General features: G+C 44.5%; 3 protein-coding genes and 1 long non-coding RNA gene across 6 annotated transcripts; all 4 read left to right on the forward strand.

Moving 5' to 3' along the window:
• Positions 1 to 18,363: 18,363 nt before the first annotated feature.
• On the forward strand, positions 18,364 to 20,164 carry LOC123482203. Its single transcript, XR_006657596.1, has 3 exons — positions 18,364 to 18,431; positions 18,596 to 18,701; positions 20,128 to 20,164. It is a non-coding gene; the product is annotated as an uncharacterized LOC123482203 (long non-coding RNA).
• Positions 20,165 to 20,209: 45 nt separating this feature from the next.
• On the forward strand, positions 20,210 to 22,553 carry LOC121544408. The gene is made up of 5 exons (XM_045209013.1): positions 20,210 to 20,855; positions 21,562 to 21,779; positions 21,885 to 21,941; positions 22,046 to 22,146; positions 22,249 to 22,553. Exons 1-5 carry the CDS (start codon positions 20,606 to 20,608, stop codon positions 22,289 to 22,291), a joined length of 669 nt encoding a protein of 222 aa, XP_045064948.1. The 5' UTR covers positions 20,210 to 20,605; the 3' UTR covers positions 22,292 to 22,553.
• Positions 22,554 to 47,059: 24,506 nt separating this feature from the next.
• LOC121545067 lies at positions 47,060 to 54,946 on the forward strand. 3 transcript variants are annotated; one of them, XM_045209178.1, is made up of 6 exons: positions 52,679 to 52,949; positions 53,735 to 53,907; positions 54,040 to 54,096; positions 54,201 to 54,300; positions 54,402 to 54,575; positions 54,695 to 54,946. In XM_045209178.1, the coding sequence occupies exons 1-5, from the start codon at positions 52,679 to 52,681 to the stop codon at positions 54,572 to 54,574; spliced, it is 774 nt and encodes a 257-aa protein (XP_045065113.1). In that variant the 3' UTR covers position 54,575; positions 54,695 to 54,946. The 3 variants fall into 3 exon arrangements, 1 of the variants encoding a protein (XP_045065113.1); XR_006657611.1 differs by lacking the exon at positions 53,735 to 53,907 and adding an exon at positions 47,060 to 47,369 and having other exon boundaries at positions 52,623 to 52,949; positions 54,402 to 54,946; XR_006657612.1 differs by lacking the exons at positions 52,679 to 52,949; positions 53,735 to 53,907 and adding an exon at positions 47,060 to 47,369 and having other exon boundaries at positions 54,402 to 54,946.
• LOC123482227 lies at positions 47,507 to 52,422 on the forward strand. The gene is made up of 2 exons (XM_045209177.1): positions 47,507 to 50,932; positions 51,806 to 52,422. Exons 1-2 carry the CDS (start codon positions 47,594 to 47,596, stop codon positions 51,833 to 51,835), a joined length of 3,369 nt encoding a protein of 1,122 aa, XP_045065112.1. The 5' UTR covers positions 47,507 to 47,593; the 3' UTR covers positions 51,836 to 52,422.
• Positions 54,947 to 62,931: the final 7,985 nt, after the last annotated feature.

A 62,931-nucleotide genomic window follows, 5' to 3' on the forward strand; every position in this document is an offset into this window, starting at 1 on the left:
TGGGTGTCAGGGGAAAATGTGTGGAGTAAAAAGTACATTATTTTCTTTAGGAATGTAGTGAAGTAAAAGTAAAAGTAGTCAAAAATATAAATAGTAAAGGACAGTACAGATACACAAAAAAACGACTTAATTAGTACTTTTAAGTATTTTTACTTAAGTACTTTACACCACTGTTTATTTCAATTAACTGATTTCCTTATATGAACTGTAACTCAGTAAAATCTTTGAAATTGTTGCATGTTGCATTTATATTTTTGTTCAGTATAATTTAAAGCTGCTCAAGCGGCAGGTAGCTTAGTGGTTAAGAGCATTGTGCCAGTAACCGCGAGGTTGCTGGTTCTAATCCCTGAGCCTACTAGGTGGAAAATCTGTCGCTGTGCCCTTGAGCAAGGCACTTAACCCTAATTGCTCTGGATAAGAGCGTCTGCTAAATAATGTAAAATGTAATTTACCTCTTTGTTGGACATATGGAGGATGACAATGATGATGCCTAATTACACAATAGCAAGTGCTCAATCAAACAGACACACACCCATGATTTAATTATATTTCAAGTTTATAGTCTTGTTCAGATATGTCATTAACCAGGTTTCCGTCCAACCATTTTATGCGGATGAATTACCTGACCCATGTCAAATTCACGATGGGGTTGATGGAAATAGGAAATGCCGGTACAATTTTCAAAATGTCGACAGACAATTTGTTCGTTCGACATGTTGGGATCTTTTTGCGTAATATAATTGTTATATAATAACCATCATATCGAAGTAAACTTGGAGTCATAAGACGATATATGGTCTTCCCAATACGACTTGTGAAAGCATGCAGGTTATTAGGCCAAACATTAGGGATGGGTTGAAATTTGCACAATGGTTACCTGGAGGAAAATGGGGGAGGGTCATGTTTTTTCAATTTCAGTCAAGGGGAGGGTTTAGTGTTTTTTTTTCATCTTGTCCATGGGAGGGTCATGTAATTTTAATTGATGAAATGTCTATATTTTTCAGTGTTTTAGAATTAGTTGCTTATTAGGCTATACAGTGGGGAGAACAAGTATTTGATACACTGCCGATTTTGCAGGTTTTCCTAATTACAAAGCATATAGAGGTCTGTAATTTTTATCATAGGTACACTTCAACTGTGAGAGACGGCATCTAAAACAAAAAAACAGAAAATCACATTGTATGATTTTTAAGTAATTAATTTGCATTTTATTGCATGACATAAGTATTTGATACATCAGAAAAGCAGAACTTAATATTTGGTACAGAAACCTTTGTTTGCAATTACAGATATCATACGTTTCCTGTAGGTCTTGACCAGGTTTGCACACACTGCAGCAGGGATCTTGGCCCACTCCTCCATACAGACCTTCTCCAGATCCTTCAGGTTTCGGGGCTGTCGCTGGGCAATACGGACTTTCAGCTCCCTCCAAAGATTTTCTATTGGGTTCAGGTCTGGAGACTGGCTAGGCCACTCCAGGACCTTGAGATGCTTCTTACGGAGCCACTCCTTAGTTGCCCTGGCTGTGTGTTTCGGGTCGTTGTCATGCTGGAAGACCCAGCCACGACCCATCTTCAATGCTCTTACTGAGGGAAGGAGATTGTTGGCCAAGATCTCGCGATACATGGCCCCATCCATCCTCCCCTCAATACGGTGCAGTCGTCCTGTCCCCTTTGCAGAAAAGCATCCCCAAAGAATTATGTTTCAACCTCCATGCTTCACGGTTGGGATGGTGTTCTTGGGGTCCTTCTTCTTCCTCCAAACACGGCGAGTGGAGTTTAGACCAAAAAGCTCTATTTTTGTCTCATCAGACCACATGACCTTCTCCCATTCCTCCTCTGGATCATCCAGATGGTCATTGGCAAACTTCAGACGGGCCTGGACAAGCGCTGGCTTGAGCAGGGGGACCTTGTGTGCGCTGCAGGATTTTATTCCATGACGGCGTAGTGTGTTACTAATGGTTTTCTTTGAGACTGTGGTCCCAGCTTTCTTCAGGTCATTGACCAGGTCCTGCCGTGTAGTTCTGGGCTGATCCCTCACCTTCCTCATGATCATTGATGCCCCACGAGGTGAGATCTTGCATGGAGCCCCAGACTGAGGGTGATTGACCGTCATCTTGAACTTCTTCCATTTTCTAATAATTGCGCCAACAGTTGTTGCCTTCTCACCAAGCTGCTTGCCTATTGTCCTGTAGCCCATCCCAGCCTTGTGCAGCTCTACAATTTTATCCCTGATGTCCTTACACAGCTCTCTGGTCTTGGCCATTGTGGAGAGGTTGGAGTCTGTTTGATTGAGTGTGTGGACAGGTGTCTTTTATACAGGTAACGAGTTCAAACTGGTGCAGTTAATATAGGTAATGAGTGGAGAACAGGAGGGATTCTTAAAGAAAAACTAACAGGTCTGTGAGAGCCGGAATTCTTACTGGTTGGTAGGTGATCAAATACTTATGTCATGCAATAAAATGCTAATTAATTACTTAAAAATCATACAATGTGATTTTCGAGATTTTTGTTTTTCGATTCCGTCTCTCACAGTTGAAGTGTACCTATGATAAAAATTACAGACCTCTATAAGCTTTGTAAGTAGGAAAACCTGCAAAATCGGCAGTGTATCAAATACTTGTTCTCCCCACTGTATATTGATATGTGCCCGATGCCGCCCCTCATCTGCATTAAACTGCATTACACACTGCAATGGATATTTCAACCCTGACCCCTGGCCTGCTCTGCTCTTGCTGATCAAAAACGTATTTGTGTGCTGCCTAACGAATGGCAGTTCAGGAGTCGAGTCAAAGGCTTCTTACACATGTTTGAATTTTTTAGGCCTAGTCCAAAACATGCACTATCTTACACGCGGACTAGCCTATGTTCTGTTCAGTTTGAGAAGGAGTGCTTGAAGATGAGAAGGAGGACCGGAGGTCAACTTTGATAGGTTGCTACTACTATAATTGATTTGATTTAAAAACAATATGTTTCTTGCCCATGATGTATTTATCAGAGTTATTTAACTCACAATAAGCCAGATTTGAGTAACTTACTGTCACGATCGTCTAGTAGCAAAGTAGACCAAGGCGCAGCGTGTGAAAGAAACATGACTTTATTATATTAAAGTACTGAACAAAACAAAACACGATCGTGAAGTCCACAGTAACACTGACTGAACACGGAACAAAAACCCACAAACACAAGGTGAAAACAGACAGTTTAAATATGGCTCCCAATCAGAGACAACGAGCCAACAGCTGACACTCGTTACCTCTGATTGGGAGTCACTCATCCAAACAAAGAAATACAACCACATAGAACAACCCAACCAAACAGAACACCACGAAACGAACACACCCTGGCTCAACATACAAAGTCCCGGAGCCAGAGCGTGACAGTACCCCCTAAAGGCGCGGACTGCGACCGCGCCTCAAAACCCCCAAACAGGGAGGGCTGGGTGGGCATTTCTCCTCGGAGGCGGCTCCGGCCCGGGCTTGACCACCACCCTTCCACAATCCCCCCCGTAGCGCTTCCCGGTCCGGTCCGACCCCGCTGGCTGGATCTGGACCGGACATAGACGGAGCGGATTGCTCAAACTCCGTGAGTGGAGTAGCTGACCTGATCAGGCACCGGACTGACGACGCGCACCCCTGGCTTGGCGCGTGAGGCAGGAACGGACCGGACCTGGCTGACGATACGCACCCCTTGGCTTGGTGCGTGGGCCGAACGGACCTCACCAGGCTGACGACTCGCATCCTTGGCTTGGTGCGAGTAGCAGGAATGGGCTGGATCAGGCTGACGACGCACCCCGTAGGCTTGGTGCGTGGAGCAGGAACAGGCCTGGCTGGCCTGGCGACGCACACCGTAGGCTTAGTGCGTGGAGCAGGAACAGGCCGGGCCGGGCTGCCGACGCACACCGTAGGTTTGGTGCGTGGAGCAGGGACAGGCCGGGCCGGGCTGACGACGCACCCCGTAGACTTGGTGCGTGGAGCAGGAACAGGCCGGGCAGGGCTGTCGACGCACACCGTAGACTTGGTGCGTGGAGCAGGGACAGGCCGGGCTGGGCTGGCGACGCACACCGTAGGTTTGGTGCGTGGAGCAGGGACAGGCCGGGCTGGGCTGGCGACGCACACCGTAGGCTTAGTGCGAGGAGCAGGAACAGGCCGGGCAGGGCTGGCGACGCACACCGTAGGTTTGGTGCGTGGAGCAGGAACAGGCCGGGCTGGGCTGACGACGCACCCCGTAGGCTTGGTGCGTGGAGCAGGGACAGGCCGGGCTGGGCTGGCGACGCACACAGTAGGCTTTGTGCGTGGAGCAGGAACAGGCCGGGCTGGGCTGACGACGCACCCCGTAGGCTTGGTGCGTGGAGCAGGGACAGGCCGGGCTGGGCTGGCGACGCACACCGTAGGCTTTGTGCGAGGAGCAGGAACAGGCCGGGCTGGGCTGGCGACGCACACAGTAGGCTTGGTGTGTGGAGCAGGGACAGGCCGGGCAGGGCTGGCGACGCACACCGAAGGTTTGATGCGTGGAGCAGGGACAGGCCGGGCTGGGCTGGCGACGCACACCGTAGGTTTGGTGCGTGGAGCAGGGACAGGCCGGACCGTACTGGGAACACACACCACTGGCTTTAAACGGGGATCAGGAACGGGCCGGACCGGACTGGCAATCCACCTCAGTCCCTCTCGCCGTGCCTCTACGACTTCCTTCCCTCCTCTCGCCAATGGCTCCCGTAACCCGGTGGCCTTCTCTCCTCTTCTCCTATTTCGCCCTGTGGCAGCCTCCTGCTGCCCAGTCGCCCATGCCGTGTGCCCCCCTAAAAATTATTGGGGGTGCCTCTCGTCCGTCCGACGATGGCACTGCTGACGCCGCTGCTCCTCTCTCGCCAGGGCCTTGATCCTACCCCAAGGTCCCTTGCCCCCGAGCATGTCCTCCCAGGACCACACTTTGCCCACCTGGGCCATCGCCAGCCTCTCTATCTCCTTTCCTGGCGCTTCCTCCCATGTCCAGTCTGCCTGCTCCTGGACACGCTGCTTGGTCCTTTTACGGTGGGTTTTTCTGTCACGATCGTCTAGTAGCGAAGTAGACCAAGGCGCAGCGTGTGAAAGAAACATGACTTTATTATATTAAAGTACTGAACAAAACAAAACACGATCGTGAAGTCCACAGTAACACTGACTGAACACGGAACAAAAACCCACAAACACAAGGTGAAAACAGACAGTTTAAATATGGCTCCCAATCAGAGACAACGAGCCAACAGCTGACACTCGTTACCTCTGATTGGGAGTCACTCATCCAAACAAAGAAATACAACCACATAGAACAACCCAACCAAACAGAACACCACGAAACGAACACACCCTGGCTCAACATACAAAGTCCCGGAGCCAGAGCGTGACACTTACATTGTGTTGCTGAAACTTGAAGCAGCAGCCATGGCACCATCAATCGGAAATGGACAGTTTATGGTGCTGAAAGTATGCAAATTTGCTGTAGGCTGCTATATCAATAGATTTGTCGATCAATTCCTCCACCCGCCATGCACTCTTTAAATAGCCCACCTCCGTGCCAATGAAGGGCTGTTAAGATAAAACAAAGACTTGAATTTAGTGGGTACAAGAGGGTATGCCATAGGCCTACATTTTCTTAAAGAAATTGGCAAGAACTACAGGCCTACCCATTGTTAGCTTAAGATTTTGAAGAAAATAAAACGGATCCGATTATATAAAATGATCTATAACAGCGCTTTGGTCCGCGATACTTTATGCTAGAAACAAGCTGTAAAATAGGCCTACCCGGGAAAGACTCTGATGCATATGGGAATATCATTATTCCATTTCTTTGACATTCAGAGGCTGAGCTACAACCTTCTATAGCCGAGGAGACAAAACATGGACTTTGCTTTGGAAGTAATCTAATTCTGTCACTATCAATTGATTAAGCTATTCACGTTCTGTACAATAGAAGATGGAAAATGTATGCACTCACTAACTGTAAGTCGCTCTGGATAAGAGCGTCTGCTAAATGACTAAAATGTCATGTAAAATGTAAGATGTTTAAACCCAGACAGCTTTTAGGGAAACACTTGTGACCTCCTCTCGTTGGGTTAAGCCACAGAAGAAGAGTAGCCAGCAGTTAAAGTTGACATTTTTCTGCGTCAGTACACTCTAAAAAGAAAAGGTTCCTGGAGTATCCTTTAGGGATTCTTCAAATTGAAACTGTGTGGGAACCCCTATAAGTTCTTCAAAGAACCCCTTTTAATGGATTCTTGAAGAACCTTTTGAAGAACCCTTTGGGGTTCATTTTTTATTATTATTAATTATTATTATTATTATTATTATACTCATAACAATAACAACAATAACACAATATTTTAGTTGTCATTGTTTATTATGATTTTAGTGGCAAAGCAGAATTAAAAAATCTAAATATGAAGTAAACTCCCAGCAGAGCCCCAAGTCCAATGGGTATATCCTCTGGCGTGTTGATGTTAGTGTTCATGTTCTCCATATCCATAGCCAGAATGATTTTGCAGTGCATGGTGATCAAACAGGTTTCCTGTTATATTCATCAGCGGTGTAGGGAGGGTGAAGTCTGTGAATCCCAAAAATAGTAATTATACAGATGATTAATAAAACATGCACACGACAGTATTCATACCTTGGTTTTTGTGGTAAATGTGAATGAAAAAAACTGTTTTGATAATGGTTTTCATACACATACCTTGTCCATAATGTAGAGACCTATGGGATATTTATTGAAGAGGTAAGGGAGGAGGATGGTAAATGTGATCTGCATAACATACCAATACCAATTGACATAACTTTGCATGCTTCCTCGTCTGTATACCTGCAGACACCGACATAAAAGTGAGCAGTTCAGTCATCTGCACCCAATACAGCTAGCCTTCAACATATTCTTATAGCATACATATTCTTACCTCTTTGTTGATTGATATCCATTGAATCATGTCCATTTTCTGTTTTAGAAAGATTTGCACAAATATGAAAAGATAGATGTTATCATCATACAACAATATCAATTTAGATCATACAAGGGACAAAACGTACTTTAAATTGAGCTCTTTACATTTTTCAGTTACCGTATTTTCCGCACTATAAGGCGCACCGGATTATAAGGCGCACCTTCAATGACTGTCTTATTTTAGAACTGTTTTCATATATAGGGCGCACCGGATTATAAGGCGCATAGAATAGAAGATAGTCAAACGATTGACTGGGGTTGCGTTATGCATCCACTAGATGGAGCTGTGCTAAAGGGAATGTCAACAAAACAGTCAGATAAAGTCAAACTTTATTAACATTTACATTTTAGTCATTTAGCAGACGCTCTTATCCAGAGCGACTTACAGTTAGTGCATACATTATTTTTTATACCCCCCGTGGGAATTGAACCCACAGCCCTGGTGTTGCAAACACCATGCTCTACCAACTGAGCTACATCCCTGCCGGCCATTCCCTCCCCTACCCTGGACGACGCTGGGCCAATTGTGCGCCGCCCCATGGGTCTCCCGGTCGCGGCCAGCTACGACAGAGCCTGGATTAAGCGTTCTGACAACTCCGTTCACTCCCATGGTAACGTTGTGCATATTAACAATATCTCCCAGCCTTGCTCACTCTTCTCCCAAACGTGGAGGGGAACTTTTCCCTGATTCAGTAAACACATAGTAAAAGAAACAGTCTGATACCACTAAATCAAACGTTAGTGCATAACTCAACATTGTTCAGTTACGTATAACACGTAAAGCTCACTTTTTCAGTTCATTCCCCGTCCACGAATCCCTCGAATTCTTCTTCTTCAGTGTCCGAATTGAACAGTTGGGCGACTACGGCATCCAACCTGCCCGGCTCCCTCTCGTCATTATCCGAGTCAGTGTCGCTGCTGTTGCCTGGCAGTTTAGAGATTATTCCTGCCTTCGTGAAAGCTTGGACCACAGTTGAGACTGATATATCAGCCCATTGATTCATTAATGTTGAATTCTCTCGCTGCTGCTCTATTCCCATATTCTACTGCGTGACCGACAGCCTTGAGCTTGAACTCTGCGTCGTAAGCGTGTCTCTTGAAAGCTGCCATTGAGTAAGCACAGTACCAGTGTTTACTGACAACGGTAGCCGTAATGCTGCAAGCGGTGCGGCTTTGTAGTGTACCAGTCGTACTGAAACATTTCATTATTATTAAATTGTTTTTATTGGTTTTTCATACTGGAACATTTTGACAGAGCGCCTTGAGCGGCGTGTACAACCAGCATGGATCAACCAATTAACCAATTGATCCATATATAAAGCGCTCCGGATTATAAGGCGCACTGTAGTTTTTGGAGAAAATTAAAGGCTTTTAAGTGCGCCTTATAGTGCGGAAAATACGGTAAGTTCCTGCACCTTTTGTCCTTTCAAATTCAAATCCAAATGTTTCAGTTGGGCAGTTAGGTTCCTGCAAGAACCCCTACCACTTAAGGAGGTTCCTCGATGAACCCCACCTCCTATTGGGTTCTTGGAAGAACCTTTTGGGGGCAATTTTCAGTGCCAAGAACCTAAGGTTCTTCAAAGAACTGTGAGGATCTTAGAAGAACCCTTGTTGAACCCCTAATTTTTAGAGTGTAGGCCTACTCTGTCTGGGGTGGAAAGGTAGGCCTACATTTTGAAAGTACCATGCTCAGATTCCTTATGATGTCTCAGATGTAATTATTTGCAAACGGGGACACTGTGATTTGGCATTGGATAAATATAATAAGATGAACACATAGGCCTATCTCTCTGTCTATTCTTAGCCTGTAATTTCGGTAATTTGTGAGGCTATGTGTCCCTCTGCCCTCCAATTGGAAAGTCCTGAAGACTGAAAGACTGTTTTCTTTCTTTTGCCATCCTACACTTTTATAGTCAGTACAGAGCTCATCATTGAGTGGGGGAGGTGTTGACATTTCATTATTTCTCCTGTCTTTTTCTGTCTTTTTCAGTAGATGAGACCTTTTCTATTTCTGGATTTGAACTTTGAAATAATAGTTACACGACAGACACTGTTGTTCCAATACGGTTTCCATGGGATCAGAGAAACATACATAATCTTGAAACAGGAAAATATACAAGTTTCAAGTAAACGGAGGACTTTTAATTTGAAGCTTATTGCTCGATTTGGACCCGTCAATGTCGCTGATTTCCAGGAGCTCAACTGTGCATCATTTGCTTCACAAAATCCCACAAACGTGAACGCGCCAGAAATAAACATCGCGAGAATGTAATTATGTGTGAGAGTCAGAGGTTTGAAACTGGAATATAATATAATATAATATGCCATTTAAAAGTCGCTTTCATCCAAAGCGATTTACAGTAATGAGTGCATACATTTTACGTATGGGTGGCCCAGGGAAATGAGTATTTTCAAAGCATTTTTTAAAATCTCTTTCTTTGTAATACTGTATGTATTCCATAATTTTGAATTGATCTCTTCCCACTGGGCACATAAGTAAATTCAATTTCTATTCCACGTTGGAAACAACTTTGATGCCCAGTGGGTTTATTGTGTCACAGTGAATTTTATAATCTGCAGTTGTAACCGGCACTGTACTGCACGGCAGAGGCGTTGTGTGTGATTGATTGGGACTATAGACGTGGACTTCGGAGATCAGGCTGTTTTAATGAATCAGAATTCTCTCTGCATCCAAAAGAAAAGACAAAACATTTGTAGAGCACAAATATGTTCCGCCCATTGTCGCCTCTTTCTACAACATAGACGCACAATACAAAGGACTGGGATCAGTCGAGGAGCTAGCCATCGTTCACACATACAATACATTAGCTAGCTAGTAACCACATGTTGAATTCAGAATGTTAATATCATCCTAAAAAGTACAATTACATTCTTAAAATGTTTTAGTCATTTAGCAGACGCTCTTATCCAGAGCGACTTACAGGAGCAATTAGGGTTAAGTGCCTTGATTAAGGGCACATCGACAGATTTTTCACCTAGTCGGCTCGGGGATTAGAACCAGCGACCTTTCGGTTACACTCATGAGTAAACTCTAAATATACAACATTATTCATGAACAAAACACTGTGTGTATGACTTTGTGCTTGAAGGAATCTAACTTTTCTAATAACGACAGAAAAAGCGTGCCTACCTCATAGTGCAACAAAATTATTTGAGCACGAGCACGCAGGGCAAAACGTAAGTACACACTCTCCTATTCCCAGGATGCAGGCATGCATAATAACAAATCAAAATGCTATATTAATATATGAACATTGTGAAATTCACAAAGTACTTTAACAACTGTTACATTCACCCCTCCTGAATTTCACCAACCTTGTAAAACGAAACAAAATAATGGACAAACTGATGCCTTTAACCCGCTTGTCGTCCTCCCGACCTTGTCGTACTCCCGACCTTGTCGTCTCTGTTGCTTGTCAGTGTGCCTTTGGGCAACACTCATAGCTTCCTTCAGCCCAGTGATCAGCGTCTCGACATACTTGTTGCAATCCACAACACTGGAGTCGTCCAAGACATTGTGGAACATCACATTCACTGGTAGCCGAGGGACCCTACCAAACATGAGAAAGAATGGAGCATAGCCCGTGGTCTCGTGAACAGTGGCATTATAGGTGAATGTCAATGACTGGATTTGTTCAGGCCAATGTTCCTTGGTTTTCAGGGGTAGACTCCTGAGCATGCTGCCTAAAGTCCTGTTGAAGCGTTCAGTCTCTCCATTCCCCATAGGGTGATATGCCGTGGTTCTTGACTTTTGGACACCAGAGAGCTTAAGCAATTCTGCTATTAACTCGCTCTCGAAATTCGCGCCCTGATCCGAATGGATCCTTGCAGCAAATCCATAGACACAGAAGACATGATCCCACAGTTTACGAGCTACTTGCTTGGCTGTCTGGTTTCTGCATGGCCATGCACGGGCAAGTTTAGTGAAGTGGTCAGTCACCACCAGAACGTCAACTGAGTTCTTCTTACTGTCTTCCGCTGTTCAAAAATCCAAACAAACAAACTCCACGGGAGAGCAGGTTTTGATGCTCTCTAACGGGGCTCTAGCCGCTGGCTCTGGAGTCTTTGCTAGAACGCATCTCTGGCAGCAGCGTACATACTTCTTGATGTCTCTCTCCATTGCAAGCCAGAGAAACCTCTGTCTTGCCAGGGCTAGAGTTCTAGCCTGGCCTTGATGTCCTGCAAGGTCGTGAATGCCGGTCATTGCTTTGAGTCGCAACACCTCTGGTAAGACATACTGGAATTTTCTCCGGTTTGTGTGACTCTCCTTAATGACACGATACAGAACTCCCTCTCTTAGGATCAAGCTCTCGCATGAGGAACTTCGAGGTCTCCAGCTGCAAGACTCTGTGGTTTCCAAGGTCATCCCTTTCGTCTTCAATAAGAAACGGCCCACCAGACGAGACCGATATGATGTTTCTTCTTAAGTGTTGTTGTGGGACTGCTTCATCAGCAACAACACTTTAGAAGAAACATCATATCGGTCTCGTCTGGTGGGCCGTTTCTTATTGAAGACGAAAGGGATGACCTTGGAAACCACAGAGTCTGGCAGCTGGAGACCTCGAAGTTCCTCATGCGAGAGTTCAGGCAAAGTGTCAATACCAGGAGAAAGCAGCTGTTGGATGTTGGAACCAAGCTGGATTGCTTGCATCTCCGTTGAACATTCCCAGTCGATATGGAGCTGACATATAGCTTTCACTTCAGCAGTGGTCAAGGAGGTTATCTCTCAGCCTCAGACAGAAGTGCTAGGTAGGACTCCCTCATCAGTCTCCACGCGGCAGTCACTGCGAAGGGGTCGCGGCTCAGTGCATCTGCAACTGTATTCTTGCTGCCTGGGATACACTTCAATCGAAGTTGTACGGCACAAGCTTGGCAACCCATCTTTGCTCGCAAGCGTCCAGCTTGGGTTTTGTCATGATGTACGTTAACGGGTTACTATCTGTCCAGACAGTGAACTCGTGCCCCTTAAGCCAGTGACTGAATTTCTCACACACGCTCCATTTCAGTGCTAGAAATTCAAGTCTGTGTGCCGGATCCCTTCTCTGCGACTTACTCAGGGTCTTGCTCGCGAATGCTATGGGCCTTGCTTTATCTTCACCTTCAGGCACTTGACAAAGCACAGCCCCGAGACCATCCAAAGAAGTGTCAGTGAAGAGAATGTACGGCCTCTCAAAATCAGGGTGAGCCAGCATGACACAATTCAGAAGAGCATCCTTCAGCTTCTGGAATGCAATGACACACTCCTCAGTCCAATCCGATAGCGTCAGCTTCCGGAAAATCCCACTGTTGCCCTTCTTCCTCGCATCTCTTCCTCTTCTCTTTTGACCCCCAGTGAGTGCAAACAAAGGCTTGGCTATGGAAGAACAATCAGGAATGAAGTGATGGTAATATAATACCATCCCCAAGAAGGAGAGGGAGTACACATTTACATTTTAGTCATTTAGCAGACACTCTTATCCAGAGCGACTTACAGTTAGTGAGTGCATACATTATTATTATATATATTTTTTTCATACTGGCCCCCCATGGGAATCAAACCCACAACCCTGGCGTTGCAAACGCCATGCTCTACCAACTGAGCTACAACCCTGGATGACGCTGGACCAATTGTGCACCGCCCCATGGGTCTCCCGGTCGCGGCCGGCTACAACAGAGCTGGATTCGAACCAGGATCTCTAATGGCACAGCTAGCACTGCGATGCAGTGCCTTAGACCACTGCGCTAATCGGGAGATAGCTGAGCTTGGCTCATCTTGGCAATGGCCTCCACCTTCTCAGCGTCCACTGACACACCGTCCTCTTTAATGATATGTCCGAGGAATTTCACTGTTCTTCGTAGGAAGTGGCATTTCTTTGGTGCTAGTTTGAGATTGTTGGCACTTAGACGGCTAAACACAACTTCAAGTCGCTGCAGAGCCAGTTCCTCGGTGGGTGCAAAGACCAACAAGTCATCTAGGTAACAAAGGAGATTTGAGAAATGTAGGTCCCCAAATATACTTAACATCATTCTCATGAAAGAGGCCGGGCTGTTACACAGACCTTGTGGCATGCGATTGTACTCAAAGTCCCATCGGTGTGGTAAAGGCTGTGTACTTCTTGTCCTCTTCATGAACTGGAATGTTATAAAATCCTGAGGTCAAGTCCATGGTGCTGAAAAATGCACTGCCACCAAGGGCTGCGAGGCAATCTGCTTGATGAGGAAGGGGATGAGTGTCCTTCACCGTTCGTGCATTCATCCACCTGAAGTCAGTGCATAACCTCAGACTCCAGTCTTTCTTCCATACCATGACTAAAGGGGAGGCATACTCTCTAACCGACTTGCGTATAAGGCCTATTTCCTCCATATCTGTTAATACCTTCCTCAGCTTCAGGTAATGAGCAGGCGGAACCCTTCTGTATGGTAGGCGGAAGGGTCTGTCATCAACCAGATGGATACGGTGAACATAACCCCTGGCTTCTCCGCAGTCCAGATTATGTCTTGAGAAGATGTCTTCATATTTTGTGATGGTATTCACAACCTTCTCCTTCAACTGGTCAGTCACTTGGCATCCATCAATGTCGATGTCTCCTAATCCTAGATCAGACAGTCTTTGTTTCAGGTTGTGGCAGCCATTGTCATCCTGCTTCTGTTCCACTGGGGTTTTCCTCACCTCATGAAGGCCCTGAAAAATTGTTGCATCCTCAACAGCCAAGCATGTAGACACATCGGCCAGCTTCATGTTACGTCTTAGAGTGAGATGTTTATCTGAACAGTTTACTACCTTTAAAGGGACCAAGCCATCTCCCCACATGGGCGTAATAACTCTACCCACAAGTATGTTTCTGGGCATGACCTTTGACCTGGTAGGCTCGACTATTACAGTGCTGCCTGGAGACAATGCCACATTTTTAGGAAGTTTACCCCAAACTAAGTGTTCAGTCTTGGGAAAAAGAGTCACAGCTTGAGTGAGCTTCACGGTCCTAATCTTGCCATCAACATGCTGTCCCTTCCATCTTGTGACACTTGTCATCATCTGCAGAAACTGCTCACCCTCTGGTGAGTGAGTCTGGCCATCCATGTTGTTGACTAGCTTCCAGTATTCGTCAGTGCCCTTCATCTCATGCAATAGATGCTTAATGATGTTCGATCCCAGGATAAGATCATCACGCTGTCCAGGAACAACTAGGGTGGGCACTTTAACATCAAACCCATAGAAACACTTTGGTGAGGCCTTCTTCCCCCCACAACCCACTAACACTAACTCTTTAGGAGGCTGATAATGCTGAGGAAGGGCACCTGCTTCCAAAAGTCTCTGCTCAGTAGGTTCACTCAATGTACAGGCCATAGACCCAGTGTCAAGCATGCCCTTAAGCTGCACTTTCCCATGTACAGACACAGAGGTGTAAAACAAATCTGAAAAAGCCTCAACCTCTTGTGAACCTAACATAACAATTTTCTCTCCTTCTTTCGCATCAGAGCACAACATCTCATATGTTTTCTCAAGATCATCAGATTCTTTCCTGGGGGTAGACAGTTGAACACCCACATTTCCCCCCTTCACCTGTGGGTGTGTCAGTTTAACGGTTGCTGCTGTAGTGGGTTTCTCTGCTGCTGTGTTGGGCGTCTCTCACCGCCGGGATTGGCATAGCGTTCCCCCTGTTTTGGACAATTTGATTTCCAATGATCTGGGGAAAAGCACCAGAAGCACAGGTTCTCATGTCTACAGTGCATCACAGTGGAGTGATCTGTTGAGCCACAAACCCTGCATTCCCTACGCCTGAAGGGCTGGGCGGGGAAAGATGGCGCCCTGGCCTGTGTCTGTGAAACCATAACAGGTGGTATGCTCTTCTCTAAGGTACGTTCAAGGAGGTGAATGAGCCTCTCGATACTTGCACTCTGCGAGAGTGAGAGAAGTGTCACTGCACGCACCAGCATTGGCCCCGCCTTCAAATGGAGTTGTCTGGGGATGTATTGTTACTTGCTTTGAGGATACAGCGGTAGAATGACACATGGTGGCCTTTCAGCAGCGTTCATGTTCATACATTCTCTCCTGTACTTCACTCGCAGTCCATTTCTCAGCAGACTTGTATTGGAATACTGCTGCCAGTTTGGGGTCGGGGCAGTATGTTACAAACATCATGACGACATCTGAGTTGTAACTGTCAATCTTCTTACCTTGTCTCTTAAGACCCTCGTCAGCAACATCTACGGCCTTGTTCAATCGAACCCAATACTCCATAACAGCCTCTCCGGGTACAGGTTTAGTATTGTAAAAATCAGCTAAAGGCATGCATGAGTAGGCCAATTCCCTGAAATTATGTTTCAGAATGTCAAATACAATCTCTGGCTTCTCTTTAGGATCAACAGTTGTCTCATTGCGTAAATTTATCTTTACCATGTCTCTTGCTTTGCCAGATAATCGACTAATCATCTCATCCGAATGTTCCCCAACAGGACATCTCTTCCTCCTCAAGTATATTCTCATCAACTCCTCCCATTCATGAATGGAGCATTTGTCTGTACCATCTCCTCTATATGTAGGAGGTTCCTTTACATCTGATTGCATGATGAACTTCATTTTACTGAGGTCTACATATCCTGCTGACTCTGAGTGATGATCACTTATCTTTTCTGTACTTACTGGTGGCTCATGAGTGCTGGACCTGCCACTCTGTATTTCCTCCCTAATGGAGCTCCCTATTTCCTGGGCTAGCTGAGTGACCAGCTCAGCTAAACCATCTACAGGGGCATTTTGATTAACACTAGATGAAGGGCTTTCATCAGTATTTTTAGTGGAGCAAAACATGGGGGAACCTACTGCACCTACACGCTTTACAGGTGTTTGATCAGGGTATGAGAAAAACCTCCCCCTCGCAGCAGTGAATTTGGGTTCATCATCACCATTAAAAGATGCCATGTCACTAAACCACTAATGTTATGTTAAAATTTCTGTTGATGAACACACTTCTATATTAGTTAACCATAAACAGCACTCTCAATACATCGTTTTCAGAAAAGAAATAAACAAGAGAGAATATAGACTGCAGATCCGCTTTTTGCCACAAGGCGGCAGGAGTACCTTAATGATGTAAACAGAGTCTCTAGAGCAGCAGGGCCGCGGTGATTGAGCTGACGTCGATGAACGATGAATCCGGGTCTAGAAGGACCCATAACCGGCACTGTACTGCACGGCTGTATCTCTGCGTTGTGTGTGATTGATTGGGACTATAGACGTGGACTTCGGAGATCAGGATGTTTTAATGAATCAGAATTCTCTCTGCATCCAAAAGAAAAGACAAAACATTTGTAGAGCACAAATATGTTCTGCCCATTGTCGCCTCTTTCTACAACATAGACGCACAATACAAAGGACTGGTATCAGTCGAGGAGCTAGCCATGTTCACACATACAATACCTTAGCTAGCTAGTAACCATGTTAATATCATCCTAAAAATTACAATTGCATCTTAACAATACCATCCACTCATGAGTAAACTCTAAATATACAACATTATTCATGAACAAAACACTGTGTGTATGACTTTGTGCTTGAAGGAATCTAACTTTTCTAAAGACGACAGAAAAAGCGTGCCTACCTCTCATAGTGCATCAAAATTATTTGAGCACGCAGGGCAAAACGTAAATACACACTCTCCTATTCATTTACATTTACATTTACATTTTAGTCATTTAGCAGACGCTCTTATCCAGAGCGACTTACAGGAGCAATTAGGGTTAGGTGCCTTGCTCAAGGGCACATTTACGTCATTTAGCAGACGCTCTTATCCAGAGCGACTCACCAATTGGTGCGTTCACCCTATAGCCAGTGGGATAACCACTTTACAATTTTTTTTGGGGGGGTAGAAGGATTACTTTATCCTATCCCAGGTATTCCTTAAAGAGGTGGGGTTTCAAATGCCTCCGGATGCAGGCATGCATAATAACAAATCAACATGCTATATTAATATATGAACATTGTGAAATTCACAAAGTACTTTAACAACTGTTACAAAGTCAGTTTCATTATGTTTTCATGTGCCATGATTCTGACATTTGACATATGATCCTCATAGGATTAGGTTACATAGTTTCAGTGGTGCAGTAAATGTAATCTCAATTCAATACGATGTGCATATACATATAGCCAAATAAGATTTCCCTGAAGTTTCCTCTGGGGAAAAACAAAGTCATTCTATTAAACCCATGTTCACTGACTGTAATCTGTGACGCAAGTGGCCTAATATGTTTGTGACGTTCCACGGAACCCACGTTATTGTTTAAAACTCGATTCTGATTGGCTTGCAGGACATTCAACGGTGTGAATTATAAATTAAAATGTGCTTTTACGTCAGTGTGACAGATTCACATTACCGAGCGTGTCTCAAACGGTCCTGCGCTTTTATCTGCATAACGGTATCTTCACGCACGACTGGATAGGCCTTTTGGATACGCTTGTCCAAGGTAAGCATATGCGTCAAGCTATAGCCTACTTTTAATGTTTTAGTTCCGAACTCAAAATACTCAAGTCAAGTGATTTATCGTAAAAGTGAGTTGTTTTGACTGATCATTCCAATGGCCAATGCTGTTATAGGACTATGAGACCCTCGGCTATATACTTTGATGAGACAATAACAAGCATAGATTATGCATTACGCATTGCACGAGTCAGTGTCCAGGAAGGAAAATAAAGTTGCTATTTTTGCGAATAATCAGTTGACACTGACTCGTTCAATGGGTAATGCAAAATCTATGCATGTTATTTGCTCATCATAGTATATAGCCCAGGGTCTCATAGTCCAAAAACAGCATGGCCACTGCAACCCTCATTGATGGAATATTCCATATTACCATGGCAGTTATGCATTACAAATTCACAATATTACTTGTATTTCAATGATTCATAAAGGCCCAAGACATAAAGTAGCCTGCAATCATTCCATTGCTGACCCATCTGATGGTTATCACTTAATCTAGAATCATGGATACCTTTCATGTGAGTACTCACACACCAGATTTTTTTACATACCTCAGAAGGACCAACTGGGATTGCAATATCTGGAAGCACTGTCTCGTGTACAATTGTTAATGTTATCTCTGAAATGTCTAACAAAATGTTGACTTGACCGTTTCATCAAGATCTGCGCATCACAAGTTGGATCTAGTGGTCAAAATTGGGACAATGTTGCCCAAAATAAATGTTTTCATGGAGGTAAGCACTACACTTCTGATGGGTTTAAAGATTGTACCGTATCACTTTATCTAAAAGTTTGAGTAAACCCCAGCTGTTGTTATTCTTTTCCCAGGGAAGAACAATCCCCCATATGCCTTGAATGTTTCATTGCTGAACAACCATAGATATTTTTCCTCTAATTTGGCTCACGTTCCTCCAACAGCGAACAAGACCTGCCAACAGAGCTCACTGGAGCAGGGAGACATCCCGTCATCCCTTCGGCACCTGACAAAGTACACTTTTTTCTTCTAAATAACACTATAGTAACATCTTCTGCACAAAGGTCCATTCCTAATAAGATTGGTGTTAAGTGAGAAAGAATCCTAAAGATGGTCCAATGGGCATTGTCTGAAGCCTCTCATCACCTCAGTATGTTGAACCACCTGATTTCCTGTAGGATTCAGATCCTGCTGAACGATGTTAAGCAGTCGATTAACCACATGCAGGGGAAGCTGAACACCATGCAGGGGCAGTGTATTGAGTTGCAGACTGCCATATCTAAGGTAGTGCCAGATGAGTCTGAGATACAGAAGAATAAGTATATGATGGTATGGTGATAATGATTGAGATGGTGATTATAATAATGATGACTAGCGGTACCCCACCCTACGGGCGGTAAATCATTGGATCTGATTAATTCAGTTCAATGCAATTCAATCTTTGAGGACTGCAACCATAGAAATACAATTTATTTATGCTACTAATAAGCTATTGTCAACTTCCCATCTATGGTTATTTTGCTCATTGCTCACTGTGAATTGCTCACTGTTACCATTTGTGTGCAACTATTATTGATTTCTCTCAGAAAAATTATTTGGTTGCAAATGTAACTGGGGCCATGTAAATAATTGTTAGGCTACTCATTTTGAATCCATTGGTGGCAACGTGTGGGACCATAAAAGTCTGTGTGCGACTGGGCACAGTAAAATAATTTGGTTGCTGACCTGCCCTACATCATAGAAGGCCCCTCACCATATGCCGCGTTCAAGTGCAAGTCGGAACTAGGAAACTCTGACATTTCTGATCCCAATTTTCTTACGTGTGAAGTATCAGAATCAACCAATAGGAAACTCTATGCAAATAACTTATATTCATTTTAACTCTGAGGTTCCAAGTTTCCGATAGTACGTGAATGCGTCAATAATTGCCATGGTAATTTTAAATGTTCAGTCAGTGAGCATTATGGGTAATTGTCCTACATACTTACATCAAATGCTTTATGACAGCATCATCTCCTGTAGTTAAGAGTGCCATTCCAAACACATATTTTTTTAAATAAACAAAAATACAAAACACAGCGGAATATGCCTAAAATGAAGAACATCCACTCAAAATTGTAGAAGGAGATCCCCCGCAGCAAAGAGGCTTACGGTATTATAATATATTGTAGATAACATTAATGTAATTTGTGTATTTACAGTATCAGTACACGTACAAATGAATGTACATGTTTGGGATTGATCTACAATGAGTGTACAAAACATTAAGAACAGCTTTCTAATATTGAGTTGGGTGGTGGACCAATCTTGATACACACGGAAAACTGTTCAGCGTGAAAAAACCCAGCAGCGTTGCAGTTCTTGACACAAACCGGTGCGCCTGGCACCTACTACCATACCCCATTCAAAGGTTCTTAAAAATGTTGTCTTGCCCATTCACCGTCTGAATGGCACACATACACAATCCATGTCTCAATTGTCTCAAGGCTTAAAAATTCTTCTTTAACCTCACTCCTCCCCTTCATCTACACTGAGAAGTGGATTTAACAAGTGACATCAATAAGAGATTATAGCTTTCACCTGGTCAGTCTATGTCATGGAAAGAGCAGGTGTTCTTAATGTTTTTCACACTCAGTGTATGTGACAATGATGTTATAGATTGTGGTTGATATTTTAGGGAATTACTATGTGTTCTATATTATACCTGCAGATCATCCCAGCAGCCGACGTTGCTGTACAGAGTGGGGGGAAACATCCAACATCGCTGGGCAGGGGAGGGGATCCTCCCAAAAGCCAACTTTGCTGCGCAGAGGGAGGAGGTCCTCCGAGCATCAGGCCTCATCCCTGCACAGAGGGATGGGATCCTCCAAACAACCAGTGTCCCTGCACAGAGGGAAGGGATTCTCCCAGCAGCCATCATCACGGCACAGAGGGAGGAGATCCTCCGAGCATCAGGCCTCATCCCTGCACAGAGGGATGGGATCCTCCAAAAAACCAGTGTCCCTGCACAGAGGGAAGGGATTCTCCCAGCAGCCATCATCACGGCACAGAGGGAGGAGATCCTCCGAGCATCAGGCCTCATCCCTGCACAGAGGGATGGGATCCTCCAATCAACCAGTGTCCCTGCACAGAGGGAAGGGATTCTCCCAGCTGTCATCATCACTACACAGAGGGAGTTGATCCTCCTGATGGCCAGTGTCACTGCGCAAAGGAAGGGAATCTTCCCAACAGCCAGCGTCCCTGCTCACAGGGAGTGGATCTTCCCAAAGGCCAGTGTTCCTGCACAGAGGGAGGGGATCCTCCCCACAGCCAGCGTCCCTGTGGAGAATGGAAACAATCATCCACAACCACCTCCCATCATCCCCATGTTGGCACCACTGTTGAAATGGGATGGTGGAGTGTGTACTCCACCTGTGGATTTCTATTCCAAGAGAAGAGGTCATTTAAGCCTTATCTTATAAGTAAAGACATTGCCATTGTGATAGCGTGGGAATAAGTTGTGACAGACCAAATGTGTATGTATGGCTCATGTGAGTGTATGGCTGTAATACTTTCATGCATTTTCTACATAAAACAGGTTTAGCTCTATTTTCTATTTACATTTTCGTCATTTAGCAGACACTCTTATCCAGAGCGATTTACAGTAGTGAGTTTATACATTTTCGTAATCCAGTCAATCTCTCCAGGATATCGCAGGGATTTTTGTGATATTTGCAGGCAAATATGCTAGATTTTGCTGCGGCAATTCTTGCGAAAATGAGCTGACAAGGGAAACATTTGTTGACGTGTGGCTTGATTGAACCTTATTATGCAGTAAATGTGCTTTTTGTAATATGTTAATGGGTCAGTTCTATGCGATAATATTGCGATGATTTGACTGTTTTATGCCGAAATACATTTACATTGAAATAATGCGGCGATTGGCAAATTTGCAAGCCCTCACATAATATGCCGGGATTTGTTGATTTTGAAACAACAACAAAAATGTGATCGCAGCATCCTTGAGGAACCTTCCAGTAATCCCTGTGACTGCTTGGAGGTTAAGATTGGGTTGTAACAGAGCAAGACGTTCCTACCTGTCAGCTAGTGATTGTTCTGTATGGTGACATGAGCAGAGTCGCCTGACTTCTCCCACTTATTACAGATGTCCGGCTTAGATATGTTGAGCATCCTGCTATGATGTCCATCACCAAGCCAGAACACTCCGAGGCCAACCCTCAGTGCCAGACTGGCAGCCGGCCGGTGGCTGAGCCCGAGACCCCTGCTGTTCACAAGAACAGTGGAAGCTGGCTCAGCTGGGTCTTTGGGAGTGGAAAAGTTAATAAGAAGGAGGTTCATCTACCTGAGGACAAAGACAGATCTGTAAGGAACCTGTTATTTACAGTATATTCTATGTAGAGACAATTGGGTGGATTATTCATTTTTCATTTTTGGCTTGCTTCACATTGCTAATATCTTCTTCCTCAGATTGTCTGGGATCCAACTCTGCACAGATGGGTTGACAAAACTGAGCCCAAGGCTGAGGTATACACTTAAATTACATTCAATAAAAAGCAGTGAAAGACCATTGTATTTCAACTGTGCTAATGTTACTAACAATTTAGAAAATGTGTTGATGTGTTTTACAGAACAAGCTTGTACCACCAACTCCACCGATGGGGATGTATGGATTTCAGGGGAACCCTGGCAGTGTCCCCCAAAGGAGTGAATCCTTACTCCATGAAAGCAGGTGAATATTGTTTTAGACTACATGTGGTTTAACTCCAAGAATCTGTCAGCCAATCATAGCTTTCCCTGGTGATCTCCCTGCTAACACCTTTCCCACTACCAGCAGGTCTATGGGGCAGCAGATACCCTACAATGCATTACACTGATGGGACCAACTCAAAGCCTCCAAGCCAGGGGCCTGGACCACTTCCTCGACAGCTCTCTGGCCTGCTCCCTCCCTCACACTTTGACCTCATGGCACCAATGATTGTGCCACCTGACACTCTACCCTACTGATGTATGAATCTGGAAAATCCTTCCAAAATGTATCCATTCATCATTAACTGAGCTTTTACTTTAACATAGCAAAAGGCTGAAGTAGCACGGATGTTAACTATTTTTCTTTTTGTCCAACAGGCCAACAGGCAAATTCACCATACATTTTTCAGCATAAAAAAACGTCAGCATTGAACATTTATTAAAAGATCATCTTTTAATTATATCTCTCCTTCGGGTCGTCATGTTCAATTTAATTTGATGTGTTCTATCATAATTTACCATGCTCATTGCTTGCGCATTGCTTTACGTTACATACTGTACAGACAAGTATATTTGACACACAACAAACCCATCTAATGACACTGGTTTTATTGTCTCATTGGTTGATTCAGGAAATGTAACTCATCTGCTTGACTGGAAACAATATTATTATTTAATTCAGAGGGCACATGGTTGGTGATTGTAGACACAGGTTAACTCAGTTGATTTTAATTGCTGAAAGGCCAAGGCGAGTGAGCACAATTGAGAGATGGTCCGTGCAATCCAGGTTCCTTGGGACGTCCTTACCCCATTGAAGTTGAAATGTAAAATGGTTAGGGTTAGGTAAGGGTTATGTTTAAGGTTAGTGTAAGGGTTAAGGTTTAGAGTAAGGACGTCCCAAGGATTCCGAATAGCACTGAGCATTGAAAGATGACTGTGAGAATTTGAATCTCCAGTCTGTCACAGCACAAGCATTGGTGTATATGGCCATTTGTTTTTATTCATTTTTCAAATTTATAACACACAGCAGGTCAATACAAACACTGCAGTAAATTTATGTGAGATTAATAAATTACAGTGAGTCTGATTCCCAGAAAATGCATCCAAAGACATTTTAGAGATCATTAAAGGCCCAATGCAGCCATTCTTATCTCAATATCAAATCATTTCTGGGTAACAATTAAGTATCTTACTGTAATAGTTTACAATTAAAATGGTCAAAAAGAAACAAATAGTTTTTTAGTAAAATAAACTTTCTCAGGCAAGAATTTTGCTAGGACTATCTGGGAGTGGTCTGAGTTGGGAGGGGGGTAATATTTAATCTGAAAACTAGCTGTTATTGGTAGAGGTTTGGAACGCTCTTTGTTATTGGTCTATATAAACCTATATCACCTGGTGATGTCACCAGGCAAGCCAAAACTCCAACCATGCAAAACCTGCTGATTAGAAGGTCCTGTGTAGATTGTATTTTCAACCAGCAACTATCAGGAAATAACTTTTACAGTGTTAGTTTCATTAGCTGTTGTACAATATGATACAAAACACAGGAAAAACTTTAATTTATTGTTGTGAAATTGCTAGATATTATTTGTTAGATATTACTGCACTGTTGGGAGCTAGAAACACAAGCATTTCGCTACACCCGCAATAATATCTGTTAAACGTGTATGTGACCAATAACATTTGATTTGATTTTGACTGCACTGGGCTTTTAACATTGTGAGCTCACTGTTGCATGTATTCTCATAAGAATATTTTCTGTTGAAAAGCTGAAGGTCATCTTTCAATTATTTTTTATTTTTATTATATGTCATTACAAAAACCTTTACATGTAACAGCTATCAGATCCCTTCTCAACATAGTATCAATATAAGACTCTGACCATAATCATCCATACATCAAAATAATGACTGACACTGACCACGTTTAAATGTGCACAGTTTTCCAAATAGTTGCTCATATCCAGCTTAAGGTCTTATTCGGGATAAACTGTTTGCATGCACCTTTGATATCCCACTGTCACGATCGTCGGGAATAGAGGACCAAGGCGCAGCGTGAAAGGTGAACATATTTATTAAATAATGATAACACGAACAAAAACAACAAACGATAGCGTGACGTCCTCGGTCTAACACAAACCACACTGGAACAAGATCCCACAAACACTGTGGGAAAACTGGCTGCTTAAGTATGGTTCCCAATCAGAGACAACAAGCAACAGCTGATACCCGTTGCCTCTGATTGAGAACCACACTGGCCAACATAGAAATACAAAACTAGATCAAAAACAAATGAAAACTCACACCCTGGCTCAACATACTAGAGTCCCCAGAGCCAGGGCATGACAGTACCCCCCCCCCCAAAGGCGCGGACTCCGACCGTGCCAACCAAACACCACAGGGGAGGGACCGGGTGGGCACTCCGCCTTGGCGGCAGATCCGGCTCCGGACATGATTCCCACTCCAACCCCCCAAAGTACCCCTGGTCCGGTCTGACCCTGCTGGCTGGAGCTGGACTGAACACCGGATTGCTCTAGCTCCGGCGTGGAGCAGCTGACCGGTGCCGGACAAGGCACCGGTGGAACAGGCACGGGCTGTGCCGGACTGACGACGCACACCACTGGCTTGGTGTGGGGAGCAGGAACAGGCCGAACCGGGCTGACGATGCGCACCATAGGCTTGGTGCGTGGAGCAGGAACAGGCCGGGCCGGGCTGACGATGCGCACTATAGGCTTGGTGCGTGGAGCAGGAACAGGCCGGGCCGGGCTGACGACGCGCACCACAGGCTCGATGCGAGGAACAGGAACAGGCCGGACCGTACTGGGGACACACACACCACTGGCCCTACGCAGGGATCAGGAACGGGCCGGACCGGACTGGTAACACACCCCAGTACCTCTCGCCGTGCCTCTACACTTTCCCTCTCCTCTGTGACCAGTGGCCCCCTTAACCTGGCGGCCTCCTCTGCAAACCCGCTGGACCGCTCTATCGCTGCCTCCTGCTGCCCCGTCGTCCACGGCGTGAGCCCCCAACTAAACATTTTCTGGGGGTCTCTCCTCCCCGTGGGCCAGGCCCAGCCGAGGTTGATGTCCTTTAGCGATACCACTGGCGCTGGCTCCTGGACACGCTGCTTGGTCCAGTTGGTGGGATCTTCTGTCACGATCGTCGGGAACAGAGGACCAAGGCGCAGCGTGAAAGGTGAACATATTTATTAAATAATGATAACACGAACAAAAACAACAAACGATAACGTGACGTCCTCGGTTTAACACAAACCACACTGGAACAAGATCCCACAAACACTGTGGGAAAACTGGCTGCTTAAGTATGGTTCCCAATCAGAGACAACAAGCAACAGCTGATACACGTTGCCTCTGATTGAGAACCACACTGGCCAACATAGAAATACAAAACTAGAACAAAAACAAATGAAAACTCACACCCTGGCTCAACATACTAGAGTCCCCAGAGCCAGGGCGTGACACCCACTCATGAGTTTGCCTGCTCCATCAATAAACAGAATATTCCTCATTTAAACTCATATGGGTTAAATGGAATAGTAACTGAAATACGGACACTGACTGTAGGCCTATAACCTCTCCAGTGGTGTAAAGTACTTAAATAGTACTTTTAAGTATTTTTACAGTTTTTGGGGGTATCTGTACTTTTCTTTAATATTGCTATTTTTTTTTTACAACTTTTACTTCACTACATTCCTTAAGAAAATAATGTACTTTTTACTACATACATTTTCCCTGACATGCAAAAGTACTCATTACATTTTGAATGCTTAGCAGGACAGGAAAAGTGTCCAATTCATTTACATTTCAGTCATTTTTATCTAGAGCGACTTACAGTAGTGAGTGCATTTATTTTCATACTTTGCTCGAGCTAGTCCCACGTGGGAATCGAATCCACAATCCTGACGTTGCACGTTCCATGCTCTACCAACTGAGCTACACTGGAACATGCCTCTATCAAGAGAACAGGTGTTCATCCCTACTGCCTCTGATCTGGTGGACTCATTAAACACACATGCTTTGTTTGTAATGATGTCTGAGTGTTGGAGTGTGCCACTGGCTATCTGTAAATTAAAAAAAAAACAAGAAAATTGTTCTGTATTTACTTTTGATACTTAAGTATATTTAAAACCAAATACTTTTAGACTTTTACTCAAGTAGTATTTTACTGGGTGACTTTCACTGTTACTTGAGTCATTATGACAATTGTGTACTTTTTCCACCATTGAACCTTTCACGTAGCATAATATGAACTCCTGCAGAATTATGAATTTCTTGCATTGAAATTATACAACAAATGTTAATTTTGTCTCGGGAACAGGAGTGGAGAAATATGATTTCTTTCTTTCAGCATCTCTTGAATAAATGCAAATGTGCGTGTAATGTGTTATCTTTGAAAGTTTTATGCAAGCAGACAGTATTTCAACAACATAAAATATGCACCCAAGATGAACTGAAGTCTTGTTTCGTCGTTTTCTCAGCTTTTCATTCCTTAAAACCGGTAAAACTGATGACATTTGGACATTTTGCACAGCACCAAGCTTTCCACTGTTTTGGAGTTATTGTGTTTTCTCCCCGGTCCCTAAACAAAACAGACAACTTTACCGGTGTTAACTAGATTACTAATGTATTAATTATATTCGAGCACTACTTTATTTAGTCTTCTGGGGCAACAAGTTATGACAGAAGAGCAGCTGCATGTAGTATCAAACTATAGTTGACAAACAAACGGCCTATCCATTTTCGTAAATTATAATATTATAAGCAGAAACTAAATTAGGGGTGAAAGTAGCTAATAGTAAATTATAGTAAATTAATTATAGTAGGCTACATTATTATGGAATTATTATGGTGGATCGACCTGCGCAGGTAGCCTACTTTTTGAAGTGATTTGTTTGACAATCAGATGAAAATATCATGACACAACACCCATGATTTTTCTAAATTGACCCTGCGCCGACCGCAAAACCAAAAGTAAAGGGGATAAGATGTTTACTTGTCACAGTATCCTGAGGATGGCTCACCCCTCACAGTTCTGGGGGATTTCAACCTCCCTACGTCTACATTTGACTCATTTCTCTCTGCCTCCTTCTTTCCACTCCTCTCCTCTTTTGACCTCACCCGCTCACCGTCCCCCCCTACTCACAAGGCAGGCAATACGCTTGACCTCATCTTTACTAGATGCTGTTGTTCTACTAATCTCACTGCAACTCCCCTCCAAGTCTCCGACCACTACTTTGTATCCTTTTTCTCTCTCCCTCTCCTCCAACACTACTCACTCTGCCCCTACACAGATGGTAATGCGCCGTCGCAACCTTCGCTCTCTCTCTCCCGCTACTCTCTCCTCTTCCATCCTATCATCTCTTCCCTCTGCTCAAGCCTTCTCCCTCCAATCTCCTGATTCTGCCTCCTCAATCCTCCTCTCCTCCCTTTCTGCATCCTTTGACTCTCTATGTCCCCTATCCTCCCGGCCGGCTCGGTCCACCCCTCCAGCTCCGTGGCTTGATGACTCATTGCGAGCTCCCAGAACAGAGCTCCGGGCAGCTGAGAGGAAATGGAAGAAAACTAGACTCCCTGCGGACCTGGCATCTTTTCACTCCCTCCTCTCTACATTTTCTTCATCTGTTTCTGCTGCTAAGGCCACTTTCTACCACTCTAAATTCCAAGCATCTGCCTCTAACCCTAGGAAGCTCTTTGCCACATTCTCCTCCCTGCTGAATCCCCCCTGCCCCCATCCTCCCTCTCTGTGGATGACTTCATCAACCATTTTGAAAAGAAGGTTGACGACATCCGATCCTCGTTTGTTAAGTCAAATGACACTGCTGGTCCTGCTCACACTGCCCTACCCTATGCTTTGACTTCTTTCTCCCCTCTCTCTCCAGATAAAATCTTGCGACTTGTGACGGCAGGCCGCCCAACAACCTGCCCGCTTGACCCTATCCCCTCCTCTCTTCTCCAGACCATCTCCGGTGACCTTCTCCCTTACCTCACCTCGCTGATCAACTCATCCTTGACCGCTGGCTATGTCCCTTCCGTCTTCAAGAGAGCGAGAGTTGCACCCCTTCTCAAAAAAACCAACACTCGATCCCTCTGATGTCAACAACTACAGACCAGTATCCCTTCTCTCTTTTCTCTCCAAAACTATTGAGTGTGCCGTCTTTAGCCAACTCTCTTGCTATCTCTCTCAGAATGACCTTCTTGATCCAAACCAGTCAGGTTTCAAGACTGGTCATTCAACTGAGACTGCTCTTCTCTGTGTCACGGAGGCTCTCCGCACTGCTAAAGCTAACTCTCTCTCCTCTGCTCTTGTCCTTCTAGACCTGTCTGCCCTTTGAAACTGTGAGCCATCAGATCCTCCTCTCCACCCTCTCCGAGCTGGGCATCTCCGGCGCGGCTCACTCTTGGATTGCGTCCTACCTGACCGGTCGCTCCTACCAAGTGGCGTGGCGAGAAGCTGTCTCCGCACCACGTGCTCTCACCACTGGTGTCCCCAAGGGCTCAGTTCTAGGCCCTCTCCTATTCTCGCTATACACCAAGTCACTTGGCTCTGTCATATCCTCACATGGCCTCTCCTATCATTGCTACGCTGACGACACACAACTAATCTTCTCCTTTCCCCCTTCTGATAACCAGGTGGCGAATCGCATCTCTGCATGTCTGGCAGACATATCAGTATGGATGACGGATCACCACCTCAAGCTGAACCTTGGCAAGACGGAGCTGCTCTTCCTCCCGGGGAAGGACTGCCTGTTCCATGATCTCACCATCACGGTTGACAACTCCCGTTGTGTCCTCCTCCCAGAGTGCGAAGAGCCTTGGCGTGACCCTGGACAACACCCTGTCGTTCTCCGCTAACATCAAGGCGGTGACCCGATCCTGTAGGTTCATGCTCTACAACATTCGGAGAGTACGACCCTGCCTTACACAGGAAGCGGCACAGGTCCTAATCCAGGCACTTGTCATCTCCCGTCTGGATTACTGCAACTCGCTGTTGGCTGGGCTCCCTGCCTGTGCCATTAAACCCCTACAACTCATCCAGAATGCCGCAGCCCGTCTGGTGTTCAACCTTCCCAAGTTCTCTCACGTCACCCCGCTCCTCCGCACACTCCACTGGCTTCCAGTTGAAGCTCACATCTGCTACAAGACCATGGTGCTTGCCTACGGAGCTGTGAGGGGAACGGCACCTCTGTACCTTCAGGCTCTGATCAGTCCCTACACCCAAACGAGGGCAATGCGTTCATCCACCTCTGGCCTGCTGGCTCCCCTACCTCTGCGGAAGCATAGTTCCCGCTCAGCCCAGTCAAAACTGTTCGCTGCTCTGGCACCCCAATGGTGGAACAAGCTCCCTCACGACGCCAGGACAGCGGAGTCACTCACCACCTTCCGGAGACATTTGAAACCCCACCTCTTTAAGGAATACCTGGGATAGGATAAAGTAATCCTTCTACCCCCCTTACCCCAAACCACCCCCCCATTTTTAAAAAAAAATGCTGTATGAAAAATGTATGCACTCACTAACTGTAAGTCGCTCTGGATAAGAGTGTCTGCTAAATGACTAAAATGTAATGCTACCAAATACTAATTGAGTGTATGTAAACTTCTGACCCACTGGGAATGTGATGAAAGAAATAAAAGCTGAAATAAATCACTCTACTATTATTCACATTTATTTCACATTCATAAAATAAAGTGGTGATCCTAACTGACCTGAGACAGGGAATATTTACTAGGATTAAATGTCAGGAATTGTGAAAACTGAGTTTAAAAGTAGTTGGCTAAGGTGTATGTAAACTTCCGACTTCAACTGTATGTTCGAAAAATCCAATGTATGCACCACACAGAATGCACTACAACTGCCTCTGACGCCTCGATCACACCAACAGTGCCTTGCATTTTGGTACACCAGAAGTACATTATTTTCTAATGGAACGCTGTGTTTGCCTTGCAGCATTGTGTTGCAGAGGCAGTTGCAGTGCATTCTGTGTTAGATTTATCAAACTGTATGCATCAAACCGTATGTGAACACGGCTAGACAGAAATGGTAGCAGAAGGTGAATGTTGAACTTTTGTTGCACACATATCCAGATGATGCTGCGTCATGTGTGCGCCAAAAACACTATCAGTGTGATCGAGGCATGAAACGCAATGCTGCAAGGCAAAAGCAGCGTTCCATTGGAAATGAATGTACTTCTGGTGTAACCAAAATTGAACGACACGGTCGGTGTGATAGAGGCGTTCCCTAAAACGGAGGCGTGACAACAACGTGATTTTGGAGGTATGGCAACGCGAGACTACCAAAGCACAGACATCACGTTAGTTGCAGCAAACTGAAGCGCATCTAAAGTAAAAGTGTTGTTCAGGTCAATTGTCTGTTTGGTGGAAAATGTGGGGAAAAACTTGTGAAATAACTTGCACACTACACTAGCTAAGTCACTGATGACACTTGCTATATGTCTTACATTGACGTTATGATTATGAGACGGGTGAATCAAAACCTTGCATGAGGTTGCATTATACTAACATTAGCCGCCTAACTAATGTTGGCTACCTAACTAAAATAGTTAGGTACAGTAGCTAACGTTAGGTACAAGACGATTTAGCTAAATGTACTGCTCAGTTGTGCTTGTGAGCTAATCCGCCCATTCTACCAACTGGCAGCGTAGTTAGAATAAAATGCGGTGATGTCTTCTCCGTTGCGACTCTTCTTCGGCCCTGTCATAATAATCAGATTTTCTTCCAATCCCTTTTGTTGTTGAAGACAAATGTCTAAAACCCAGAAATATTTTAGTGTGTAGGCCTGTGTCTTTTAAAAACACTAAAGTCTTCTGAACTAGTCTAGCTAGCTAGATAATTGTCTTTTGCTAGAGTTCAACGCGGGCGCCATTACCATGTATAGCTAGCTACTGTGCAGAATTGTGAAACTAGCTACATTAAGGTCACGTGATCATACAGATGTTTTTCAAAATAAATTTTACTTGGCTGTTAACAGGACGTTTTTCTGTTTTAAAACCACCAAAAAATGGTGTTTTAAATTACTTCAACATATAATAGAAACAATATATTATAGGAATCAATTAACAAATATCGATTTACTGTATGATTTTGCATACTATAATGATAATGTCACGATCGTCGTAGGGAATAGACCAAGGCGCAGCGTGATGAAACGAACATGTTTAAACTTTATTATCATTAGTGATAATAGACAACAATCAACAAAACAACAAACGACTCGTGAAGTCCACGGTAACAATGACCAACACGGAACAAGAACCCACAAACACAAAGGGAAAACAGACAGTTTAAATATGGCTCCCAATCAGAGACAACCAACGACAGCTGACACTCGTTGCCTCTGATTGGGAGTCACTCTGGCCAACATAGAAATAAACACAACAGAAAAGAACACACCCTGGCTCAACATATAGAGTCCCAGAGCCAGGGCGTGACAGTACCCCCCTAAAGGCGCGGACTGCGACCGCTCCTCAACTTGAACAAAACAGGGAGGGCTGGGTGGGCATTCCTCCTCGGCGGCGGTTCTGGCTCCGGCCTTGCCCACCACCCTCCAATAAACCCCCCATAGCGCCCCTGGTCCAGTCTGGCCCCGCTGGCTGGAGCTGAACTGGACGCAGCAGGAGCGGTTAGCTTCAGCTCCGTGAGTGGAGCAGTTGACCGGTACCTTACCAGGCACCGGTGACCCAGGCACGGGTTGTGCTGGACTGACGACGCGCACCCCTGGCTTGGTGCGTGGAGGAGGAACGGGCCTTACCAGGCTGACGACGCGCACCCCTGGCTTGGTGCGTGGAGGAGGAACGGGCCTTACCAGGCTGACGACTCGCACCCCTGGCTTAGTGCGAGTAGCAGGAACAGGCCGGGCCGGGCTGGCGACGCGCACCCCTGGCTTGGTGCGTGGAGCCGAGCGGGCCGGACCGGGCTGACGATGCGCACCCCTGGCTTGGGTGCGTGGAGTAGGAACAGGCCGGACCGGGCTGACGACTCGCACCCCTGGCTTGGTGCGTGGGTAGGGACAGGCCGGACCGGGCTGGCGGCGCACACCGTAGGCTTGGTGCGTGGAGCAGGGACAGGCCGGACTGGGCTGGCGACGCACACCGTAGGCTTGGTGCGAGGAGCAGGGACAGGCCGGACCGGGCTGGCGACGCACACCGTAGGCTTGGTGCGTGGAGCAGGGACAGGCCGGACCGGGCTGGCGACGCACACCGTAGGCTTGGTGCGTGGAGCAGGGACAGGCCGGACCGGGCTGGCGGCGCACACCGTAGGCTTGGTGCGTGGAGCAGGGACAGGCCGGACTGGGCTGGCGACGCACACCGTAGGCTTGGTGCGAGGACAGGGACAGGCCGGACTGGGCTGGCGACGCACACCGTAGGCTTGGTGCGTGGAGCAGGGACAGGCCGGACCGGGCTGGCGACCACACCGTAGGCTTGGTGCGTGGAGCAGGGACAGGCCGAACCGGGCTGTGGAGACGGATAGGAGACCTGGAGTGAAGAGCGGCCACAACCCGTCCTGGCTGAATGCCTACCCTCACACACTCTGTGTGAGGCATCCGCACAGGACGTACAGGGCTGTGTACCCGTACTGGCATAACAGCACGTGACACTGGAGCAGGATATCCGGGACCGCGGAGAGGCATTGGAGACCACGAGCGTTGAGCCGGCACACTCCTTCCTGGCTGCATACCCCCCTTCGCACGACACGTGCGGGGTGCTCGCACAGGACGTACAGGACTATGCCGGACCACTCGTGGCACAGTACGCCGCTCCGCATACTGCGGAACCTGCCCCGTCCCATGCTGCCATGCCTGAGTACGGGAAGTTGGTTCCGCTCTCCATCCAGGCTCCGCCAACCTGCCTTCTGGCCCCCCTAACCCGGTGGCCTCCTCTCCAAATCGCCCTGTGGCAGCCTCCTGCTGCCCAGCCGCCCATGCCGTGTGCCCCCCCCTAAAAATGTTTTGGGGTTGCCTCTCGTCCGTCCGACGATGACACTGCTGACGCCGCTGCTCCTCTCTCGCCAGGGCCTTAATCCTAGCCCAAGGTCCCTTGCCCCCGAGCATGTCCTCCCAGGACCACGATTTGCCCACCTGGGCCATCGCCAACCTCTCCATCTCCTTTCCCGGCGCTTCCAGTCTGCCTGCTCCTGGACACGCTGCTTGGTCCTTTTATGGTGGGTTCTTCTGTCACGATCGTCGTAGGGAATAGACCAAGGCGCAGCGTGATGAACGAACATGTTTAAACTTTATTATCATTAGTGATAATAGACAACAATCAACAAAACAACAAAAGACTCGTGAAGTCCACGGTAACAATGACCAACACGGAACAAGAACCCACAAACACAAAGGGAAAACAGACAGTTTAAATATGGCTCCCAATCAGAGACAACCAACGACAGCTGACACTCGATGCCTCTGATTGGGAGTCACTCTGGCCAACATAGAAATAAACACAACAGAAAGAACACACCCTGGCTCAACATATAGAGTCCCAGAGCCAGGGCGTGACATAATGAGTTTTTTTGTTATAGTCCCCTGTAAAAAACAGCAACAACAACACAATACTAACACTGTTGCTGGAAGTATTAGTGTTTTTTAACTGCTAACAGAACATCATTTAATCATATTTTTAATACAGCTCCTCATTGCAGCTGCTTACAGCTGTTTTCTACTGTACTCTTAAAACTATAGAAGTTGCAGCATAAAAGGGGGGTGTTTTAGAATCTTCAGATCCTTTCCTAAAAACATCCAGTGTCATACCATAGAGATTGACCACATAAGTTCGTTTTTTCCTTCAGAAATGTACTGTCACCTCTGACATTCTCGACAAACTATGCAGGTATTCATAGGAATCACCCAGAGAGCTGCCATTACTTCATCTGGAATAACTTCTTCAAGCACGTTGACATCAAATCGGAGAACACCCATATTCTGAATAATAACACTGCCTTCCTCATAGAGTGTGATTCCTCCTAGAAGATCAAAGCTGCTGGAGGAATCTACCTCTTTGTTGGAGGTAGGTAGGGAGGATAATGATGATGGAATACAATAGTGTATTGATTGTATTTACTATATTATAAAGCTGCTGGAGGAATATATGTTTTTGTTGGAGGTAGGTAGAATAATGACGATAGGATAGAATAGAGTATATTGTTATTCAATTATATTCTCCACTGAACAATAATATAAACGCAACATGTAAAGTGTTGGTCCCATGTTTCATGAGCTGAAATAAAATATCTCAGAAATGTTCCATACAAACAAAAAGCTTATTTCTCTCAAATGATGTGCACAAATTTGTTTACATTCCTGTTAGTGAGCATTTCTCCTTTCCCAAGATAATCCATTCACCTGACAGGTGTGGCATATCAAGAAGCTGATTAAACAGCATGATCATTACACAGGTGCAACTTGTGCTGGGGACAATAAAAGGCCACTCTAAAATGTGCCGTTTTGTCACACAAAACAATGCCACAGATGTCTCAAGTTTTTAGTGAGCGTGCAATTGGCATGCTGACTGCAGGAATGTTAACCAGAGCTGTTGCCAGATAATTAAATGTTCATTTCTCTACCATAAGCCGACTCCAATGACGTTTTAGAGAATTTGCAATACGTCCAACCGGCCTCACAACCGCAGACCATATGTTTTTTTTATTTTTTATTTCACCTTTATTTAACCAGGTAAGCCAGCCTCACAACCGCAGACCATATGTATGGCATCGTGTGGGCGAGCGGTTTGCTGATGTCAACAGAGTGCCCCATGGTAGCGGTGGGGTTATGGTATGGGCAGGTATAAGCTACAGACAACGAACACAATTGCATTTTATCGATGGCAATTTGAATGCACAGTGATTCCGTGACAAGATCCTGAAGTCCATTGTCTTGCCATTCATCCGACACCATCACCTCATATTTCAGCATGATAATGCACAGCCCATGATGCAATTCTGAAAATGTCCCAGTTCTTCCATGGCCTGCATTCTCACCAGAAATGTCACCCATTGAGCATGTTTGGGATGCTCTGGATCGACATCTACGACAGCATGTTCCAGGTCCCGCCAATATCCAGCAGCTTCGCACAGCCATTGAAGAAGAGTGGGACAACATTCCACAGGCCACAATCAACAACCTGATCAACTCTATGCAAAGGAGATGTGTCGTGCTGCATTAGGCAAATGGTGGTCACACCAGAAACTGACTGGTTTTCTGATCCACTTTTTTTTTAAAGGTATCTGTGACAAACAAATGCATATCTGTATTCCCAGTCATGTGAAATCCATAGATTAGGGCCTAGTGAATTTATTTCCAGTGGTGAAAAAAAAAAGTAGCCAATGCTCATACTTGAGTAAAAGTAAAGATACCTTAATAGAAAATGACTCAAGTAAAAGTGAAAGTCACCCAGTAAAATACTACTTGAGTAAAAGTCAAAAAGTATTTGGTTTTAAATATACTTAAGTATTGTAACTAAATGTAATTGCTCAAATATACTTAAGTATCAAAAGTAAATGTACAAATCATTTCAAATCCCTTATATTAAGCAAACCAGACGGCACAATTTTCTTTTTTTTTTTAATTGAAAGCCAGGGGCACACTCCAACACTCAGACATCATTTACAAATGAAGCATGTGTGTTTAGTGAGTCCGCCAGATCAGAGGCAGTAGGGGCGACCAGGGATGTTCTCTTGATAATTGTGTGAATTTGACCCTTTTCCTGTCCTGCTAAGCATTCAAAATGTAAAGAGTACTTTTGGGTGTCAGGGGAAAATGTGTGGAGTAAAAAGTACATTCTTTTCTTTAGGAATGTAGTGAAGTAAAAGTAAAAGTAGTCAAAAATATAAATAGTAAAGTAAAGTACAGATACACAAAAAAACGACTTAATTAGTACTTTTAAGTATTTTTACTTAAGTACTTTACACCACTGTTTATTTCAATTAACTGATTTCCTTATATGAACTGTAACTCAGTAAAATCTTTGAAATTGTTGCATGTTGCATTTATATTTTTGTTCAGTATAATTTAAAGCTGCTCAGGCGGCAGGTAGCTTAGTGGTTAAGAGCATTGTGCCAGTAACCGAGAGGTCGCTGGTTCTAATCCCCGAGCCAACTAGGTGGAAAATCTGTCGCTGTGCCCTTGAGCAAGGCACTTAACCCTAATTGCTCCTGTAAGTCGCTCTGGATAAGAGCGTCTGCTAAATAATGTAAAATGTAATTGACCTCTTTGTTGGACATATGGAGGATGACAATGATGATGCCTAATTGCACAATAGCAAGTGCTCAATCAAACAGACACACACCCATGATCTAATTATATTTCAAGTTTATAGTCTTGTTCAGATATGTCATTAACCAGGTTTCCGTCCAACCATTTTATGCGGATGAATTACCTGACCCATGTCAAATTCACGATGGGGTTGATGGAAATAGGAAATGCCGGTACAATTTTCAAAATGTCGACAGACAATTTGTTCGTTCGAACATGTTGGGATCTTTTTTGCGTAATATAATTTTTATATAATAACCATCATATCGAAGTAAACTTGGAGTCATAAGACGATATATGGTCTTCCCAATACGACTTGTGAAAGCATGCAGGTTATTAGGCCAAACATTAGGGATGGGTCGACATTTGCACAATGGTTACCTGGAGGAAAATGGGGGAGGGTCATGTTTTTTCAATTTCAGTCAAGGGGAGGGTTTAGTGTTTTTTTTTCATCTTGTCCATGGGAGGGTCATGTAATTTGTAATTGATGAAATGTCTATATTTTTCAGTGTTTTAGAATTAGTTGCTTATTAGGCTATATATCGATATGTGCCCGATGCTGCCCCTCATCTGCATTAAACTGCATTACACACTGCAATGGATATTTCAACCCTGACCCCTGGCCTGCTCTGCTCTTGCTGATCAAAAACGTATTTGTGTGCTGCCTAACGAATGGCAGTTCAGGAGTCGAGTCAAAGGCTTCTTACACATGTTTTAATTTTTTAGGCCTAGTCCAAAACATGCACTATCTTACACGCGGACTAGCCTATGTTCTGTTCAGTTTGAGAAGGAGTGCTTGAAGATGAGAAGGAGGACCGGAGGTCAACTTTGATAGGTTGCTACTACTATAATTGATTTGATTAAAAACAATATGTTTCTTGCCCATGATGTATTTATCAGAGTTATTTAACTCACAATAAGCCAGATTTGAGTAACTTACATTGTGTTGCTGAAACTTGAAGCAGCAGCCATGGCACCATCAATCGGAAATGGACAGTTTATGGTGCTGAAAGTATGCAAATTTGCTATAGGCTGCTATATCAATAGATTTGTCGATCAATTCCTCCACCCGCCATGCACTCTTTAAATAGCCCACCTCCGTGCCAATGAAGGGCTGTTAAGATAAAACAAAGACTTGAATTTAGTGGGTACAAGAGGGTATGCCATAGGCCTACATTTTCTTAAAGAAATTGGCAAGAACTACAGGCCTACCCATTGTTAGCTTAAGATTTTGAAGAAAATAAAACGGATCCGATTATATAAAATGATCTATAACAGCGCTTTGGTCCGCGATACTTTATGCTAGAAACAAGCTGTAAAATAGGCCTACCCGGGAAAGACGTGACTCTGATGCATATGGGAATATCATTATTCCATTTCTTTGACATTCAGAGGCTGAGCTACAACCTTCTATAGCCGAGGAGACAAAACTTGGACTTTGCTTTGGAAGTAATCTAATTCTGTCACTATCAATTGATTAAGCTATTCACGTTCTGTACAATAGAAGATGGAAAATGTATGCACATGTATGCTCTGGATAAGAGCGTCTGCTAAATGACTAAAATGTCATGCAAAATGTAAGATGTTTAAACCCAGACAGCTTTTAGGGAAACACATGTGACCTCCTCTCGTTGGGTTAAGCCACAGAAGAAGAGTAGCCAGCAGTTAAAGTTTACATTTTTCTGCGTCAGTACACTCTAAAAAGAAAAGGTTCCTGGAGTATCCTTTAGGGATTCTTCAAATTGAAACTGTGTGGGAACCCCTATAAGTTCTTCAAAGAACCCCTTTTAATGGATTCTTGAAGAACCTTTTGAAGAACCCTTTGGGGTTCATTTTTTATTATTATTAATTATTATTATTATTATTATTATTATACTCATAACAATAACAACAATAACACAATATTTTAGTTGTCATTGTTTATTATGATTTTAGTGGCAAAGCAGAATTAAAAAATCTAAATATGAAGTAAACTCCCAGCAGAGCCCCAAGTCCAATGGGTATATCCTCTGGCGTGTTGATGTTAGTGTTGATGTTCTCCATATCCATAGCCAGAATGATTTTGCAGTGCATGGTGATCAAACAGGTTTCCTGTTATATTCATCAGAGGTGTAGGGAGGGTGAAGTCTGTGAATCCCAAAAATAGTAATTATACAGATGATGAATAAAACATGCACACGACAGTATTCATACCTTGGTGTTTGTGGTAAATGTGAATGAAAAAAACTGTTTTGATAATGGTTTTCATACACATACCTTGTCCATAATGTAGAGACCTATGGGATATTTATTGAAGAGGTAAGGGAGGAGGATGGTAAATGTGATCTGCACAACATACCAATACCAGTTGACATACCTTTGCATGCCTCCTCGTCTGTATACCTGCAGACACCGACATAAAAGTGAGCAGTTCAGTCATCTGCACCCAATACAGCTAATCTTCAACATATTCTTATAGCATACATATTCTTAACTCTTTGTTGATTGATATCCATTGAATGATGTCCATTTTCTGTTTTAGAAAGATTTGCACAAATATGAAAAGATAGATGTTATCATCATACAACAATATCAATTTAGATCATACAAGGGACAAAACATACCTTAAATTGAGCTCTTTACATTTTTCAGTTAAGTTCCTGCACCTTCTGTGCTTTCAAATTCAAATCCAAATGTTTCAGTTGGGCAGTTAGGTTCCTGCAAGAACCCCTACCACCTAAGGAGGTTCCTCGATGAACCCCACCTCCAATGGGGTTCTTGGAAGAACTTTTTGGGGGCAATTTTCAGTGCCAAGAACCCTAAGGTTCTTCAAAGAACTGTGAGGATCTTAGCAGAACCCTTGTTGAACCCCTAATTTTTTGAGTGTAGGCCTACTCTGTCTGGGGTGGAAAGGTAGGCCTAACTTTTGAAAGTACCATGCTCAGATTCCTTATGATGTCTCAGATTTAATTATTTGCAAACGGGGACACTGTGATTTGGCATTGGATAAATATAATAAGATGAACACATAGGCCTATCTCTCTGTCTATTCTTAGCCTGTAATTTCGGTAATTTGTGAGGTAATAAAAAATATTCTGCTAATACTGTATAGTAACTCTATTGCAGTCGACTATTATACAGCACACTAAAAGTGTATCTCTTTCTCTACAATTGAGGAAATTTCAGATATTTTGTTGTTTGTGATGGTACTCTAGTTGTGAGGGCCATCCCGTGCCAGCAGTCAATTGATGGTGGATGACCTTCTGCTTGCCAGGGGACCCGGCTGCCATAGAATTGACCTGGATGGATGTGCCTAGCGACAAGCTGCTGGAGCCCATCATCTGCATGGTGAGAAACACACATTGACAGCACAGACATACTCACATTCACTGCTCACAAACATACAGTTGAAATCGGAATGTTTTTTACCACTGCACAAATTTCTTGTTAACAAACTATAGTTTTGGCAAGTCGGTTAGGACATCTACTTTGTGCATGACACAAGTAATTTTTCCAACAATTGTTTACATACATATTATTTCACTTATAATTCACTGTATCACAATTCCAGTGGGTCAGAAGTTTACATACACTAAGTTGACTGTGCCTTTAAACAGCTTGGGAAATTCCAGAAAATGATGTCATGGCTTTAGAAGCTACTGATAGGCTAATTGACATCATTTGAGTCAATTGGAGGTGTACCTGTGGATGTATTTCAAGGCCTACCTTCAAACTCAGTGCCTCTTTGCTTGACATCATGGGAAAATCAAAAGAAATCAGCCAAGACCTCAGAAAAGAAATTGTAGACAAGTCTGGTTCATCCTTGGGAGCAATTTCCAAACGCCTGACGGTACCACGTTCATCTGTACAAACAATAGTACGCAAGTATAAACACCATGGGACCACGCAGCCGTAATACCGCTCAGGAAGGAGACGCGTTCTGTCTCCTAGAGATGAACGTACTTTGGTGTGAAAAGTGCAAATCAATCCCAGAACAACAGCAAAGGACCTTGTGAAGATGCTGGAGGAAACATGTAAGGTACAAAAGTATCTATATCCACCGAAAAAAGAGTCCTATATAGACGTAACCTGAAAGGACGCTCAGCAAGGAAGCCACTGCTCCAAAACCACCATAAAAAAGCCAGACTACGGTTTGCAACTGCACATGGGGACAAAGATCATACTTATTGGAGAAATGTCCTCTGGTCTGATGAAACAAAAATAGAACTGTTTGGCCATAATGACCATCGTTATGTATGGAGGAAAAAGGGGGTCACTTGCAAGCCGAAGAACACCATCCCAACCGTGAAGCACAGGGCTGGCAGCATCATGCTGTGGGGGTGCTTTGCTGCAGGAAGGAAGGACTGCACTTCTTTAAATAGATGGCAACATGAGGAAGGAAAATTATGTGGATATATTGAAGCAACATCTCAAGACATCAGTCAGGAAGTTAAAGCTTGGTCGCAAATGGGTCTTCCAAATGGACAATAACCCCAAGCATACTTCCAAAGTTGTGGCAAAATTACTTAAGGACAACAAAGTAAAGGTATTGGACTGGCCAACACAAAGCCCTGACCTCAATCCTATAGAAAATGTGTGGGAAGAACTGAAAAAGCTTGTGCAAGCAAGGAGCCCTACAAACCTGACTCAGTTACACCAGCTCTGTCAGGAGGAATGGGCCAAAATTCACCCAACTTATTGTGGGAAGCTTGTGGAAGGCTACCCGACACGTTTGACACAAGTTAAACAATTTAAAGGCAATGCTACCAAATACTAATTGAGTGTATGTAAACTTCTGACCCACTGGGAATGTGATGAAAGAAATAAAAGCTTAAATAAATAATTCTCTCTGCTATTATTCTGACATTTCACATTCTTAAAATAAAGTGGTGATCCTAACTGACCTAAGACAGGGAATTTTTACTAGGACTTAATGTCAGGAATTGTGAAAAACTGAGTTTAAATGTATTTGGCTAAGGTGTATGTAAACTTCCGACCTCAACTGTAACATGCCGTTTCAACATACACATCCAGGCATTGCAAACTGTCTCTCATATTTGTGTAATTGCTGAACCATGCTCATACTTTTGTTTGTCTTCTCTGTGTCCCTCTGCCCTCTAACTGGACAGTCCTGAAGACTTGAAGACTGTTTTCTTTGCCATCCTGCACTTTTATAGTCAGTACAGAGCTCATCATTGAGTGGGGGAGGTGTTGACATTTCATTATTTCTCCTGTTTTTTTTCTGTCTTTTTCAGTAGAAGAGACCTTTTCTAATTCTAGATTTTAACTTTGAAATAATAGTTACACGACAGACACTGTTGTTCCAATACGGTTTCCATAGGATCAGAGTGTCACGTTCGTTGAAGGACGGGACGGACCAAGGCGCAGCGTGATATGCGTACATGTTTATTATACAGAATAAACACAACAACAAACCTTACACGGAACAAGATCCCACAACCCACTAGTGCCAATAGGCTGCCTAAGTATGGTCCCCAATCAGAGACAACGAGCGACAGCTGCCTCTGATTGGGAACCACACCGGCCAACATAGATCTAGAATACTAGATCCTATAACATCGAACAAGCACAACAAGGAATATACACACACCCTGACTCAACATATAAACGTCCCCTGAGTCAGGGCGTGACACAGAGAAACAGAACTCATCTTGAAACTGGAAAATATACAACAAGTTTGAAGTAAACAGAGGACTTTTAATTTGAAACTTATTGCTCGAATTGGACCCGTCAATGTCGCTGATTTCAAGGAGCTCAAATGTGCATTATTTGCTTCACAAAATCCCGCAAACGTGAACGCGCCAGAAATAAACATCGCGAGAATGTAATTATGTGTGAGAGTCAGAGGTTTGAAACTGGATTATAATATAATATAATATGCCATTTAAAAAACGCTTTCATCCAAAGCGATTTACAGTAATGAGTGCATACATTTTACGTATGGGTGGCCCAGGGAAATGAGTCTTTTCAAAGCATTTTTTAAAATCTCTTTCTTTGTAATACTGTATGTATTTCATAATTTTAAATTGATCTCTTCCCACTGGGCACATAAGTCAATTCAACTTCTATTCCACGTTGGAAACAACTTTGATGCCCAGTGGGTTTATTGTGTCACAGTGAATTTTATAATCTGCAGTTGTAACCGGCACTGTACTGCACGGCAGAGGCGTTGTGTGTGATTGATTGGGACTATAGACGTGGACTTCGGAGATCAGGCTGTTTTAATGAATCAGAATTCTCTCTGCATCCAAAAGAAAATACAAAACATTTGTAGAGCACAAATATGTTCTGCCCATTGTCGCCTCTTTCTACAACATAGACGCACAATACAAAGGACTGGGATCAGTCGAGGAGCTAGCCATCGTTCACACATACAATACTTTAGCTAGCTAGTAACCACATGTTGAATTCAGAATGTTAATATCATCCTAAAAAGTACAATTACAATTGCATCTTAACAATACCATCCACTCATGAGTAAACTCTAAATATACAACATTATTCATGAACAAAACACTGTGTGTATGACTTTGTGCTTGAAGGAATCTAATTTTTCTAATGGACAGAAAAAGAGTGCCTACCTCTCATAGTTCATCAAAATTATTTGAGCACGCAGGGCAAAACGTAAATACACACTCTCCTATTCCCAGGATGCAGGCATGCATAATAACAAATCAACATGCTATATTAATATATGAACATTGTGAAATTCACAAAGTACTTTAACAACTGTTACACAGTCAGTTTCATTATGTTTTCATGTGCCATGATTCTGACATTTGACATATGATCCTCATAGGATTATGCTACATAGTTTCAGTGGTGCAGTAAATGTAATCTCAATTCAATACGATGTGCATATACATATAGCCAAATAAGATTTCCCTGAAGTTTCCTCTGGGGAAAAACAAAGTCATTCTATTAAACCCATGTTCACTGACTGTAATCTGTGACGCAAGTGGCCTAATATGTTTGTGACGTTCCACGGAACCCACGTTATTGTTTAAAACTCGATTCTGATTGGCTTGCAGGACATTCAACAGTGTGAATTATAAATTAAAATGTGCTTTTACATCAGTGTGACAGATTCACATTACCGAGCGTGTCTCAAACGGTCCTGCGCTTTTATCTGCATAACGGTATCTTCACGTACGACTGGATAGGCCTTTTGGATACGCTTGTCCAAGGTAAGCATATGCGTCAAGCTATAGCCTACTTTTAATGTTTTAGTTCCGAACTCAAAATACTCAAGTCAAGTGATTAATCGTAAAAGTTAGTTGTTTTGACTGAGCATTCCAATGGCCAATGCTGTTTTTGGACTATGAGACGCTCGGCTATATACTATGATGAGACAATAACAAGCATAGATTATGCATTACCCATTGCACGAGTCAGTGTCCAGGAAGGAATATAAAGTTGCTATTTTTGCGAATAATCAAATGACACTGACTCGTGCAATAGGTAATGCAAAATCTATGCATGTTATTTGCTCATCATAGTATATAGCCCAGGGTCTCATAGTCCAAAAACAGCATGGCCACTGGAACGCTCATTGATGGAATATTCCATATTACCATGGCAGTGATGCATTACAAATTCACAATATTACTTGTATTTCAATGATTCATAAAGGCCCAAGACATAAAGTAGCCTGCAATCATTCCATTGCTGACCCATCGGATGGTTATCACATAGAGGATTGGCTTAATCTAGAATCATGGATACCTTTCATGTGAGTACTCACACACCAGATTTTTACATACCTCAGAAGGACCAACTGGGATTGCAATATCTGGAAGCACTGTCTCATGTACAATTGTTAATGTTATCTCTGAAATGTCTAACAAAATGTTGACTTGACCGTTTCATCAAGATCTGCGCATCACAGGTTGGAACTAGTGGTCAAAATTGGGACAATGTTGCCCAAAATAAATGTTTTCATGGAGGTAAGCACTACACTTCTGATGGGTTTAAAGATTGTATCGTATCACTTTATCTAAAAGTTTGAAAGTAAACCCCAGCTGTTGTTATTCTTTTCCCAGGGAAGAACAATCCCCCATATGCCATGAATGTTTCATTGCTGAACAACCATAGATATTTTTCCTCTAATTTGGCTCACGTTCCTCCAACAGTGAACAAGACCTGCCAACAGAGCTCACTGCAGCAGGGAGACATCCCGTCATCCCTTCGGCACCTGACAAAGTACACTTTTTTCTTCTAAATAACACTATAGTAACATCTTCTGCACAAAGGTACATTCCTAATAAGATTGGTGTTAAGTGAGAAAGAATCCTAAAGATGGTCCAATGGGCATTGTCTGAAGCCTCTCATCACCTCAGTATGTTGAACCACCTGATTTCCTGTAGGATTCAGATCCTGCTGAACGATGTTAAGCAGTCCATTAACCACATGCAGGGGAAGCTGAACACCATGCAGGAGCAGTGTATTGAGTTGCAGACTGCCATATCTAAGGTAGTGCCAGATGAGTCTGAGATACAGAAGAATAAGTCTATGATGGTATGGTGATAATGATTGAGATGGTGATTATAATAATGATGTCTAGCGGTACCCCACCCTAAGGGCGGTAAATCATTGGATCTGATTAATTCAGTTCAATGCAATTCAATCTTTGAGGACTGCAACCATAGAAATACAATTTATTTATGCTACTAATAAGCTATTGTCAACTTCCCATCTATGGTTATTTTGCTCACTGCTCACTGTGAATTGCTCACTGTTACCATTTGTGTGCAACTATTATTGATTTCTCTCAGAAAAATAATTTGGTTGCAAATGTAACTGGGGCCATGTAAATAATTGTTAGGCTACTCATTTTGAATCCATTGGTGGCAACGTGTGGGACCATAAAAGTCTGTGTGCGACTGGGCACAGTAAAATAATTTGGTTGCTGACCTGCCCTACATCATAGAAGGCCCCTTACCATATGCCGCGTTCAAGTGCAAGTCGAAACTAGGAAACTCTGACATTTCTGATCCCAAGTTTCCCACGTGTGAAGTATCAGAATCAACCAATAGGAAGCTCTACGCAAATAACTTATATTAATTTTAACTCTGAGGTTCCAAGTTTCCGATAGTATGTGAATGCGTCAATAATTGCCATGGTAATTTTTAATGTTCAGTCAGTGAGCATTATGGGTAATTGTCCTACATACTTACATCAAATGCTTTATGACAGCATCATCTCCTGTAGTTAAGAGTGCCATTCCAAACACTTATTTTTTTAAATAAACAAAAATACAAAACACAGCGGAATATGCCTAAAATGAAGAACATCCACTCAGAATTGTAGAAGGAGATCCCCCGCAGCAAAGAGGCTTACAGTATTATAATATATTGTAGATAACATTAATGTAATTTGTGTATTTACAGTATCAGTACACGTACAAATGAATGTACATGTTTGGGATTGATCTACAATGAGTGTACAAAACATTAAGAACAGCTTCCTAATATTGAGTTGGGTGGCGGACCAATCTTGATACACACGGAAAACTGTTCAGCGTGAAAAACCCAGCAGCGTTGCAGTTCTTGACACAAACCGGTGCGCCTGGCACCTACTACCATACCCCCATTCAAAGGTTCTTAAAAATGTTGTCTTGCCCATTCACCGTCTGAATGGCACACATACACAATCCATGTCTCAATTGTCTCAAGGCTTAAAAATTCTTCTTTAACCTCACTCCTCCCCTTCATCTACACTGAGAAGTGGATTTAACAAGTGACATCAATAATAGATTATAGCTTTCACCTGGTCAGTCTATGTCATGGAAAGAGCAGATGTTCTTAATGTTTTCCACACTCAGTGTATGTGACAATGATGTTATAGATTGCAAGTGGTTGATATTTTAGGGAATTACTATGTGTTCTATATTATACCTGCAGATCATCCCAGCAGCCGACGTTGCTGTACAGAGTGGGGGGAGGGAAACATCCAACATCGCTGGGCAGGGGGAGGGGATCCTCCCAAAAGCCAACTTTGCTGCGCAGAGGGAGGAGATCCTCCGAGCATCAGGCCTCATCCCTGCACAGAGGGATGGGATCCTCCAATCAACCAGTGTCCCTGCACAGAGGGAAGGGATTCTCCCAGCAGTCATCATCACTGCACAGAGGGAGTTGATCCTCCTGATGGCCAGTGTAACTGCCTCTGTCGCCAGTTTATTTCATGTATTTGCACTTTTTATTATTTAATTTCTTCTGAATTGTACGTTTACCGCAAGACGGAACTAATTATTGGTTCCGCCCGAGTGTTGTCACCCGAGCGCCTTTAGCGACGCACCGAAGAAACTTTACCGCAAAAAGCGAATTAGTTTTCCACTGTTATCGTGTTTAAGTGCATACTTACAAAGAAAGTATACAGAAGAAGATAAAGGACATTTATAAGAATGTTTAGCACCTCTGTGTGATAAGCAGCAATGAGGTTTGTTGACTATTTATTTTGCTATGAGGGTGTTTGTGTTTACGTGCGTCATTTTTTGGTGTAAAATATACATAAAGTGTCTAGCTGTATGAGCTTGATTATAACGCCAGATGTGTGAGACATGCCTATGGCATTATTTTGTTAATGTATTTTTTCTTTCTTTAAACCAGTTCTCATGGGTTAACCAGCATTAAAGCCCTGTATTCAAATCAAGATCTCTTGCCTCATGCCTGTCACTGGAGGAGCTACAGTGAGAACTCAACTGCTCTGCATGAGTAGACGAGGAAGACAGTACCAAAGAGCCGTGATCCATGGACAAGAAGGGACATCTCTACATCCAAGAGTGTGCATCTGCTCCTGACATTTACACAGCCGCAGCATCCACAGAAGAATCCAGGCGTCTTACCATGAATCCAGCTGATGCAAAGAAGCTTAAACTATTTCCCACAAGAGACTGACACATTTTTGCCTTCATATTCATACGGTATAGTTGTGTGTATGTTTAAGTGTTAACTAAGCTACAACCAAGAGACTGAATTTTGCATTTCATAGAACAACTTGATATTGATTTGTGTGAAGTAGATGTGAATATGTTCTAAAAATAATATTAGTGGTAAAATAGTATAAATGTGAATAGCTAATGGGAGCTGAATCACTTAGCTACAGGCCAAATTAGATTTAACCCAAATTTAAGTACACCAAGTAACAATGTCAGAGCCTAGTCTTACCTCTGGGAGAAAGCAGGTTAATGTAGGTGAAAGTATAGAGCAGCAGTGCATAGACATGCAACCACAGGCTACTAAAGGCACAAGAGCTAATGACCACACTTCCTCACAAGAACCACAAAGAAGCCAAAGAGACCGAAAGTTAACAGAAAAGGGCCAAGAACTGTACAATGAGCAAATAAGAAGATTTGCTCACCGTTTCACTGTGAGCTATGAGGAGTGGAAGGCTATTGCTAAAGACGCCAAGCAAGCTTTGAGTGGACAATGCTCAAACAACCTGCTACATGAACACATAAGCGAAATAAGTGCTGCCTCAGAGAATCTGAACATTGCTTATGATGAGTTAAGGAGCATAGACAACCCTGACCAAGACACGCGTCGCAGAATTGACACCTGTGATGCTGTAACCAGGAAGATCATCCAAACTGCAAAAGATCGTTTGGAGACAGCAGATATCGGTGGAGGAGACGAACAACGAGGCAACAGGGCGACATCGTCTATATTCAAGTCTGTAGCCTCAGACAAGATAAGTATCAAATCCCAATGCACTAAGTCCTCTCATGCTCAAAGCAGCTCCAGACATTCAAGTCGGACTTCTGTTAGCAGACAAGATGCCGCTGCTGAAGTTGCTGCCAATGAAGCTACTCTAGAAGTACTACTAGAACAAGAGTGTTGCATTGAGGAATTGGAAAGGCTTGAAGCTGAAGCTGCAGAGAGACAAAAGGTGCTAGATGCAAAGCGGAGACAACTGGAGCGACTAGAGATAGTTAAAAAGTTAAAGGCTGCTAAGGCACGTCAGCGAGTGTATGATCAGAGTGAGTGCTCAGATAAAGAAATAAGCAGTGTACTCCATCAAAGTGTCTGTATGAAGGAAAAGGAAGAAGTTAAACATGAAATTAATCTGTTGCAGCACCATTCTTCACCACAAGACCGGGCACATTCAAAGCAGGATGACAGCACAGCAGCTCTTGTTAGAGCACTTGCAGAGTCCATCAGTGCAGGTCGTCTTCCTATACCTGAACCAACAATATTCAATGGCGACCCACTCAGATTCAATGACTGGAAGGTTTCATTTCAGACACTCATTGATCGGAAAAACATTCCAGCCGAAGAAAAGATATATTACTTGCGAAAGTATGTGGGTGGACCTGCTAAAAAGGCTATTGAGAGCTACTTCCTGCTTGGTTCAGAGTCAGCCTATCACGCAGCATGGAGGATTCTCGAGGAAAGATATGGAAATCCATTCCTCATAGCCAAAGCATTCAGAGATAAGCTGGAGGCATGGCCCAAGATAAGCTCCAAAGGCAGTATCGAACTTCAAGAGTTTGCTGATTTTCTTCGGAGCTGTGAGGCTGCTATGACTCAGATCAGAGGCCTCGAAGTACTTAATGACTGCAATGAGAACCAGAAGTTACTTGCAAAGCTTCCAGACTGGCTGACCTCGAGATGGAACAGAAAGGTCATAGAAGTGGAGGAAGAAAGTCACACATTCCCAAGCTTCCAGCAGTTTGTAAAGTTTCTCACACGTGAAGCTAAGATTGCAAATAACCCAATAACATCTCTCCATGCTCTGAAACCTGCTGAAGGTGAGCAGATCAAGGTTTTAAAGAACAGAGCTCTCGGAGCAAAGGTACTAGCAACTAACTCAGATGAAAAAGCTTCCTCCACAAGCTGTGTTTTTTGTGAGAAGTCAAGTCACAGTCTACACAAGTGTTGGAAATTTATGAATAAAACCATCTCTGAGCGAGTCAAGTTTGTTCAAGGGATGAAGTTGTGCTTTGGCTGTCTGAAGCCTGGCCATCGCTCAAAGGAGTGTGAAAATAGAAGGATCTGTGATACTTGTGAGAAAGGACATCCAACCTGCCTACACGATAATCGCAGCAAAGAAAGAGGAATGTCAACAAGGACTGGTGGAGAAAGGGAGAGTGACAAGTCAAGAGAAGGAACGACAGATCGTTCACAAGAGAGGGTGACAAAACCACCACGCGAGGTAACATCTAACAGAGTTATCCAGAATGTTAAAGGCACCCATACATCCTCAGTCATTCCTGTGTGGTTGTCCACTACAAGTAAGCCAAATCATGAAGTTCTTGTGTACGCTCTTCTCGATACACAGAGTGACACGACCTTCATCCTTGAAGAGACAGCAAAGGTTCTTCACACTAAAAATGAACCAGTCCAGTTAAAGCTCTCCACAATGTCTTCAAGAAATACAGTGGTGCCTAGCAGAAGGCTGACTGATCTACAAATAAGAGGATTCTACTCCAATAAGATAATCTACCTGCCAGTAACTTACTCAAGAGAATTCATCCCTGCAAACAGAGATCATATTCCCACACCAGAGACTGCCAAGGCATGGTCTCATCTTGAGCACATCGCAGATGAAATTGCTCCTCTGCAGAGCTGTGACATCGGCCTACTAATTGGCTACAACTGTCCTCAAGCTCTTGTACCAAGACAAGTGGTTGCTGGAGAAGAAAATGAGCCCTTTGCTCAGAGAACAGACTTGGGTTGGAGTGTAGTCGGCTATGGCAACCCATGTCTTGACTTTGGAGATGCCTTTGGAATAAGCCATCAAGTCATTGTGAAGCAAGTGACATCAGTTCTTCCAAATCTCCCAAACGAAGTGCACTATGTCTGTAGAACACAGATCAAAGAAGTAGTCCTTCCAACAGACGTCATCAAGGTGTTGGAATCTGATTTTGTAGAAAGAGCTTCAGAAGACAACCCAGCTGACCACGCCTCAAGGGGTGTCACAGCAGAACAACTCACAGCTTCTAACTGGTTCACGGGTCCAGACCTTCTTTGGCAAAAAGAGCTACCAACTGGAGTTGTCATGGTGGGAGAGATTGAGAGCAGTGACCCAGAGGTCAAGAAAGCTCAGGTTCATGACACTCAGGCAGAAGAAGCAAAAACAATTTTAGATCGTCTACACAAGTTCTCAGACTGGGCAAGAATGGTGAAGGCTGTTGCCAGACTCAAGCGCCGTGCTAAGGAAATCAAAGGTCTCAAGCCAAAGTCCTGTGAGGCCTCGAACTTGGAGGAAAGGAAAGAGGCGGAGCTGACCATAATCAAGATGGTCCAGGAAGCAACTCTCTCTCAAGAAATTCAACGCCTTAGACATCATAAGGAGACAAAGGTCAAAGACAAAGCCAACCAGTTGCACAAACTATGTCCGTTCCTGGATGATCAAGGTGTAATCAGAGTAGGAGGCCGCTTAGCTAATGCTGCCCTACATCCACATGTGAGGCATCCAGCAGTACTTCCTAGAGACAGTCATGTTTCTGCATTGCTCGTCAAGCACTATCATGAGAGAGTGTACCATCAAGGTCGAGGAATGACTATAAATCAACTCCGATCCAATGGCATATGGATCCTGGGTTGCAGCAAGCTTGTTTCATCCCATATTCACAAGTGCACAAGTTGCAGAAGGTTCCGAAGATGCACAGAGCAACAAAGGATGGCAGACCTTCCAGAAGAGCGGATGGAAACAACTGCTCCATTCACTTACTGTGGAATGGACTGCTTCGGACCATTTCACATTAAGGAAGGAAGAAAGGAGCTAAAGTGTTATGGGCTGTTGCTCACCTGCATGTGTTCAAGAGGAGTTCACATTGAAGCACTTGATGACTTGACCTCAGATGCCTTTATCAATGCTCTGCGTTCATTCATCGCCATTCGTGGATCAGTAAGGCAGATAAGGTGTGATCAAGGGACAAACTTTGTCGGAGCAAGGCGTGAGTTCATTGAAGCACTGAAAGAGATGGATCAAGAAGAGCTCAAAGATTTGGGCTGCGAGTTCATCATGAACACCCCTGCCTCAAGTCATATGGGTGGAGTCTGGGAAAGACAAATCCGCACTATCAGAAGTGTCCTGGCGTCCATTCTAGAACAGTCGTCCAGACAACTTGACTCCTCTTCCCTACGAACATTTCTATATGAGGTTATGGCGGTTGTGAATAGCAGACCTCTAACCACTGATCATCTGAACGATTCTACCAGTCCAGAGCCCTTGACACCAAACCACATCTTGACCATGAAATCCACAATCATTCTCCCTCCTCCTGGAAAGTTTGTCAAGGAGGATCTCTACCTCCGCAAAAGATGGCGCAGAGTTCAACTCTTAACCAACAACTTTTGGGGTACGATGGAAAAAAGAGTATCTCCTGAATCTCCAACACAGACAGAAGTGGACCAAAGATCGCAGAAATGCAAAGGTCGGTGACATTGTTCTGTTACAAGATGCTGCCACACCACGAAACCAATGGAAGCTAGCAAGAGTCATCGAGGTGTATCCTGGAAGTGATGAAAGAGTGAGGAGACTCAAGTTACTCATCAGTGACTCCTCCCTGGATGGAAGAGGAAAGCGTACAGCCAAACCTGTTTACCTGGAGAGACCCATTCAGAAAACAGTTACATTGCTAGAAGCAGACTGATGGTTCTATCATACACTCACACACAGTTTATTAGTTGTTTATTAGGACAGAGTTTCATTTAATTTATTCATGCAGTAGGTTTGTCTCCAAGTTTTAAGAAATCACTTGTGATTTGGTGGGAGTGTAACTGCCTCTGTCGCCAGTTTATTTCATGTATTTGCACTTTTTATTATTTAATTTCTTCTGAATTGTACGTTTACCGCAAGACGGAACTAATTATTGGTTCCGCCCGAGTGTTGTCACCCGAGCGCCTTTAGCGACGCACCGAAGAAACTTTACCGCAAAAAGCGAATTAGTTTTCCACTGTTATCGTGTTTAAGTGCATACTTACAAAGAAAGTATACAGAAGAAGATAAAGGACATTTATAAGAATGTTTAGCACCTCTGTGTGATAAGCAGCAATGAGGTTTGTTGACTATTTATTTTGCTATGAGGGTGTTTGTGTTTACGTGCGTCATTTTTTGGTGTAAAATATACATAAAGTGTCTAGCTGTATGAGCTTGATTATAACGCCAGATGTGTGAGACATGCCTATGGCATTATTTTGTTAATGTATTTTTTCTTTCTTTAAACCAGTTCTCATGGGTTAACCAGCATTAAAGCCCTGTATTCAAATCAAGATCTCTTGCCTCATGCCTGTCACTGGAGGAGCTACAGCCAGTGTCACTGCGCCAAGGAAGGGAATCTTCCCAACAGCCAGCGTCCCTGCTCACAGGGAGTGGATCTTCCCAAAGGCCAGTGTTCCTGCACAGAGGGAGGGGATCCTCCCCACAGCCAGCGTCCCTGTGGAGAATGGAAACAATCATCCACAACCACCTCCCATCATCCCCATGTTGGCACCACTGTGGAAATGGGATGGTGGAGTGTGTACTCCACCTGTGGATTTCTATTCCAAGAGAAGAGGTCATTTAAGCCTTATCTAATAAGTAAAGACATTGCCATTGTGATAGCGTGGGAATAAGTTGTGACAGACCAAATGTGTATGTATGGCTCATGTGAGTGTATGGCTGTAATACTTTCATGCATTTTCTACATAAAACAGGTTTAGCTCTATTTTCTATTTCAATTATTCGTCATTTAGCAGACACTCTTATCCAGAGCGATTTACAGTAGTGAGTGCATACATTTTCGTAATCCAGTCAATCTCTCCAGGATATCGCAGGGATTTTTGTGATATTTGCAGGCAAATATGCTAGATTTTGCTGCGGCAATTCTTACATTTTGCATGGCAGTATGCAATTGTTTTGTCCAATTTCTTGCGAAAATGAGCTGACAAGGGAAACATTTGTTGACGTGTGGCTTGATTGAACCTTATTATGCAGTAAATGTGCGGTGATTGGTTGAAATTGCGAGCCTTCTTTTTGTAATGTGTTAATGGGTCAGTTCTATGCGATAATTTTGCGATGATTTGACTGTTTTATGCCAAAATACATTTACATTGAAATAATGCGGCGATTGGCAAATTTGCAAGCCCTCACATAATATGCCGGGATTTGTTGATTTTGAAACAACAACAAAATTTGATCGCAGCATCCTTGAGGAACCTTCCAGTAATCCCTAAGTGACTGCTTGGAGGTTAAGATTGGGTTGTAACAGAGTATCAGAGCAAGACGTTCCTACCTGTCAGCTAGTGATTGTTCTGTATGGTGACATGAGCAGAGTCGCCTGACTTCTCCCACTTATTACAGATGTCCGGCTTAGATATGTTGAGCATCCTGCTATGATGTCCATCACCAAGCCAGAACACTCCGAGGCCAACCCTCAGTGCCAGACTGGCAGCCGGCCGGTGGCTGAGCCCGAGACCCCTGCTGTTCACAAGAACAGTGGAAGCTGGCTCAGCTGGGTCTTTGGGAGTGGAAAAGTTAATAAGAAGGAGGTTCATCTACCTGAGGACAAAGACAGATCTGTTATTTACAGTATATTCTATGTAGAGACAATTGAGTGGATTATTCATTTTTGGCTTGCTTCACATTGCTAATATCTTCTTCCTCAGATTGTCTGGGATCCAACTCTGTACAGATGGGTTGACAAAACTGAGCCCAAGGCTGAGGTATACACTTAAATTATATTCAATAAAAAGCAGTGAAAGACCATTGTATTTCAACTGTGCTAATGTTACTAACAATTTAGAAAATGTGTTGATGTGTTTTACAGAACAAGCTTGTACCACCAACTCCACCGATGGGGATGTATGGATTTCAGGGGAACCCTGGCAGTGTCCCCAAAGGAGTGAATCCTTACTCCATGAAAGCAGGTGAATATTGTTTTAGACTACTTGTGGTTTAACTCCAAGAATCTGTCAGCCAATCCTAGCTTTCCCTGGTGATCTCCTGCTAACACCTTTCCCACTACCAGCAGGTCTATGGGGCAGCAGATACCCTACAATGCATTACACTGATGGGACCAACTCAAAGCCTCCAAGCCAGGGGCCTGGACCACTTCCTCGACAGCTCTCTGGCCTGCTCCCTCCCTCACACTTTGACCTTATGGCACCAATGATTGTGCCACCTGACACTCTACCCTACTGATGTATGAATCTGGAAAATCCTTCCAAAATGTATCCATTCATCATTAACTGAGCTTTTACTTTAACATAGCAAAAGGCTGAAGTAGCACGGATGTTAACTATTTTTCTTTTTGTCCAACAGGCCAACAGGCAAATTCACCAAGAGTGAATTTGCCCATATCCATAAATTGATTTTTTTCAGCATAAAAAAACGTCAGCATTGAACATTTATTAAAAGATCATCTTTTAATTATATCTCTCCTTCGGGTCGTCATGTTCAATTTAATTTGATGTGTTCTATCATAATTTACCATGCTCATTGCTTGTGCATTGCTTTACGTTACATACTGTACAGACAAGTATATTTGACACACAACAAACCCATCTAATGACACTGGTTTTATTGTCTCATTGGTTGATTCAGGAAATGTAACTCATCTGCTTGACTGGAAACAATATTATTCTTTCATTCAGAGGGCACATGGTTGGTGATTGTAGACACAGGTTAACTCAGTTGATTTTAATTGCTGAAAGGCCAAGGCGAGTGAGCACAATTGAGAGATGGTCCGTGCAATCCAGGTTCCTTGGGACGTCCTTACCCCATTGAAGTTGAAATGTAAAATGGTTAGGGTTAGGTAAGGGTTATGGTTAAGGTTAGTGTAAGGGTAAGGGTTAAGGTTAGGGTTTAGAGTAAGGACGTCCCAAGGATTCCGAATAGCACTGAGCATTTAAAGATGACTGTGAGAAATTGGCTCTCCAGTCTGTCACAGCACAAGCATTGGTGTATATGGCCATTTGTTTTTATTCATTTTTCAATTTTATAACACACAGCAGGCCAATACAAACACTGCAGTAAATTAATGTGAGATTAATAAATTACAGTGAGTCTGATTCCCAGAAAATGCATCCAAAGAGATTTTAGAGAACATTAAAGGCCCAATGCAGCCATTCTTATCTCAATATCAAATCATTTCTGGGTAACAATTAAGTATCTTACTGTAATAGTTTACAATTAAAATGGTCAAAAAGAAACAAATAGTTTTTTAGTAAAATAAACTTTCTCAGGCAAGAATTTTGCTAGGACTATCTGGGAGTGGTCTGAGTTGGGAGGGGGGGAATATTTAATCTGAAAACTAGCTGTTATTGGCAGAGGTTTGGAACGCTCTTTGTTATTGGTCTATATAAACCTATATCACCTGGTGATGTCACCAGGCAAGCCAAAACTCCAACCATGCAAAACCTGCTGATTAGAAGGTCCTGTGTAGATTGTGTTTTCAACCAGCAACTATCAGGAAATAACTTTTACAGTGTTAGTTTCATTAGCTGTTGTACAATATGATACAAAACACAGGAAAAGCTTTAATTTATTGTTGTGAAATTGCTAGATATTATTTGTTAGATATTACTGCACTGTTGGGAGCTAGAAACACAAGCATTTCGCTACACCCGCAATAATATCTGTTAAACGTGTATGTGATTGACTGTACTGGGCCTTTAACATTGTGAGCTCACTGTTGCATGTATTTTCATAAGAATATTCTCTGTTGAAAAGCTGAAGGTCATCTTTCAATTATTTTTTTTATTTTTTATTACGTCATTACAAAAACCTTTACATGTAACAGCTATCAGATCCTGTCTCAACATAGTATAAATATAAGACTCTGACCATAATCATCCATACATCAAAATAATGACTGACACTGACCACATTTAAATGTGCACAGTATTCCGAATAGTTGCTCATATCCAGTTTAAGGTCTTATTCGGGATAAGCTGTTTGCATGCACCTTTGATATCCCACTCATGAGTATGCCTGCTCCATCAATAAACAGAATATTCCTAATTTAAACTCATAAGGGTTAAATGGAATAGTAACTGAAATACGGACACTGACTGTAGGCCTATAACCTCTCCAGTGGTGTAAAGTACTTAAATAGTACTTTAAAGTATTTTTACTTAAGTCGTTTTTGGGGGTATCTGTACTTTTCTTTAATATTGCTATTATTTTTTACAACTTTTACTTCACTACATTCCTTAAGAAAATAATGTACTTTTTACTACATACATTTTCCCTGACATGCAAAAGTACTCGTTACATTTTGAATGCTTAGCAGGACAGGAAAAGTGTCCAATTCATTTACATTTCAGTCATTTGTATCTAGAGCGATTTACAGTAGTGAGTGCATTCATTTTCATACTTTGCTCGAGCTAGTCCCACGTGGGAATCGAATCCACAATCCTGACGTTGCATGTTCCATGCTCTACCAACTGAGCTACACTGGAACATGCCTCTATCAAGAGAACAGGTGTTCATCCCTACTGCCTCTGATCTGGTGGACTCATTAAACACACATGCTTTGTTTGTAATGATGTCTGAGTGTTGGAGTGTGCCACAGGCTATCTGTAAATTAAAAAAACAAGAAAATTGTTCTGTCTGGTTTGCGTAATATAAGGAATTTGAAGTGATTTATACTTTTACTTTTAATACTTAAGTATTGTTGAGCAATTACATTTACTTTTGATACTTAAGTATATTTAAAACCAAATACTTTGACTTTTACTCAAGTAGTATTTTACTGGGTGACTTTCACTGTTACTTGAGTCATTATGACAATTAAACTGAACCTCTCACGTAGCATAATATCAACTCATGCAGAATTATGAATTTCTTGCATTGAAATTATACAACAAATGTTAATTTTGTCTCGGGAACAGGAGTGGAAAAATATGATTTATTTCTTTCAGCATCTCTTGAATAAATTCGAATGTGCGTGTTATGTAAGCAGACAGTATTTCAACAACATAAAATATGCACCCAAGATGAACTGAAGTCTTGTTTCGTCGTTTTCTCAGCTTTTCATTCCTTAAAACCGGTAAAACTGATGACATTTGGACATTTTGCACAGCACCAAGCTTTCCACTGTTTTGGAGTTATTGTGTTTTCTCCCCGGTCCCTAAACAAAACAGACAACTTTACCGGTGTTAACTAGATTACTAATGTATTAATTTGAGCACTACTGTATTTAGTCTTCTGGGGCAACAAGTTATGACAGAAGAGCAGCTGCATGTATCAAACTATAGTTGACAAACAAACGGCCTATCCATTTTCGTAAATTATAATATTATTGTCACACCCTGGCTCTGGGACTCTATTTGTTGAGCCAGGGTGTGTTTATTCTATGTGTTATATTTCTATGTTGGGGGTTCTAGTTTGTCTATTTCTATGTTGGCCTGAGTGACTCCCAATCAGAGGCAACGAGTGTCAGCTGTTGGCTGGTTGTCTCTGATTGGGAGCCATATTTAAACTGTCTGTTTTCCTTTTGTGTTTGTGGGTTCTTGTTCCGTGTTGGTCATTGTTACCAAGGACGTTACGAGTCGTTTATTGTTTTGTTTCGTGCTTTAATTAAATAAAGTAACATGTTCGTTCAACACGCTGCGCATTGGTCTACTTCTCTTCAAGACGATCGTGACAGAAGAACCCACCATAAAAGGACCAAGCAGCGTGTCCAGGAGCAGGCAGACTGGACATGGGAGGAAGCGCCGGGTAAGGAGATGGAGAGGTTGGTGATGGCCCAGGTGGGCAAATCGTGGTCCTGGGAGGACATGCTCGGGGGCAAGGGACCTTGGGCTAGGATTAAGGCCCTGGCGAGAGAGGAGCAGCGGCGTCAGCAGTGCCATCGTCGGACGGACGAGAGGCAACCCCAAAAAATTTTTAGGGGGGGGCACACGGCATGGGCGGCTGGGCAGCAGGAGGCTGCCACAGGGCGATTTGGAGAGGAGGCCACCGGGTTAGGGGGGCCAGAAGGCAGGTTGGCGGAGCCTGGATGGAGAGCGGAACCAACTTCCCGTACTCAGGCATGGCAGCATGGGACGGGGCAGGTTCCCGCGGTATGCGGAGCGGCGTACTGTGCCACGAGTGGTCCGGCATAGTCCTGTACGTCCTGTGCGAGCACCCCGCACGTGTCGTGCGAAGGGGGGTATGCAGCCAGGACGGAGTGTGCGGCTCAACGCTCGTGGTCTCCAATGCCTCTCCGCGGTCCCGGATATCCTGCTCCAGTGTCACGTGCTGTTATGCCAGTACGGGTACACAGCCCTGTACGTCCTGTGCGGATGCCTCACACAGAGTGTGTGAGGGTAGGCATTCAGCCAGGACGGGTTGTGGCCGCTCTTCACTCCAGGTCTCCTATCCGTCTCCACAGCCCGGTTCGGCCTGTCCCTGCTCCACGCACCAAGCCTACGGTGTGCGTCGCCAGCCCAGCCCGGCCTGTCCCTGCTCCACGCACCAAGCCTACGGTGTGCGTCGCCAGCCCAGTCCGGCCTGTCCCTGCTCCACGCACCAAGCCTACGGTGTGCGTCGCCAGCCCAGCCCGGCCTGTCCCTGCTCCACGCACCAAGCCTACGGGGTGCGTCGCCAGCCCAGCCCGGCCTGTCCCTGCTCCACGCACCAAGCCTACGGGGTGCGTCGCCAGCCCAGCCCGGCCTGTCCCTGCTCCACGCACCAAGTCTACGGTGCGCGTCGCCAGCCCGGCCCGGCCTGTTCCTGCCACTCGCACCAAGCCTACGGTGTGCGTCGCCAGCCCGGCCCGGCCTGTTCCTGCCACTCGCACCAAGCCTACGGTGCGCGTCGCCAGCCCGGCCCGTTCCTGCCACGCGCACCAAGCCAGGTGTGCGAGTCGCCAGCCCGGCCCGGCCTGTTCCTGCCACTCGCACCAAGCCAGGGGTGCGAGTCGTCAGCCTGGTCCAGCCCGTTCCTGCTACTCGCACCAAGCCAGGGGTGCGAGTCGTCAGCCCTGTAAAGCCCGTTCCGGCTCCACGCACCAAGCCAGGGGTGCGCATCGTCAGCCCGGTCCGGCCCGTTCCGGCTCCACGCACCAAGCCAGGGGTGCGAGTCGTCAGTCCGGTGAGGCCCGTTCCGGCTCCACGCACCAAGCTAGGGGTGCGCATCGTCAGCCCGGCCCAGCCCGTTGCTGCTCCACGCACCAAGCCAGGGGTGCGCATCGTCAGCCCGGTCCGGTCAGTTCCTGCCTCACGCACCAAGCCAGGGGTGCGCGTCGTCAGTCCAGCACAACCCGTGCCTGGGTCATCGGTGCCAAATCAGGTACCGCTCAACTGCTCCACAACGGAGCTGAAGCTAGCCGCTCCTGCTACGTCCAGGTCAGCTCCAGCCAGCGGGGCCAGACCGGACCAGGGGCGCTATGGGGGGTTGATTGGAGGGTGGTGGGCAAGGCCGGAGCCAGAACCGCCGCCGAGGAGGTATGCCCACCCAGCCCTCCCCTGTTTAGCTCTTATTGAGGCGCGGTCGCAGTCCGCGCCTTTAGGGGGGGGTACTGTCACACCCTGGCTCTGGGACTCTATTTGTTGAGCCAGGGTGTGTTTATTCTATGTGTTATATTTCTATGTTGGGGGTTCTAGTTTGTCTATTTCTATGTTGGCCTGAGTGACTCCCAATCAGAGGCAACGAGTGTCAGCTGTTGGCTGGTTGTCTCTGATTGGGAGCCATATTTAAACTGTCTGTTTTCCTTTTGTGTTTGTGGGTTCTTGTTCCGTGTTGGTCATTGTTACCGTGGACTTCACGAGTCGTTTATTGTTTTGTCGTTTCGTGTGTGCACTTTAATTAAATAAAGTATCATGTTCGTTCATCACGCTGCGCATTGGTCTCTCCCTGACGATCGTGACAATTATAAGTAGAAACTAAATTAGGGGTGAAAGAAGCTAATAGTAAATTATAGTAAATTAATTATAGTAGGCTACATTATTATGGAATTATTATGGTGGATCGACCTGCGCAGGTAGCCTACTTTTTGAAGTGATTTGTTTGACAATCAGATGAAAATATCATGACACAACACCCATGATTTTTCTAAATTGACCCTGCGCCAACCGCAAAACCAAAAGTAAAGGGGATAAGAGGCTCACCCCTCACAGTTCTGGGGGATTTCAACCTCCCTACGTCTACATTTGACTCATTTCTCTCTGCCTCCTTCTTTCCACTCCTCTCATCTTTTGACCTCACCCTCTCACCGTCCCCCCCTACTCACAAGGCAGGCAATACGCTTGACCTCATCTTTACTAGATGCTGTTGTTCTACTAATCTCACTGCAACTCCCCTCCAAGTCTCCGACCACTACTTTGTATCCTTTTCTCTCTCCCTCTCCTCCAACACTACTCACTCTGCCCCTACACAGATGGTAATGCGCCGTCGCAACCTTCGCTCTCTCTCTCCGCTACTCTCTCCTCTTCCATCCTATCATCTCTTCCCTCTGCTCAATCCTTCTCCCTCCAATCTCCTGATTCTGCCTCCTCAACCCTCCTCTCCTCCCTTTCTGCATCCTTTGACTCTCTATGTCCCCTATCCTCCCGGCCGGCTCGGTCCACCCCTCCAGCTCCATGGCTTGATGACTCAATGCGAGCTCACAGAACAGAGCTCCGGGCAGCTGAGCGGAAATGGAAGAAAACTAGACTCCCTGCGGACCTGGCATCTTTTCACTCCCTCCTCTCTACATTTTCTTCATCTGTTTCTGCTGCTAAGGCCACTTTCTACCACTCTAAATTCCAAGCATCTGCCTCTAACCCTAGGAAGCTCTTTGCCACATTCTCCTCCCTGCTGAATCCTCCCCCCCCCACCGCCCCCATCCTCCCTCTCTGTGGATCACTTCAACCATTTTGAAAAGAAGGTTGACAACATCCGATCCTCGTTTGTTAAGTCAAATGACACTGCTGGTCGTGCTCACACTGCCCTACCCTATGCTTTGACTTCTTTCTCCCCTCTCTCTCAGATAAAATCTTGTGACTTGTGACGGCAGGCCGCCCAACAACCTGCCCGCTTGACCCTATCCCCTCCTCTCTTCTCCAGACCATCTCCGGTGACCTTCTCCCTTACCTCACCTCGCTGATCAACTCATCCTTGACCGCTGGCTATGTCCCTTCCGTCTTCAAGAGGCGAGAGTTGCACCCCTTCTCAAAAAACCAACACTCGATCCCTCTGATGTCAACAACTACAGACCAGTATCCCTTCTCTCTTTTCTCTCCAAAACTATTGAGCGTGCCGTCTTTAGCCAACTCTCTTGCTATCTCTCTCAGAATGACCTTCTTGATCCAAACCAGTCAGGTTTCAAGACTGGTCATTCAACTGAGACTGCTCTTCTCTGTGTCACGGAGGCTCTCCGCACTGCTAAAGCTAACTCTCTCTCCTCTGCTCTTGTCCTTCTAGACCTGTCTGCTGCCTTTGATACTGTGAACCATCAGATCCTCCTCTCAACCCTCTCCGAGCTGGGCATCTCCGGCGAGGCTCACTCTTGGATTGCGTCCTACCTGACCGGTCGCTCCTACCAAGTGGCGTGGCGAGAAGCTGTCTCCGCACCACGTGCTCTCACCACTGGTGTCCCCCAGGGCTCAGTTCTAGGCCCTCTCCTATTCTCGCTATACACCAAGTCACTTGGCTCTGTCATATCCTCACATGGCCTCTCCTATCATTGCTACGCTGACGACACACAACTAATCTTCTCCTTTCCCCCTTCTGATAACCAGGTGGCGAATCGCATCTCTGCATGTCTGGCAGACATATCAGTATGCATGACGGATCACCACCTCAAGCTGAACCTTGGCAAGACGGAGCTGCTCTTCCTCCCGGGGAAGGACTGCCTGTTCCATGATCTCGCCATCACGGTTGACAACTCTGTTGTGTCCTCCTCCCAGAGTGCGAAGAGCCTTGGCATGACCCTGGACAACACCCTGTCGTTCTCCGCTAACATCAAGGCGGTGACCCGATCCTGTAGGTTCATGCTCTACAACATTCGGAGAGTACGACCCTGCCTTACACAGGAAGCGGCACAGGTCCTAATCCAGGCACTTGTCATCTCCCGTCTGGATTACTGCAACTCGCTGTTGGCTGGGCTCCCTGCCTGTGCCATTAAACCCCTACAACTCATCCAGAATGCCGCAGCCCGTCTGGTGTTCAACCTTCCCAAGTTCTCTCACGTCACCCCGCTCCTCCGCACACTCCACTGGCTTCCAGTTGAAGCTCGCATCTGCTACAAGACCATGGTGCTTGCCTACGGAGCTGTGAGGGGAACGGCACCTCCGTACCTTCAGGCTCTGATCAGTCCCTACACCCAAACGAGGGCATTGCGTTCATCCACCTCTGGCCTGCTGGCTCCCCTACCTCTCCGGAAGCATAGTTCCCGCTCAGCCCAGTCAAAACTGTTCGCTGCTCTGGCACCCCAATGGTGGAACAAGCTCCCTCACGACGCCAGGACAGCGGAGTCACTCACCACCTTCCGGAGACATTTGAAACCCCACCTCTTTAAGGAATATCTGGGATAGGATAAAGTAATCCTTCTACCCCCCCCCCCCCCATAAGGATAAGAGCGTCTGCTAAAT

Source organism: Coregonus clupeaformis, chromosome 29 (assembly GCF_020615455.1).
Source record: "Coregonus clupeaformis isolate EN_2021a chromosome 29, ASM2061545v1, whole genome shotgun sequence".
Classification (NCBI taxonomy): domain Eukaryota; kingdom Metazoa; phylum Chordata; class Actinopteri; order Salmoniformes; family Salmonidae; genus Coregonus; species Coregonus clupeaformis.

What these genes read in the sequence shown, in the direction of transcription:
- LOC121544408 (XM_045209013.1), top strand. Translation starts at nt 20,606, where the DNA reads ATGGCCAGTGTCACTGCGCAAAGGAAGGGAATCTTCCCAACAGCCAGC. An exon ending in AAACTGAGCCCAAGGCTGAG is followed by an intron (nt 21,942 to 22,045) that starts GTATACACTTAA and finishes TGTGTTTTACAG; the next exon opens with AACAAGCTTGTACCACCAAC. An exon ending in TCCTTACTCCATGAAAGCAG is followed by an intron (nt 22,147 to 22,248) that starts GTGAATATTGTT and finishes TCCCACTACCAG; the next exon opens with CAGGTCTATGGGGCAGCAGA.
- LOC123482227 (XM_045209177.1), top strand. Translation starts at nt 47,594, where the DNA reads ATGTCAGAGCCTAGTCTTACCTCTGGGAGAAAGCAGGTTAATGTAGGT. An exon ending in ACTATCATGAGAGAGTGTAC is followed by an intron (nt 50,933 to 51,805) that starts CATCAAGGTCGA and finishes ACAGAAGTGGAC; the next exon opens with CAAAGATCGCAGAAATGCAA.
- LOC121545067 (XM_045209178.1), top strand. Translation starts at nt 52,679, where the DNA reads ATGCCTGTCACTGGAGGAGCTACAGCCAGTGTCACTGCGCCAAGGAAG. An exon ending in TTTCTATTCCAAGAGAAGAG is followed by an intron (nt 52,950 to 53,734) that starts GTCATTTAAGCC and finishes CACTTATTACAG; the next exon opens with ATGTCCGGCTTAGATATGTT. An exon ending in AAACTGAGCCCAAGGCTGAG is followed by an intron (nt 54,097 to 54,200) that starts GTATACACTTAA and finishes TGTGTTTTACAG; the next exon opens with AACAAGCTTGTACCACCAAC.